The sequence below is a fragment of the Diadema setosum genome, chromosome 16 (genome assembly GCF_964275005.1).
Source record: "Diadema setosum chromosome 16, eeDiaSeto1, whole genome shotgun sequence".
NCBI lineage: Eukaryota > Metazoa > Echinodermata > Echinoidea > Diadematoida > Diadematidae > Diadema > Diadema setosum.
In genome coordinates this window covers 27905323-27977411 of record NC_092700.1, presented here as the reverse complement: position 1 = coordinate 27977411, position 72089 = coordinate 27905323, and the positions used below count along the sequence as shown (strand labels likewise).

General features: G+C 38.2%; 5 protein-coding genes across 5 annotated transcripts in view; 2 read left to right on the top strand and 3 right to left on the bottom strand.

Annotated features, from left to right (window-relative positions):
- The window catches only part of LOC140239476 (DENN domain-containing protein 3-like), a 77391-nt gene extending 48219 nt beyond the window's left edge, over positions 1-29172 (bottom strand). Inside the window, exons 1-8 of the mRNA XM_072319311.1 lie at positions 28600-29172; positions 25041-25335; positions 15939-16063; positions 12821-12981; positions 10783-10891; positions 4036-4233; positions 3378-3518; positions 2077-2183 (exon numbers count right to left, since the gene is read on the bottom strand). Coding sequence (XP_072175412.1) covers positions 2077-2183; positions 3378-3518; positions 4036-4233; positions 10783-10891; positions 12821-12981; positions 15939-16063; positions 25041-25335; positions 28600-29172 — 1709 coding nt within the window. The remainder of the gene's footprint in view (positions 1-2076; positions 2184-3377; positions 3519-4035; positions 4234-10782; positions 10892-12820; positions 12982-15938; positions 16064-25040; positions 25336-28599) is intronic.
- A 5030-nt stretch (positions 29173-34202) lies between these two features.
- LOC140239786 (histone H4) lies at positions 34203-34514 on the bottom strand. Its single transcript, XM_072319605.1, has one exon. The coding sequence runs from the start codon at positions 34512-34514 to the stop codon at positions 34203-34205; it is 312 nt and encodes a 103-aa protein (XP_072175706.1).
- Positions 34515-35300: 786 nt separating this feature from the next.
- On the top strand, positions 35301-35711 carry LOC140239784 (histone H3, embryonic). The gene has a single exon (XM_072319604.1). The coding sequence runs from the start codon at positions 35301-35303 to the stop codon at positions 35709-35711; it is 411 nt and encodes a 136-aa protein (XP_072175705.1).
- Positions 35712-45852: 10141 nt separating this feature from the next.
- Positions 45853-55476, bottom strand: LOC140239783 (uncharacterized). Its single transcript, XM_072319603.1, has 9 exons — positions 55464-55476; positions 53299-53396; positions 52219-52344; positions 50375-50513; positions 49965-50131; positions 48914-49043; positions 47613-48252; positions 46610-47089; positions 45853-46108 (listed from the first exon to the last, which is right to left on the bottom strand). The coding sequence occupies exons 1-9, from the start codon at positions 55474-55476 to the stop codon at positions 45853-45855; spliced, it is 2049 nt and encodes a 682-aa protein (XP_072175704.1).
- A 3679-nt stretch (positions 55477-59155) lies between these two features.
- On the top strand, positions 59156-70297 carry LOC140239483 (mRNA turnover protein 4 homolog). The gene is made up of 7 exons (XM_072319316.1): positions 59156-59295; positions 61054-61112; positions 61910-62013; positions 62648-62797; positions 63713-63864; positions 64610-64686; positions 67124-70297. Exons 1-7 carry the CDS (start codon positions 59268-59270, stop codon positions 67286-67288), a joined length of 735 nt encoding a protein of 244 aa, XP_072175417.1. The 5' UTR covers positions 59156-59267; the 3' UTR covers positions 67289-70297.
- The last annotated feature ends 1792 nt before the right edge of the window (positions 70298-72089 follow it).

The following is a 72089-nucleotide window of genomic DNA, read 5'->3' as shown; positions in this document are numbered from 1 at the left end:
GCGATCAGCACTCGAATCATCGATTAAAAAAAAATCGGATCACCTAATTTGTCAGTGTTGACAAATTCCAAGTCTAGTCTTTTGTTTAATTTTCTTATAAAATTTCTTGAAGCAAAAATGGCCACATAAGTGCACGCGTTTGTACACAATGTATGTGTGTTTGGGGGAGATGGTCCACTGCCTATGTACAGATTTACATGACTGTACTAAATTGTTGCAGAGATTTATGTTCCAGCATGGCCAAGAGAAGGAATGACTACATGATTAATAGCAATGATCGTTCTTCTAAACTTTTTCCAAAAATACAGTATATCATACGATAGAAACCTTTGAATAGAGCACAATTTGACACATGATTAAATAGGGCGCTAAGAATAAAGACTAGGCTCAACTTGGATCTGGCTCACAATAGAAAGCTCAACAAGGCCAGCACATGAGTATCATATATAATTCTTGGCTGTGATCTAAACGTACTTGTACAAAATTAGGTCAACACATGCAAATGATATATTTCAGCCCAGTTATTTTTGGTCAACAGGAAAAAACATGGAGGTTAATTTTGTAAAAATGAATGACAGGAAATGAATAATAACATTGATACAGCACCAATAAAACAAGAAAGATACCAGCAGCACCTATATAAAGTAGGTCACTCAGCCACCCTGCAAGTACTGATATTTTGAGACACTGAGCAACCGGAACATGACTGCCACAATGGACTTGCCTGATAAAGCTTTAAAGGTGAAGTCTATATAGTAACCACCTACTGCACAAATTTTCTGCAGGTTGTTACCTGCTCGCTATTAATTGAGCAATCATATGAGTCAACTGTGACTGCAATTGCGAGCAAAATGATTGACATAGTCAATCAGAAATGTATTACTTCCTCTTGAGATCAGGAGTTTGCTTCAGAAAATGTCACTTTTAGGTTGTATGTGTGGGGCCACACTACCACTAATAAAATGCATTACTTCTAGGACCAAAGTAGCAGTCAACTAGGCACATGGTACATTGTTGTTTGTGGGTTGTTGCTGTTGTTGTTGTTGTTGTGTTGTTGTTTTTTTATATATTTCCATCATTTTACTTAAAGAAGTAAGCTCTGCCAGGCACTGAAGACTGCCAACCTTTGCATATTAAAAAGTATACTGATGCACATAAAAAAAAAAAACACTCTGCAGGCAAAAACTTGATTAAAACAAAACAAAACAAAACTGGAATACTGAATATATCAATTCAAATGCAAATGAAAAAAAAAAATGTTAATACAAATTGCATGTATTATCAATTTACCTGTAGTGAAAGAAAGAAAAAAATATTAAAAAACAAATAAATAAACAAATAATTACTGCAACTTGCACCGGTATGGAGCCCTTTATACACCCTGACCTGGGTTTACAAGGGACAAAGACAGTCAAACATCTTGTCCAAGGAAGTATGCGCATTAGACAGGAATTGAACCCATAACCTCCTCTAACAAGGCCACAGCCCCATCCACACAATACCACATTGCTGCTACTTACATTACCATGACTTTTCCAAGTCTGTTTCATTTTTTTTTTTTTTTTTTTTTTGGGGGGGGTTAAGGTCATATATATCCCTTTTACAAATATCACAAAATTTTTACATGGTTGAATAATAATATCTCCCAGCATAATGTATGAAATTTTACAGTCATAGACCTCAGAGCTTTTACAAAAGTATGAATACTAACCCAATGTACCTCAAGCATTAGACCTCAGAGTTTTTTCAGAAGACATGAAAACTAACCCCATGTTACTCAAGAATACACTCCCTTTTGTACCAAGAACAACGGTTGGAAGTTTGTTTGTTTGGTTTTTTTTTGTGTGTGTTTTTTTTTTTTTTTTGTTTTTTTTTTTTGGGGGGGGGGGGTCCAAATGAATTCACCTGAACTGTAGTACAGTTTTGTTTCCTCTTCCATCATAAAGAATTTTCCACTTTTATTATTCTAAAGAAAGGTCTGAATCACCTACCTCTACAATAGACAAGCTTATGACAGGAAAATCTAATTTAAAATCTAATTTTCAAAAGGGACAAACAAACTTCAAGCGTACTTACTGCTTTTTAAACCCCTCGGCCGGTCCTTCCGGGAGTCTCGGCACCGATAAAGTGGAGCACTCGTGAACAATGCCCTTCTCAATGTCTGCAATCATCAGACCCTCGATCTGTGAACAAAGGAAAAACAGAAATACATGTACGTAACACTGCACATGGCAGTAAAGTTAGACATTTTTATGAATGTTTTAAATCTATCTCTATTAAGAAAAGTAATAACCCCCCCCCCCCAAAAAAAAAAAAAAAAAAAAGATAAAAAGCAATGAACAAGAAGAAATCTGCACAATCATGAACAATGCAATTCTCAATATCTGCACTCATCAGACCCTTGACCTAGAAATGACGGGAAAAAAAGCAGAAATATGTAACAATACACACGACAGTGAAGTTAGACATTGTATGAATGCTTATATCTATCTCTAACAAGCAAAGTGCTACATGTACCCCTAAAACAATATCAAAATGAGCAATAAATGAGAAGAAATCTACACAATCTTTAGCTAACCCATCAGCCAATTGGTTTATAAGGTGTATGTTCAATATCAATATATCACTACGTATTATGTAGACACAAGCTCAAAATGTACACAATTTATCAACGGCAGAAAAAAAAAGTACAGAAAAAATATAAGAGGGAAATATTGTTTGATTCCTCTATTTGACAAAGTATATTTTTGATGTTGAGACTTATCAACCACTACAATAGTATTGAAGTCTGCTCAAGAATATCTTGCAAAAAGCCAACAATACCATATTGCTCAATTTCCTTCATCATTAGATGCATTAATATCTAAATTTGGAAAGCATCTCAAAGTAAATGAATTCACTTTAAGTCATGGACATTGAATCTGTGTCAAGATTATGCCAAGAAGCAACCTCTACAAAGGGCCCTTAAAGATCTGAACACTATTCTTGCAACTATTGTTGGATAAAACTTATATTCATAATATCTTGTGTCTATCCAAGAACACAAACAATACCGCATTGTCAAGGTTGCTAAACTTGTCTCCTGCACATGTTTTCTCCTTATAGGTGAAACAAATTCTCAAAATCAGGGGCCCCAGGGCTTTTGTATTTTCTCTTCTTGGGACATGAAAAGATTTGTTCAAGTTTCAGAGAGCCTCCTGCAGGATCAGCGAGACTTAGCAGCTCCGCACTGTATAGGCAGTGTTTTTTTTTTCCCACAAATATAGATGCTTTACAATTATCAAAAAGGGCTTTTGCCCACAAGCCATGGGATCATTATCTGATACGGATCTCGCACCTCATGTGCCCTGACCCCAAGAGGTCTAAAGACAAGTCACCTGGTGGATTCTGTTCCTGTGCTGGGCATTGCAGCCCATGATAAAACAGCCCGGGGCCTCCAGGAGGTCAAGCAGACGAGCGCTGACCACCGGCACGTAGACAAACGGCCACTTGAAGGGCAGGATGAAGTTGAAGAAGCACTGAAAAGGGATTGAAATGAAACAAAAAAAAGATGACACCGACAATTACAACCAAATTTGATTAAAATTTGGTTATGTCCATGAAATTTGACTATTAATCTCTGCAGTCCTCCTTTTTTTTCAAGCAGTCCATACATCCTTGTTACCACTCAACATTGCAAAATTTCTCTACGTTTTCAATTCAGTCATCCCGCTTAAGGGGGTACGTCATTGAATGGCGATTGTGTGCAAACGTAGCAAATCTTATATCTTGTCAGGATTTGCAAACAGTTGCAATCAAGTTCATAAGCAGTTGCAATCATATATGAAAACAGTTTTCATTGTTGGGAACAGTTTTTCTTGTTGCAGAGAAATTTTGAACATGTTCAAAATTTCTCTGCAAACTTTTGCAACATTAAAGAAATATTGTTTGGAAATTTGATTACAGTTGTTAGTGAACCTTGACAAAAAGTTCAAATTTGCTTAAATTCGATTCATTCGCAAGCATTCGTCCACTGAGTGAGATATCCCCGCGTACCTCCATGATGGGAACGAGAAGCGCGTAGTCATGTGACAGGAAGACGATCCTCTGCTGGGTGAGGATGCCGGCGATGATTTTGAGGATGTCATCCAGGGAGAAGATGAGGAACGGGAGGTGGAGTGGGACGTCGATGACGGGCTTCTCTGCATCGTCCGCCGGCGGGATGCTGATGGTGAACTCGTTCAGCATGAAGGACTTGCGGGATAAGGAGATAGGAAGAGTCACAGTGAAGGCTTAGAAACAAACGTACGATGTGAGCTTCACTCCACTGCCTCATGGTAAGAAATGGAACCTTGTTCAAATGAGAACCCCCAAACCATGACAATTACCAGTACCTATAACTGTTTTATCAGGCTTCCTCACTATATTGGGGTACAAAAACAATAAAACGTTCATAAGTTGGGACCTTCAAAATAACCTTGCAGGGGGGGGGGGGGGCAAAATTCGTCTACATACTGTAGCACAACAAAAAAATGAGATATGTTTTTTGAAATAAAACTGAAATCCATGTCCCAGGAATGGCATGACAGACAGGATGTTGTTGCTGGACGGAGGCAAAGCTATCTAACCGCAACTTTCTCTTTGGGATCAACTCTCCTTTAGCTCTTTATGTGCCATGGTGGAAACCCCCTGCATGCCACATTATTTTGAGACACCATCGTAGTTATGCATTAAGAAAACATTCTGTTTTTCAAATCTATATAACTTTTATAGATTTATGTTAAATTGTAGGCAAAGTGAGCAAAGTTGTAGAGAAAATGCCAAGCTTTGCATTGATGTACATTCTATGACAAATCTTTAATTGCTTTTCTTTTAAAGGCCTAGTAGCTACATTACTGTAAATGTATGACTTTTGCACGCAAAGCAGTGACAGAAACTTAGAATTTGCACGCAAATTCAGTATGAAGCACTGCTTGTTAGTCAATCACCACACATTAAGAGTTAATTAACCCATTGAGGACAGACTGATTTTGCTACAACACACATTTCCCACAGACACTTGCGTGAGTATACTTGGGACTCGTTCTCATTGGGTTAAGGGCAGAAGAGGTCTTTAAAGAGTGCTTCATTCTTCTCACTGCCCTACTATTAAAGCATGGTTCCATGACAATTTGCTCCTGCAACAATTGCTCCCATGAAATATCTGCATGCTAAGCCAAACACAAAACTTACAAACAAACATGACCCTAACCCTAATTCTAATCCTCCTATCAAATTATTAAAACCTAAAAGGCTATCACAACCCTAACCCTATTACTACGTCCTTTGAGAAAATAAGACTGGAGCAATTGTCGCAGGAGCAAATGTCATGTCATTGATAGGCATAACATCTTTTCACTTTTTGTTTGATGTGTTATCAAGGCTACATGATCCATACAGTTAATAATACCCTTGGGCTGCCATAATGGATAATTCAAATGCAGTTTGCATTTCCTGATCACTTGTCTGATGGTCATGCAAAGTTTTGGTTTGTTTTTTTTTTTTTTACAACTTTGAGTGCCAATCCTTTCCTTTGTGGCAAACTTACTTTCTGTTTGAGAAAGACAGAAGACTTTCTCTTCAAGATATTCTTTCCTTCGTTGAAGGTCTTTAGAAACCTATGAACCTCGGTGTCTTTATCTATCACCTAATCTCTTCCATTCACACACACACACACACACAAAAGGGGGGGGGAAGCAGATGTGAACAGCCAGGTTTCCATGTGAAAGTAACGAGTTCATTCAGCATTTGGCACAATGTGGCGCACAATGTCACCATTTGCTGACTACTGCTAGTCACCTGGGGTGAACCAGAGGGGTACGCATCTTTCGCCTGTCTTCTTGTGTGGGTATGTACACCGTATGTGGACCACTTTACCTGGTTAGCACCCTGCTCTTTGCGATGAATGAATGAATGAAGTGGGATCTTTCATGTGCTTGAGTCATGGTTAACTCACACACAGGACCTCCATTTCATGTCCTTTCCAAGGGTCAGAGTGTTTTGCCTCTTACTAGAGGGGACGGAATGCTTACACACAACACTGTTCAGTGAGACTCGGGGAATCGAACCCGGGTGCTTTGGATCTGGAGGCAGACGCGCTACCGACTGAGCCAAATCATGGCCCATCAACAATAAGAACTATTACTGTGATGTCAAAGGTCACAAGAACAACAGCCCTTTTATACAATTTGTACACCCCATTACATAACTTCCTACCATGATGAGTTTCTTTCCTTTAAAAGCAGTTGTCAAGTCTCACAGAGTTCTACAGATCTATTGTTTTAAGGTGTTTTGTCTTATTGCTTTTACTCAACACAACTCTCCCCTCCCCTTTCTCTCCCCCCCCCCCCCACCCCTCTCTCTTTATCTCGACAATCCTTTTAAGGTGCTGTAGGTCTTAAGACCTTTGTTCTGTTAAACCTTGCTGTCATAAATATCATACAATCTCTCCTGTCCATAAAAATTCAAAGCCAAACTGGAGCATACTAGTATCTGTTGCAGAATTTGCTTGTTTGCATGTTGATTTCTCTAAAATATGAAAGAGAGAAAAGGATTGTAGTGGCTTGAAAAAACAACAACAATTATTCAACCTTAAGGAAGTAAAATATGCAACATTTAACTTCTGACTCATTGTTTGCAGGGGGCGGGGCGGGAGGGGGGGGGGGGTAAACCTTGCGAGCATGTGCTGTTATAAAACATATATCATGTCTTGTCAACACTCTGCCAACTGCCGAACAGTCTCACATCCAATGGTAAAAGCTCAAATTACATTCTTAACGGGGACTGCACGCTCACTGATCCCTATCGTATTAACAGAATGTGCAAAGGCAGACACAGTTTGTGCACAATGTGCATTTCCAGGCCAGACATGCATTTCAATCTCTACATGTTATCCCTGAAAGCAATGTCATGAAATGAATGTTAAACAACCTCCGTCGACTTTTTTATGCGTCACGATTAAAGATAAATCACGTGGCATGCATTACTGAAATTAAAACACCCACACACCCACCATATATTTAATAATGCATGTGCCTCATTTGCAAAACAGCAGATGGAGGGGTAGTCACAGAAATGTGCATAATTTACTGAGCACTTCTTATATTAAAACTCATGACTATAAAATATACTGCAAAATTCAATTCACATTCAGTTGAAGTTGAGACATATTAGATCAAGCGCAAGAAGTTCCATTCACAGGCGGTTACCGGCACTATACAAGAAGAAGCTATCACAGTGTTATATCACAGTATTACACTGCACCTCATTCATCATACTGGCATGTTTCATTCATGACTAACTTAATATTCTATACACAAAGCTCCAATAGTCCTTCGACTTTGGCAATTATGTTTGTTGACTTAAGGACAACATCATTAACCGCATTTTAAAGAAGGGGCCTTGAGGGTAAATGTGTTGATATGGGGAACTGTATTCAAAGAGATATGTATACAAAACTACTAATCAGGAAATCTTTGCAGTAATCACCATAAAACCTAACTGGAATTTAAGCCACTGTGTAGTTCCTATTCAAACATATTCCAGATGAGATTCCATAGAATCCTACACAGAAGAAAGACACTCCTTATTAAATCTTTTAAAGGGACTGTACAGTACTGGTTGAGGTGGGGAATTATGTTTTGAACATTCCCAAGTGAGATAATGAGAAACCTCTTATGAAATATGAAAGAGCATGTAATTTTAAGAAGGATTCAACATTTATTTGATGATAATTGGTTTTCAAATGGCTGAGATATCCAAAAACGTGATAATAATATGAAAAAGGCGACAGGCCACGCCTTTTATTAGGATCTCTTTGTTTCACCTTGTTTTTGGATATCTCAGCCATTTCAAAACCGATTTTCATCAAATAAACTTTTGATACCCCTTTATAATAGAATTGCATGCTCTTTGACATCTCATAGAGTGGTTTCTGAATATCTCGCAAAACGTTAAAAGCTAAATCCTCACCTCGACCAGAACTGTACACACCCTTTAAACTGAGCTTTGTTTGCCTAATAATGCCTTCAGTTGTTGTTGTTCATGATCTGCCCAAATATCTTTAAAGTTACAACTCTCCATGAATGTGGATTACATAGTTAATCCTCCAATCCCTGTTGTTGTACAGTGGCCGTTGCATCAGTCCTTTCTGATTTTTCACCTTTATAGAAGATTGAATGTGTCCCTGAAATTTCAGTTGTGGAAATCAAGCGAAGTAAAACACTTGCACAGGTGTATGAACACATACTGTAAAGGGTTATAGCCACCCAAGATACACCACTACACAGACACAAGCACTTTGAATTTCTAAATTTGCTGTTTTGTGTGTTGCATCATTGAACAGCTGCTTGTGTTTGGTTTAGCACTCTTATCAAATCTAATTGCTTGTAATCATCTGGGATAGTACAATTACTTAATTAACCTACCTGGCACACAAAATGGGACATGGATAATGCTATGAGATGCAAACTACAGAACTATGAACATGGGGCATATATGACACTTTTTGAGTCGCATTTTTTTTTTTTTGGCGGGGGAGGGGGTAGGGAGGGTGGATCTTTCTTATCTGTTTTGAGGGGATCCAGGAAAATTGGAGGGGGGAATTTGGTGTGCTGTAGGACTACTGTATCATACCATTCTAGTTTACTCTCAAATAAAATGAAATAAACACAAAATGCTCAAAGGCATATTACATCTACATGTACATCATAAAATGGGATTGGATATAGACAAAATAAACAGAATATGAGTCATGAACTAAGTGGTAGACAGTGTCCTAGTTAACATTGCAAACTGTGTGATTAACTATCTACCAGCAGGTACACTACATGTAGTTTGCATAACATGTCTATGGGAGTGAAACATGGTATCACTGAATCCAAATGCTTTGACCGATGCACCATGAAACCTCTTTTAAGAGATTAGTAGAGTTGCAAAGATGAACTGAAATAAAGGAAAAGTTATCCTTCAACACAGCCCATAGAGCTGAATTTAACACACTCCCTTTAAAAGCACCAAGAAGTTTAGCTCCTTGCTTGCACACAATGCTAAATACTGCTTTTGAATTCTATTTTATTTTCTCTCTGTAGAAGGTTTTAGTCTAGGGGCTTAAAAGGCTCTGCATGATAAAATAGCTGACAGACACGTGGACAGCTTGTCTGCAAATCCAGTCTTCCTGAGCCATTTTGCGCTTGGCCGTGTGTATTGTGGCAATGAGAGAAAGGGGCGGAGAGACTGGGGGCAGGAGACTATCATCCCTTAATCACCCAACCTTGGCACAGACATCTGTTCGCACGCTAATTAAGGGGACTGTCATAACAGGAACATGACAGGCTTACAAGGGTATTAGTGGTTGTAAGGTTTTCATAGTAATATGTCACATTCAAAGAAAACTTGAACTGCAAATCGCACAAACAGTTGTCTCATTTTAGCCAGTCCTAGATTGATCCTTTTAAATGATAATGAAGTACTAACATTCAACTGCCTATCTTTTAGTTCCAGCCTTTTCCTTCTATCTCAGAGTAAACAATTACAGAAATCTATTTTCCCTTTTTGTACTCTTCTTCTTGCAACCATATTGCCTCCATGGAAGTCAAACTTTTACGCATAATATTATAGGCTGAAAGCTACCAGTAATCAAAACAATTTATCATGCCCCATGGCGACAAGCCATGAAGTAACATACAAACTATGCCCTTACTTGCCAAACTACATACATGTATATGCCCTGACTTGCCCCCTGTTCATTTCAAATCCCCAAACAAAGACTACAATAAAAAGCCATAAAAAAAAAAAGCTTATTTTGCAGTATGCTTCAAAGTAAAGCAAATCTGTGGTCCCTAATGGTGTGTCTTTAAATAGAAATGATAGAATAAATGGACTTGGGCAAATAACGAATATGAATAAATCCCATGTGATGCCAGTTATTTCTTACCATAAAAAAATGCGCAGAGGAAAATTTGAAAACTTCGGCTTGCATTTATTGAAAGTCATATTTATATGGAGGTCTTGAATGATTATAGAGAAGTAATCAAAAATAAAAGAGAATATATGATTTATTGCTATTATTCCCATAACTCCTGAAGTAGGAGTGATTAAGGTACTAATATTGTGCAACAATTTCATCATATCAAGTAGTTCATTAATCAGGTTTATCAATCAATTTGCTCCCCTTCCCATCCCATCCACCACCCACCCCCCCCCCACCCCGAGGTGGGGGCGTGGTGCCATTTCCAGTAAACTGAAATCCTTTATACCAAGGGTTGCTACCTGCCAAGTTTGGTGAAAATCCCTTATGGGGTCTTCAAGAAGATTGATATGTATAAAGTTTACACACGAAGCACGACTAACAACTTACATGTACAAGAACGCCGACTGACAGACGCAAGACAGACGCAAGACGATGAATGATCGCAATAGCTCACTTGAGCAGTTGGCTCAGATGAGCTAAAAATATGAGAGATGGATTAAGAATTTACTTTTCTAACTGCCTTAGACATGTTTTTATTGAATGAAAGAAAGAGATTATTAAGTCAGAGGGGTGAATATGTGCAGTGACAGATTTTTCTATCAATAATCAATCGTCACACTCTGTACGAATGTATTTGTAAGATCGCAAATATTGATCTACAATAAATTTTAACAAACATGTCAGAAAAGTAGTAGATGACAGGTTTGAATCATACTGGTTTCTTTTTCCAATAGACCATCATTCAGCATCATCGCTTACGGTTGGCGTGGCAACCCGCATCCGCTGGTACTCACCACGTAGACGTTACCAGCCGGGGGAGTTGGGACGATCAGCAGCTGCAGTGTGAATTCCTTCAGCAGTTCCTTCATGTGATTTGGTTTTGCAATCAGATCCGGCACAAGACTATGCAGGAAGAAAAACAAGACAGAGTAGGAGGAGAAATGAAACTGGCGGGCATTTGGTTTTGATTACAACTGTATCATCATCATTATTTAACTTGCATTTTCTAAGGAAATGGTTTTAAAGCCATTATACGGTTTAATACAGAAAGAAAGCACTCCCACAAAACTTTAACTTCAAGATTCAGTACAGGATTTCGGCGTATCTTGTCTCAAGGCTCCTTACTTCTTCTGTTGGTTGATTACTTTTGCAAAATCGTCATTCAAGCTGGTGTACAATTTTCACTTGGTTGGGGGGTGAAGGGGGTGTCAGGGCTTGACAAACAGTAAGATGTTCACATTCTTGTCCCCTCCTCCCACCCACCCCCCCCCCCCCCACACACACACACTCACTGGTTACTTTCCCCAGCTATTGCTGTGTATCTGTCACACAACTGGGTGATCAACATTGGTGAACATTACAAATTGCACCCTCTAAATCCCGACTATGTTACAATGTATGTCTGAATCCCCTGAAAACCGTGATTTTCAAACAACAAGTAAACACCTGGGTCCCCCTTCTCAAAAGTGTCTTTCTTTTTTCCCCCATTAAAAAAAGAAGACATATTATGATCCTCAGACAATGATGAGGTCTAACAAAAACTTCAAAACTTAATCACATATTTGGCAGTTTGTCGTAAATACCATTCAGAGCTTTGCTATTCATGTCAACACGTGAACAAAGCATCACATAGTATGCCTGAAGCTAAATACATTGTACTGTTGGAATCGTGATGTGCATCTGAGAGCTTTGATAGCAAAGTACAACGAAGACGACATCTTGTTCCTAAATGCTGATAACCACAGAAGCATGCATAGCACACGTTCTCTATGGATTGTCTTTTTTGTGTTTCTTCATTCACGGCTGATTCACTATGATCGGTGGGCTTGATAAAGTAACTGTGATTGCCCTACCTCACAGACTTTCAAAATTTTTGACAGGTACAGTGTACTTTGTGGTCACTGCAGGTTGAGGTACGAGTACCTAATCAATATGTGACAGGTTTCTAGGCCCAATAGACTGAGACACATTCCCACCCACTCTCCCCCCCCCCCAACCAGAACCCACCAACCCCTTATAGTTTCTAGATCTAGGTTCATATGCACAATCACTACAAAATGACTCAAAGAATGGCTCTTTGAGTATAAAGTCAGGATGATTAGCATTTATATGCACAAGGCCCAGATGTGTTCAGCATGATACGTTTTTTCTGTTTGGTTTGGTATTGTTTTTCTATATACTGTAAAAGTGGATATAAACAGAACTACAACTCTTTGTCCAACTTCTCCACTCATAAAGCAGGTAATTTCATCAATTAAACAAAAAGAGAAAATGTGTTTTTAAAAAAAATTGTATTCATTTGCAACCCCCCCCCCCAAAAAAAAAACCAAAAACAAACAAACATTTTTAATCAAAAGAAGGGCTATTCAATTTACTGAAACAATCCCGAGAATACTTTAAAATCAAATCTGAGATTATACTTTTGGCAGCTGAACTATGAGCTACCAAACAGGACTTGTAACACCAATGAATATTAGACAATATGATATTTGATGATGTGAAATGTGCCAGGCAAGGCAAGACATACTGAGAAAAGAATTATGATTTTTCTTTCAATCACAATGAATAGGAAAATTGAAAAGATTGTTAAGAAAAATATTAACCCATTGAGGACGAGTCCCGAGTATACTCGGGCAGGGGTCTATGGGAAATGCGTGTTGTAGCAAAATCAAACCGTCCTCAACGGGTTAAGTGTAAAAAAACAAGCAAGAGAGATAAGAGAAGAAAACGTGAAGACACAAATAAGAGAACTGCTTTGTTGTTGTTGTTTGTGTTGTTGTTGTTTGTGTTGTTGTTGTGTTGTTGCTGCGGTTTCTTTTTTTTTTTACTAACCTTGATAGGCATTCCTTCATGACTGTGAAGTAAGGCTGGGGAGAGATAAGGACTACACAGGCTGGCACGTAGGCCAGGCACTGGGCCTGACTATCCTTGTAACAGTTCAGCATGTTGGTGGGGGTCTTGGGCTCCAGGCTATAGAAATCCTCATCAGGATACTGTCACACAGAGACACATAGACAGAAATACAGAAAGATACAGATATACAGAAATACAGACAGACACAGGTACACCCATGAATGGACATACAGACACAAATACAGACAGATGTACAGACATACACACAGAAACACAATCGGACACAGAAACACAGTCACCCAGGCAAACAGACACATAATAAGACATAAACACGCAGAAACACATGCAGAGACATACAAATATACACAGATGCACACACAAGCACAGCCACACATACACACAGAAATATGGAGACACAAAAATAAGGAAAGTACAGGTGATAAGCATTTTAAAAAGATTTGGCTTGAATTCTTGAATCCCAATCCCACAGGTTTAATGTCAGCTCCCAAATAAAAGAATATAAATAGCTCATAATCAGAAAGTTTTATAATCTGTCAAAACTTGTACTTGCGGGGTTGAGGTTTACTTGGTTGCTTAATTCTACTTTGTATTTGTTCAACTACTTGCTAGCTCTTCAAAGTTTATTTGAGACCTATCTGCAACAGTGATCAAACATCAGGCTTACTATGTTCAACAGGTATAGGTATGGTATGCCTGACGTAGCAACGACTCCTTAATTCACATAAAAATGACCCACAGAATTAAATTACATCTAAAGATCACTTACTTAACATGCTTAGACTATGTGCACATATCCTTGATGAAACAATAACTTGAAATATAATGAGACTGCTTGTCAAAAGCTTGCAAAAGGATAATAATTCTTGCATGCACACTGTACTCCAAGTACATACTATGGACAATCAAATACTCCAAAGTATTGCAGCTAGGGTATTGAGTGAGAATGAATGTACGTGTATACATGACCACCTCCTTGGGTGAGTGCAACAAAATGGATAAAAGAATAATGATAATAATAATAATTCACAACATTTATATAGCGCACTATCACATGAAATGTCTGTAAGCGCTACAGGGAAAAGAAATAAAATAAAAAATAATAAAATAATAACAAGCCAGATTAAAATCTGACTTCAGCAATCTGATCATTAATGCAGATACCATAGACAGCAAAGTACTAATACATCCGATCTACAATCAACACTTGATACTGCACCTTTTCCATTGAGTTTACAAGTGCTCACGTGATGCATAACACAATAAATGACTACATTTCAGATGACTAACAAAAAACAACAGTACATACTGTTAAGCCATGCACCAATTTATGCGTAACCCAACTGTTGATTTTTCTTAGGTCTCTTTTGTTTCCTGGAAACGTGTGCACTTGAACCACTAGTATGGCAAACAAGACAATCACAAAGTCCACCATCTTTTCTTCATTATGGTTCATAGATTACAATATTTTAATTCAAGAGTCAGAGGTAAAGGGGGGGGGGGGGCAGTTAGAATCATGTGGGTCCCTGTTATCACTCTATATGGATCATCCTTGTTATGTTCTGATTTCTTACTGTTTGCTTTTTTCCCCCACTTTATACTACTGGAGTTATTGCAAGCTTTGAAACAGAAACCAACAGAGTTACTTTCATTCTGCACTGCAGAGGACAGAGGTACCATGTAGCTCTCAATTCGGTAGGGCAATGCCAAAATCTAGACTGTGACAGTTGAATTTCCATGCATCTCTAATATAAAAGAAATACCCTGACCAGGAACACTGTGGTATTGTCACAAATGTACACACTAGTAGTTATGTACATGTATCAAGGCTGTATGCATGGTTGTTTAATGTGTATGTACACAGGGTGACCAGATTAATGGAGAACATTCTATATGATATAGATATAGTACATACAGGCTGACCAGATCAGTGGAGAATTTTCTATGTGGTATATAATGTAGCTACAGTACATGTATGCATGTGACAGGAAATACATTATAGCTCACTCAATCTAGAATGATTTTGCCCATTCCAGAATATTCTAGGAAGTGCTGGCTGAGTGAGGCACTGCCCTTGTAACACAATGTGATTGGTAGTTAATTTTGGCAATGATGTTATGCACATAGTTAGGCAGTGAGTCATCCAGGATTCCTGGAATTTGGACTTGCTAGTATGTTCAGGTATGTGGCCCCAGGTTGGAGAAAATTACAGAATGTACTAGAAAGGGGTGAATGGATAGTATATAAGCTGGAGAAATTCTGAGGTAGGCAGAGTACCCAACACCTCTGCTCTGAGAGTTACGTCACTTCTGGCTCTGAAGCGACTTGTTATAGTCAGTCCTGTGTTACCTGCTGACCTGCTCTACAAACTGTGTTTGTGGAGATAAGGCCTGGGAGACATTTTGCCTGCAGAGAATTAATTTGCCTACATTGGAGATAGACTCCATATTTTAATGTCAACGGACATTGTTATGGCAAAGCTGTGACGGGCTGGATTCCTTGCTGGACATTATAAAGTGAATCATCATTCAACGCATCAACTGGACGTGATCGTCATAACATTTGGATTCTGCACGTTTCGCCGGGAACATATATCGTGGATTTTACCCCAGATTTATACTGTGGATTAATGCAACCTGTGCCTCTGGAGTTACGTCGGAGGAATCATTCATCGGCACGTCAAGGATTATTCATTTGTGCATCGAACATTGCATTTGGACCTTTTCAATTAAAGGATTACCTGATATCAGCTACGTGTAAGTGATTCCACTACTGATTTATACTTGTTTTATTGATCATTATTGTACTGATGTGAAAACCGATTACGAGTCTGTACCCACGATATCACTGTTAATAAACCGCCTGAACATTAGTTGATTGTTTCTTTTGTGCGATCATTCTCAGAGTGATTTTGGTCGTAACAGTATACTAATTGTCGAAATGTACTCGTGCTAAATCAAGTTGAGGTCCGTTCAGCATGACCAGCCAAGTCTCAAACATTCATATCAGTGCATTGCTAGTGTTCAAGCAATATGACCTTTAACTGGTAAAAGAAAAAAATATATGTTGATGCACTTACCTTGTGCACTATAAACTGTCTGTAGAATGTGAGGCATGTTGCGTAGGACCTGGTCCCACTTATGCTGGTCAGAACAAGGGAGTGGAATTTTTCCTCCCTCACCGCTTTGCTTACCATGGCATCACCTGCAGAAATATTGTTATAAATATGATCAAAATCAGGATGGCGAAACTTTCAATCTGGGTATCCTGTAAAACTGAAAAAAAAAGGTTCAAATAGCATACTGTAAAGAAAGAAATATTTGCAGCATGGAATTTGTGTGAATTGGAGCCAACAGCCTTTTTCGCGGCATGAAATTTTCACAAATTGCCATGGGCATTCAATGCATAAAGTGTAGACAAGAACTTTCGCAAAATTTGTGCATGCATTTTAATTTGGTAAATTTTGTGACAGCAAAGATTCTTAACATTAAAATGCACATTAGAGTTTGTGTCTGCACTATATGCATTGAATGCCCGTGGCAATTTGCAAAAATTTCATGCAACAATAAAGGCCGTCGGCTGGAATTTGCAAAAATTTCATGCCACAATTATTTCTGGTTTAACAGGATGAATCCCTTCTGTTCAAACAATGCACATTTTCTGGGCTTGTCATGTAAACATATATGTCCACACAGGGAAATCAACTAATGTGTGACAACAATGAACAATTGATACACAGATAAATAACATTCTATGTGTGTGATTGCAAGCATGGAAAATTGCAAATTAGGAGTTGTGGGGTAATTTTGCAATATGGTTCAAATCAGTGATCAAGAATTACCAAACCAACTGAGAAATCATCCAAAATGAGAAATATGTGCAGTCTACGTCTCTTTTCAAGAAGCAGATAGTGATTTACCACACTGAAGACCTGTGTATATTAAAAGACCTGTAACAATTCTGTGACATTTATAGGACCTACACAAATTCAATCCTACCCCAATAAAAGGGGCACTCCATTAATAAAAGTGTTAAAGGGATGGTATTGGTGGAGATGAGAAGTGGACTTTTAACTTTTTGCGAGATACCAAGAAAACAATTTATAGTACAGAGCATACCATTTTAAGAGGAATTCAAAGTTTATTTGATGAAAATCGAGTTTGGAATGATGACACATCCAAAAACAGAGTAAAACAAAGCGATCGTAATAAAGTGTGGGTCCCACACTTCATTAGAATCGTTCTTTTTTGGATATCTCAGCCATTTCAAAACCAATTTTCATCAAATAAATGTTGAATTCCTTATACAATTATTTGCTCTTTCATATTTCATAAGAGGTTTCTCATTATCTCACCAATAATGTTAGAAACCTGAAATTAGGTCTCAACCAAAACTATACGACCCCTTTAATGTCCACTGTGCAGAGACTAAGTTGAAGAGACGTTTATTAGACAAAACATTGGTTCCGCCTGTTCGAAGGAAGCATTCTTCTTGAACTTTGACATGACGGGCAAAGAATCCAATCTTTTCTGACAAAAGGCTCTTGTTGAATTGAGAATTTGATGCTGTTTTGAGGTATTCCCCGAGGCACTGTGCTATTAAAGTAAAAAAATTATCAAAATCATGATGGAAATAAACCTGATTGATACAAATACGTGTAAAATGAGGAGAGCTGTGAGGGAATGATTTCTCTATTTGTATTACCTGTGACCTACACATATATGTCACTCTTTCATGTGTAAACCTGTAAAACTTTGAAGTGCCATATTCTGTTTAATCTTCCTATCATGGAATGAACTTTCACTGTTTGTTGGAGTTCCACTATGCATGATCTCTCAAAGTTAACTGAAATATGAAGTGGAGTTCATCTCGAACATATATCTAGGGAGTTTTGCAAGAAAAAATAAAATCTACTTCACACCATCCCTAGAGACACCAGTACAAGTTAAACGCTATTCCCAGGCCACAATTGGGAATCTGTTCAGATTGCATTGGATACCATGGCTATCTAATCCCGGCACATACGAAGCCGCGCAAATTGCAACGACAACCAACGCCAGGCTCGTCTCATCTAGGTCGTTCAGGAAGTCCCACTTAGGGCTGGCCACAAACAATGAGGGCAAAGCTAGAGAGAAAGAGGAAGCTACCTATATTGGGTTGTACCTGCACGATATCAGGACAGGGTGGGAGGAATTATGATCGGCCATTTATGAGTGCACCTTACATGACATGTAGTACCCCCAACTTGTCCGCGTAGCACCGCAGGGGGTCTCATAGAAGGAAGTCTAGTGCATTTTATAAGACTATACTTCATACAATCACCCCCATAATTTGGCGATGTCTTTCAGCTTATAGACTGAGCATATACAAGTCTCAATGAGATAAAATTTAGAGAATTTTGAAGGGAGTTTTGGAGAACTCTTTGGTCACAATCTTAACTTTCACTGTTCAGATTCTGGAGTATGATATATATATATATATATATATATATATATATATATAGACACATATATAAGACTATACTTCATACAATCATCCCCATAATTTGGCAATGTCTTTCAGCTTATAGACTGAGCATATACAAGTCTCAATGAGATAAAATTGAGAGAACTTTGAAGGGAGTTTTGGAGAACTCTTTGGTCACAATCTTAACTTTCACTGTTCAGATTCTGGAGTATGATATATATATATATATATATATATGAAGAAATTGAAAAAAAAAATCAACCAGTGTCAACAGCATTACTGTGGGAACAAACTGGATAATCAGAACATATTCTGGTCTCGTGATCTTTACTTTCTAACGCAATTTCATAATTCAAAACTTTTTCAAGAAAAAAATAATGAAGAGAACAAAAGATAAGAACATTACATGAACACTTTCAAATCAGGAAATACAGAGTTCAGATTTTCATCAAAATCCCAAAGATTCACCATCCCCAAGTTTGCACAAAATGAGAGATAAAATATGCAAATTTTTTCTTGCTGAACACAGCCAAATATCCTGGGCTATTCAAGCATGGATTTTAAAAAAAAATGAATTTTCAGGATAAAAATATGTTGTCAGCACTGTATACAAACCTTGTTATAGAGACTGAAGCAATAGTTCAAACAGTACTTAATTCTAAGACAGTAAGGTTTGAGAGTATGCATTTATATACAATATTGCATTTTTTCGTACATTTTGGTTGTTAATCCATTGAAGACAAGTCCCGAGTGTCTATGGGAAATGAGTGTTGTAGGAAAATCAGCCCATCCTCAATGTGTCCCTACTTCAAATAAGGTGGCAATAAATGAAAGTGAAAGTAACAGTGTCAAAGTGAAATTCGTTGGAGGCCAATGAATGCTCACAATCTAGAGGTGCGGTCACTTCTCAGAAAAGATATCCTCAAGTTTGCATAATTTCACAAGTTGCCATTATTACACTGTACACATTCCCATTTTTATACACCATTTGGAGCTCTGCTGCATAGTATGTAAAATTATATCACGGGGATGTTATTAAATGGCACTTAGTAAATCAGACTGGCATGATCATGTGACAGTCAAAATCACTTGTGATGTTCTTCTATGAGCATAATATGCAGGGGCGGATCCAGGAATTCCATAAAGAGGGGGCGCCTTTACAAAATTGAAGGGGGGCGACCGCCTACCCTCCCCATTTTTTTCTTGTTATTTCATTTGTTTCAGCAAAAAATAATGGGGGCATTCCAAATGCACCCCCCCCCCCGCCTGGATCCCCCACTGATATGATTATAAACAGGCATTACAAGTTGTTTAAAATGTTATGAGAGGGCTGGTTTAAGTTTCGAGACTTAAGTCTCACATTCATGACTTCACTCAATGATAAATATTTCAATGGCTGTAGATGAATCGTCCTAATTCCCTCCCGAGGCATTCAATATCTAATAATTTTGCACACTTTAATGCTTCCTCACCATTAGTCCTTCCTTCTTTTTTTTACCTGTCCCTTCCCAATGTTTCTTGCTGTTTATCCTGTCTACATCTTTGTTTTCTCGATCATTTGTATGCATGTGTGTGAGTGAGTGTGTGTGTTTGCGCTTGTGTACTTGTGTGCTCCCATAACTTACATTTTTTTTTTTAAATTGTACCTCAAATTAATTGAGTGGCCAACATCTTTCAATAAAAGCTTGCTTTCACAAGGGCCTCTTTTCCACTAACAGGGATTTTATATCAAATAGTTTATTACACTAGGTTACGCATTTGGGTTTTTTTTCTTTCCACTTTCAAATGTATGTTATAGCGATATACACTGTATTTAGTATTACATTTTTTGTGTGTTTTTTTTTTTGTAATTACTGTATCTGAAAGAATTGGAGTGATATTGGAAATAAAATCTGAATTTGAATTGAATTAATTATTTGCGTATGATGTTTCATCATTCAAATAATGTGGATAATTGGCAAGCCCTAGGTACATTGTACTGTAGATATTTACCAATATTACTAGCCGCTTCGATATTCGAAGATATTAAATTTTGCTCAAATGACGATTTGGGGTAGTGTGAGATAAAGTACATCTATATGTTTATATTCCATAATCCCCTGAACTACAAAAGTAGCAGCAGGAAGTGCAAAAGGAATGTTGGGAGAAGAATGTGTTGTGTTTTTACTACAGGCACTCTTTTAAAGTTTACATACAATATTACATTTTTTTTCTTCTTTTAACAAATTGCAAACAAGAATTCATACACTTTTTCTTAAGTTTGGAGTGTCACTTAAAATGTGGAAAGAGTTCTCCCTTTTTGTACAATGTCTATTTATTTTCTCAAATATACTTACTTAGAAAATATAATTTTTTCATAACTGACAACTGACTCACTATTCACCTTCCTATTAGTGTCTGATTTTACTACACTACTTGTCAATGGGCAAAGTCACACCTCTCAATTTGTAATGCACTCACAGCAATACTTTGAGCAGCTTGTACAAGTCCGACTGTATCTTTTAATCTCATGAGCAGCACCTCATCAACACATGAAATATGTTATATCATTTTAGAATATATGACGACTTGCAAAACAAAGCACAAATAGAGCTGGACTTTGATTTTTCTTTAAAGATCACAAGTGCAACAAAATACAATTCCAAAGTCAACTTCAACCTCTTAAACTGGAACTGCATTTAAACATCAGACCCACTGATGTAAAATGCCTACAGTTTGGATTTTAAAGGGTTAAGTTGTGAAATTAATCTGATATGAAGTAGTCACAAATGTGTGGGTATTTCCCAGAAAATACTACTTACATTGAAAAAGTGGATTACAGTTCTGTGAAACGGTAGATTGATCACTGTAAATTTATTTGAATGTAAAATATATTGATAATTGCTAAAATTCATAACATCCTTCCAACATGGTTTGCAGAAACACTAAGACTTTAAAGAAATATGTATCATTTCCCTGAATATAAAGATGTTTTTGTACAAAAACTTTCAAGACAATGTTTCTCTCTCCCTTTGTGTGTGTGTGTGTGTCATCAAGCTGTGACATATGCAGACACATGATGTAAATTCTTAGCTGTTTCTCCCTTCTTTTTTTTTTCTTTTTCATGTAATCCGTCATTAAATCACTGAAGCAGGACAAAGCTATGCTTGGACAGGCCTGCTTTCCATTTAAATACGTGTACATATCTCAAACTTCAGATTGCTTGAAATGTATCATTTCTGGAACGATGCACTTAATAATCATGGTACCGTGGAGAAAGGTGGGACTTTGCATGGCAGGCTCCGATGAAGCCATCGCAAGAATTAATCATGGCAGGTGATCACTTCTGAAAATTTCAGATATAAATTGCTTCAATGCGGCTCCGGCCAAGCATCCAGATGCCTTATAACTTGCTGTACTTTTCTTCTTCTGAATAGTTGATGGTTTGACAAGATATTTCAAGATGTTATCTATCTGTCCTCTCATGAAATGAAAGAGTATGCTCTATTTCCCCATATTAATAGGAGTATCAACCAAAAAAAAAAAAAAAGAACAGCTTCTATCGATAATTCATATTCTCATTGTGAATTGAGCATGGTTCCTCGCAGAACTTGTACAGATATGAGAGGCTAAATATCCAGGGGAGATCCAGGAATAGGGGAGGAACCTTTGCAAAATTAAAGGGGGAGCATGCACCGCCTCCCCCCCCCCCCTTTTTTTTCTTTTTAATGCTTTTGCTTTAAAAAAAATAATGAGGGGTGTGTGCCTGGTGCGCCCTCTCTGGATCCGCCACCAGGCTATTCAGAAAATGCATGTAATTTATTACCCCTTAGCTTTCATAATCCATGTATTGATATCTATACATTCATATACCACTTTATTTCAACTATGAGTCTGTACATCATTTTAGTCTCACTCTAATGGTATTAATCATGGTAAAACCACATCCACTACCATCATTACTTCCATAATTACTTTTTAATACCCATCATTCCACTTTCGACTGGTCATAAAATGTGAACCATTAGCTTACTTTAAAAAAAAAAATAAAAAAAATGCTCCCAGTAATAGAGTCACAGCGCCAATCCACAACACACTCAAGCTGGTCTTGACAGATCACAAGGAAAAAGCAAATGAGACTTGTGAGCAGAAATTTCATGAAATATTGACATCAAAACCAATAACGGTTCAGTGAAAAACATGTTTAACATGAGAACTCTGTGGCTTCATCATTCCATGGTCAAATTTGATGAAACTTTTCTCATTCTGCTCATTCTTATTTTACCTCTATTAACCCTTTATATGCCCGGGCACTTAACTTGACCTGCCAAGCTTTTCCAAAAGCAATCAGTACTGGTAATCTATAGGCCCGTTCACATACAAGGGAAAAAGTGAGATTTAAAAATCTATTTTCTTATTGCAATCAAAATTTCGAAATTTTTTCCTGTGTGGATAGAAAAATCTCACTAATTTTCGCGATCCTAATCGCGATCCAACTCGCGCTATTAGTGCAATTTTTCAAAAAAATTGTGATTATTTTGCCAAGCGTCGTGTGTGTGAGCGCGATCGAGATTCGGAAATCGGTATTTTTAATCCCATTGTTCGTAGCGCGTGCCAAACTCTATTGGGACCGCGGGGTCAGTCTTCGGTCATGCAAGTTTCGCGCATGCGCATGCGCAGTTTGGCCACTGATCGTTCTTTCCTTGCTGCGAAGTGCGATTTTTCCCTGTGTATGAACGGTCGAAAAAAAAATTGAAATTTGGATCGCGATTGTAATTTCGATTTTCGTTGTGTGTGAACGGGCCTTATACAGTATGTTTGACCAAGTGGTAGATTTGCAAGCCTGCCACAAGAGGTGTAGCAATGTGCCTCAGCCCAAAAGCAAAGGCCATGGTGGCACATTAGGGATTATAGGGACTGGGTAATTCTATTCATTAATCCGTTGAGGACGGACTGATTTTGCTACAACACTCATTTCCCATAGATACTTGCCCGAGTATACACGGGACTCATCCTCAACGGGTTAACAAGTAGTTTCCAGACAGAGCTACAAATCGTAGTTCAGAAAGCACTCCAGCTTGCGTGCCAATTGGCAACCACAGCACAGTAAGGGTTAATGAATGTCAACTTGAAAGTGGAACGGAATTGCCTTCAAAACTTTGGTAACAACCCCACAGTGACAAGGTTGTTCATTTTCATTCACTTAGTACCAGTGTCTACTTGGCTGACTGGCTCAGTTTTGTGAGCCACTTTTTAACGCAAAATATGATCATAATGTCAAACGTTGATTGATTTCTTCCCCCTCTTGAAAATCCGGTGCCACGGCTGACGTCCAATTCATGCATCGCATCATCCTAAATGAGTATCCAAGATGTGCGATCACAGATGCATGCAAGTTTTGTTTTGTTTTGTTTCATTTCCTTTTTTTCCATGAAGTAGAATTTCCTCTCTGCAATAAAAACTTGAAAGTTAGATACAATAAACAGATTCACCGCCCACAAGCATATTTATGGCATGGCAATTCCAGTGACCAGAGGCATGATGGGTCTATGGGCTCAAGGAGTTAGTAGGCCATACATGTAACAATGATTCATGTCTCTAATTCAATATTCGCATCAGCTAGAAGCTGATATCACATGTATAGGATGCAAACAACTACGAGTGAACATACAGAACTTTTATCATAAGATGAGTGCTGAATTCAAATGCAAAACATAATAAAAGCTTTCTTTTCATTAAAATGCTGGAATGGATAAAATTTAGAGGAGGTTTCCTCTTTAATGCTGTTTTACAAGGCTGGATGTTCACATGGTGACTAGATCAAAAAAGGTGCATTGTATTTATACAGCAATGTGGGAGGCAAGCTCATGGAATCCAATCAACTTCCCATTCATTGTAAAATAGCAGGTCAGATGAAGTTTAAATACATGTACTGCCAATGTCCCGTCAGCCGGCAGACTGCACATGGCTTAGTGCTAGTCATATCATATTCGCCACTGTTGATACCCACCACCCCAAAGCTCACCTGAACTTTGATGTTGTTTGACCAATATTTGTCACTCATATCAAGAAATAGACAGGTATTAATGGTCATGACCCCTGCAAAATATGTAACTGTGCAGCTTTATTGACACAGGAGAAGGAAAGGGGCAATGGGGTGGGGCTAACTTTGTATGATTACTCCCAATTTTTGATCATCTCTATCGTATGGGATATGCCTTAAAGGAAAGAATTTTCAGGCAGCAAATCTTACTGGAGCAGCTGAGGTATGAAAATATAATGTCTCTTAGATGATTATGCTGTATTTTAATTTAATATTTTTCTTCTTTATCAATGCACGTGTATAGAAACATCAGTATTACGCGCTTTACAATGTGTTATTTATTATTTGTCAATATTATTATTATCATTATTATTATCATTATTATTATTATTATCATTATTATTATTATTATCATTATCATTATCATTATTATCATTATTATTAGTATTATTAGTATTATTATTATCATTATTATTATCATTATTATTATTATTATTATTATCATCATTATCATTATCATTATCATTATCATTATTATTATTATTATTATTATTATTATTATTATTATCATCATTATCATTATCATTATCATTATCATTATCATTATTATTATTATTATTATTATTGTTATTATTACTATTATTATTATTATCATCATCATTATTAATTTTATCATGATATGCCATGGTTTACCTGGAAAGCATAGGGGAGGAAGTGAATTGATCATTTCCTGGTTGTATGACAATGGAAGCGCCCTCGGCTTGATCGACAACCGCCTGGCCATGCGCCGCGAGCGGAACTGGAACCCGCCGGGGCCGATGTCCTTGGACATCGGCGTGGTCGACGTGGAGGGTGTGCGGGGGAAGTCGTAGTCGTTGAGGAGGGACTTGTTCTGCGGGAACACTGCCATCTGCCGCGTCAGCACGGCCAGGACCTGGGGCTCAAAGGCCTGCGCGAAGATCGGCAAGTCATCCCCCCTCATGCTGAACTGGAAGATAACGTTCAGAGAAGAACATCACATAGTACATCAAGTCATCTTTGTCTTTTATGCACAACAAAGGAGGGATGGTGAGATTTTGCATGCATTATTAATATCAGCACAAAATGGTTTTTGGTAGTGTGTGCAGCTATTGAAAACTTTGTACATCGAGACTCAAGGTAATGTTTTGCAGCATTATTTGAACTCTCTCATTTTTAAAGATTCCTCATTCATCACAAGATAGAACAGAACAACTGGGAACAGCTGACCTGTGGCCGTGACCAGTGTTCAAAAATATTGCCCTGGATTTACATTCTGATCAAGGATCTCTCTATTATGTTTTTGGAACACTAAAAGAAGTCATAACAGGGATTTCAGAATGGCTTCCTCCAAAATATACAGATATCTTAAAGATAATGAAGGGTCTTTAATACTTGTCCATGGGAGGTTTTAAACAGAGAAAAGCTTTTTATGGTACATAAAATTTGTCTGGTATCATCTCTTCACATCAGTGGTATGATTTGTAGGATAAACAGGGGAAATCCCATGCACTTCCAGGAAGAGAAACTCAACCCAAATAGGAATGGTGGATGTGCATGCTGGGTTGAGGTGATATTGTGCTGCAATTTTTTTTCCCTCATTTTTATTTCTTTCATCAGTATTGCATGATCTTTACAGCCAGGTAAGTTTGGGGAATGACAGACTAATTTGTCATTTTAGGGACCAAGAATGAAAGAAAGCAAAGCACTGGATGACACGTGCACATAGCTTTGTATGCATTACAAATACTGGAAAAGATAAGACAGATCGTTGAGGATTGGCTGATATTGCTACAACACGCACTTCCCATAGACACCTGCCCGAGTATACTCGGGACTCGTCTTCAACAGGTTCTGTATAACCAGTGCATTTCTAGTGCTTTGAGCTGGCTCAGTCAGTAGCACAACTGCCTTGTAACCAAACTGCTTGGGCTTATTGCAATGCAGTGAGTATTGCTGAGCAATGTCGTGTGTGAATGTGCTGAGACTTTTCCCTCTAGAAAAAAGGGGGGGGGGGATAAATACTCTGTCTCTTGAAGAAAGAAAAAAAAGAGGAAAGGACAAGAAATGTACAAAGTTCCTCATACAGTGTATAAGAGATGTGAGAGAGGTTATTCTAAAACAAGTCAACCCATGCACTTTAAAGATTCAACTTCAGCTCTCTCAAACACAGGGTGCAAAATGCCAATGAAAAAATGGCCTAAATCATAAAAAATGGCTGAATGATGCAAAACCCTTATGGTTTGCCCCATGTGACTCATAATAGTTGGCAAATGGTTTCAAACAGACATACTGTACATGCATGTGCACTGTCTCATGAGGGTAAGAAGATAGTATTACTAGAATTTTCCTAATATAAACAAATGAACCCACACATGCATTTGTTTGCCATAATAAATTCAGAGAAAATTCCTAAATCCCTAGCTCTGAAGCGTGATGTTTATTGGTATTAAAACAAAAACAAAGCTTTGGTTTCAGAGTAGACAATTACCTAAAATAAACTCTAAATGGTGCTAAGTAATGCAGGGGTTTGTACAAAAACTTGTAGTGAGCCATTTAACAGGTCTAATTCTGAGCTGGGAAAGTTTGATACATGATGAACCCACGGGGTGGTCAGTTTACGCAGTCTGGATTTAGTGTATTATGCTCTTTTTTTCAAGTGTTCATCGAGCTTAGACTTGAAGGTATTAATTGATGATGCCTCTTTGACAGCATCAGCAGAAAGGCTGTTTCAGGTGTTCATCGATCTCTAGCTGAAAGAAGTGCAAACTCTTACAAGTATATTTCCCTTTTTTTTTAAACTGAACTTTAAATGACCGCATGTAACTTGACCATTGACAACAAAGAGAATAGCTGAATCAAAATTGTCCATATCATGCCATACATGTATCTTAATCAAAGACTTGGATCATGGCAGCACGTTCACATCTACACTCAAAGAGCAAAATTCTGAAGGCCTCAAGTCTCTCAGAATACAACAGTGATTTAACTTCAGATACCAAGTCAGTCACTCTCATCTGAACGGATCTGCATCACTCTTTGTGAGTTTATTCCTTACCCAATTACAATATTCTTAGGGCTGTCTGACTACGGCTTTATACAGTAAGACAAACACTTGTGAGTTAAACCTCTTTTTGATCAGACTATACAAGTATTTGCTTTGGAAGCAACTTTGTCTACACGGAGAGTTAAATTGAGGTTGAGAGAATACACTGTTCTCCTCTTGGACTGTCTCAATATCCTCAAAATTATATAATTCTCATCATCTGAATGCATCTGGTATTGCAAGATGCTGAATTTTTTTCGCAACCATGGTGCTTAAGATGACATTTTCCATGATTGGATTTGAGCTGTCACACACCCCAAGCCAAGCCTCAAACTTGTGGATGCAGTTACTGTGCATCACTAGAATCACAATCATGTTGACTGCATCATCTGCATTGGCATTCAATTCAAACAATGAGAAGTAAAAATCCCTGGTCGCCACAAGAGCAGTGCCCTCATCAGACAGAAAGATCTGTCTGTCCGGAGGAGACTTTTATTATTTTGACGTATCGCTCTCCTCCGGAGATCCATGAAGCCAGGAAGCCAGACGCAGTCTCCGCGGAACATATCCCCGACGACCAGACACAGACCGATCTTTTGGTCAACGCCCTCATCTGCATCATCTGCAAATTGCCCCATATTATATGTGATATCATCAGATAGACCTACTGTATACGCAAAATATTTCGCGAGATCTTTATTTTCGCAAATTTCTTGAGTCAAGCGCTATTCGCGAATTAAAGACACGCGAAAATATTGACTCTGAACCTCACATGAATGTGACATGTATGCATACATTTCTCCATTCTGTACTGTACTCCACAATCGTGAATTTAACCACTTGCAAAATCGTCGGGAAGCTTCCCGATTTGCAAAAATTTAGACTCACTAAATATATGGCATAGACAGTATATACATCATTCACAACAGCCAGAAGAACATCAGGCCACTTGTGCTTGCCCTCTGCAAGAAGAAATCTCAGCTCAGACAATGACCCTTCAGTTTGAATCCTCTCAGAGAGAAAAACCTCAACACAGCTCAACAAATTCCCACCTATATTTCTGAACGAACATTGCATTAAAAAAATGGTATTGGATTCTATTCTACTAGATGCCTCTCCTGGTGCGCCTGCATGCTTTCAAGTATACAAAAATTGGGAGACTGGGAATCCAGGCAGAAGGTTGATTACCTGGGAGGCTGATGCCATGGATTTCTTCGCGACTTTGAGACCAGTGTCCTCGTCCATTCCAACGACCACGCACATCTCGATGAGGGCATTTGGTAGTTTCGGAGTAGCCACTGGTGCGCTTCCCATCATCCCGGGCAGCAAGCCGGAGCTCATCGGCCCCGATGACATCCCGGGCACGTTCAGGCTCATGCTGTTGAGTAATTTCGGCCGCGCGCTACCACCACCACCGCCAGTGCTGGACACACTCGTCGAACTCGACGTATTGGTCGCAAATTCTTTCGCGCTTTGTCTCCACTTGTTCAATAACCGCAGCGTTGGAACGATGGAGCCAAATCTTTCCCCTGCTGCCTCGCGATGATCTGGAACGTCGTCTGCACTGTGGCACTTCTCGTGGCTCTGCTGCGCGAGACTGATGTTGAGGTGCAATTTCGGTCTCTGTGATGATGAGTTCGTAGCAGGCGGCCTCCTGCCATGCTGCTGCTGTTTACCGCCAGCTGCGCGGTCGGTCCTCTCACGCTCGCTGCCCCCGCCGCCGCCCCCGTTAACCGGACTGCTTTCATCATAACCTGACATCTCGCAGTCATAAAAAGGAGACGTGCCAAAAACTTACGCGGCGTAATGCACTCAAGGACATTTACGGATTTGTAAATATCATAAGTCAATGACAAACATCACATGTAATGCCAACGACAAGTGAGATACCTAAACGTCATGACAAATATAACGTGAGTGACGAAGCGTTTCGATAGAAGTTCGGTTCCATTTCTGTAGCCGATCGCTCACGAACACACAGACAGGCCTGCTTACTTGGATTGACTTGTCGGTAGGGTTTTTGTTTACATTGACCAGCGGGGCGAGCATGCACAAAATAACGATAGACGAAGACCAGTGCCTATTACGTACGTGCACACTAACAAGACCCGGTGGAATTGCACGTGTGCTAACTAAATTGTGTGACTTCTGTCGTTGATTTGTTTTGCACGGGTCGATGCAGTTGACCATAAGGCACAATATATATGATTTTGGATATAAAAGGCACAAAAAGCCGATGTGGATTGAAATTGGGTGAATGCTGAAAAATTCATAAAATACATCAGTTTTGTTTAAGGAAAATTCGGATAATCAAATTTGAAAAACAATGACCTTTATAAACCTTCGGTGCAATCAATCCATCGCAGGATAAAAAGACTACATCTGTATAACTACAAAAATTACTCTTCCGTGACGTTACAGAATCTGATGGACAACGATGATGATAAAGAAAATAATCATAGAGAGAATGCACGGATTATTCGATTTTCTTCAAATTTCATTAACGTATTGTGTTTGCATACTAATATTTCTGTATTCATTCAATCCATATAATTATGTTTGAGTTTCATAATGTTTTGAACAAGGGGGACATTCCAAATATATCACCCACCTAAATTCGCAGTATATAAATTCCCATCCCCAACTCCTTTTCCAAACATGAATTTGACACGCCACTGATTTGAAATTTATTTCGGGTGTTTAACACGCAGATGGGAATGTGTGGTTTTTGTGAAGTGAAATTCTGCGAAGCAGCTTAATACTAAATAATCAGTATATATGTCAAAGTCCATTGTCATGATCCGAAACAAACAATACATTGTAGAGTAGCCGGTAACCTTTTTTGATTAAAATCAATAGCTCTGATTATGCTTACCACCAGTTATATTTTATTATCGTGCGATATAATAATCACTGATTACGGCTCTTATGCATAGAGTGAAATGGTCTTGTGAAAATAAAATAGAATACATCTAAATGAAAGGGAAAAAAGGACAGTTAGTGGGAAAAAAATAGTTATTCTATGTGTGCATTACTTGTATTATGTACCTTATATTATATTATATATATATCATTTGATAAACTGTCCATTGCACTCAATTGAGTTGTAATGACCACCTTACCCCGCCAACGATCTGGAATCTTTGAACTTCGAACTTTTTATTGAAACACAAACGCAATCTTTGGACCCGTGTTGGGGCAAAACTTATACGTAAAGTCCAATGAAGTTTTTCGCTACTTTATCATACAACACAATAAAAAGGTCACTCATCTTTATGTCAACCATCCAATGCAGATCATCTCATACATGCTGGTAGAAGGAAAATTACTGGCTGTCGAATGGCTGTTGAAATATGCGGAAGTGTCTAGAATATTGAAATATAAATCATATCAATTATTAATTATTAATTATTATTGAAGTGAGCACTGAATTATACTACAAAGCAAAGCAGAATTGGTATAATATCCTAATCAAATAATGTATAAAATAAAGTTATTACTTTCACATATTTAAAACCTAAGAATGAAACTAAGATTTGTTAAAATATTAATGTAAACTTGGCAAGCCTCATATGGTTTTGTATATTTATAGTGTCATTCATAAATTCTTCAATTCTATTTTTCATTCAAATAAATGATTCTTGCGTCGAGTTTTTTTTTTTTTTTTATTGCAACTTATTGACACTTGGCCTGCAATTGTTATCGTTGCTTTACTAAAACGTTGAATAATACGGTGTTAATTTACGCCGAAGAAGGGCAATTTGTCCATCAGTTGCAAATCACATTGTATCATATGTGATTTGTTATAATAGTGATTTTGCAACAAATCAGATATAATATAGTCTCAAACAAACTGAATTCACTATAAGGACATTAGATCTATCGTCAAGTCTCTCAGTTTTACATGACATCTTTCTAGATAGTGTACTCTACATATACAATGTATAAAATTTAGTAATGAGCAGTGCGCACACTACAGCGTACTCGCGTGCATTTTAATTTCGCGAATTTCGCGAGCGCCAAGATTCGCGAAATTAAAATGCTCGCGAACGGTCTTGTCTACACTATATCATACATTGAATGTCAGTGGCAGTTCGCGAAATTTTCATGCCACAATAAAAAAGCCGTCGACTCCCATTCGCGAAAAATTCATGCCGCGAATTTATCATGTTTTACAGTATTATATTTTGGATCACCTGATCCTCCAGTGATTGGTCGAAAGAGCTTCATACCGTGACTCTGTTGTAGCAACGTCTCACAACGCAATTGTGACATCGGGCACTGCTTTCGTATACCGTCATCGCCAATTTCTGGCAAAACAACTGTGGCATCTCAAAACAATTCTGACATCGTGTGTTGCTTCATACGGTCAGTGTAGGATCAATTCACAACATCGCATCCACCACACGACTTCTCGTCCCACATTTCACCCCTCTTTTGTTTACATTTTTGATCCAAAAATATGAAAAAAAAAATCTGTCTAATTTCGAGTTTCTGGTTAAAACTATAGGCCCCGTTGCCTCCAAAAGTACTATTCACTTCGGGGCTGTGCCCCTCGGTGAATAATGTACTACAGCTGTATTTTGTCGTCAGTCAATAGTTTTATCCGGAAACTATCAAGGCAAAGTATACATTTTAAACGACGTGTACTACAATGGAGTTGTGAAATGATGTCACAAAACAATTGTGACATCATAAAGAAAGTCTGACATCGCGCATTGCTTCGTACCTGCTTCGTACCGTCACTCTGTGAAATATACCAACTGGCAATTGTGACATCATAAAGCAATTCTGACATCTTGCACTGCTCTACTGTCACTCTGTGAAATGTAACAATTTCTAGCAAAACATAATTATGACATCACAAAGTAACTGTGACATCGCGCACTGCAGCTTCGACCGTCACTCTGTGATAACTAACAGAACAATTGTGACATCACAAAGCAATTCTGTCATCGCGCATTGCTTCGTTCCGTCACTCTGCGAAATTCCGTATTGTGACATCACAAAGAATTGCGCAATTATAAAATCGTGCGCTGCTTTATACGGGTAGGATCCTTCACAACATTGCATTCACAGCAAGACATTACGCCTCACATTCCCCCCTCTTTTGTTTAGATTTATACATGTACTTGGTAATGTAAAATCTGCTACATGCAGGTAAAACTAATGCATTGTACATGTACATTATGTACTACTAGTATCATGTACTGTCTATGTCTCTGGCGCAGAGGGCGTAATTTTCATTGCCATCGGCTGTCTCAAATTTGGCAGAAGTTAGTCATAGTGTTGCTTCAGGTTCAAAAGTAGGCCTAACCAGTTAGACGTCTAACGTAATAGTAAAGATCCTATGTGTAGTTCTGTAGAAGTCTAAGTGTAATAACAATATTGTCTTCTCAAACTATCGTATTTTATGTATGCATGTGTGCAATGATCTGCACATCTAACAAATTTTCTATACACAACTGTACTTTATCAGTATGATTTTCGAATCCAGGACATAGGGCTAGTGTGAAATAAAATGAAAAATGTAAAAATATGATCAAACGCAATCACATTCTGATGTTGAACCCCTGTTTTATACGGTTCTAAACGTTATTATCAAAGTGATTACCCCAGGCCCTAGAACTAACCGTTAGTCCTGAACCTGTGATCCTAACCCAAACTGTGTCGTTCTGTGACCCTATCTAAATAAACCAAAGGTTAACAATTGTTAGAGTTAGTAAAATTAGGGACACTAGCAGGGGCGGATCCAGGAATTCCGTAAAGAGGGGGCGTGTTTACAAAAATAAAGGGGGGCGCACGCACCCCTCCCCCCATTTTTTTCTTTTTATTTCTTTTGTTTCAACAAAAAATAAAGGGGGGGCGTACGCCGGTTGCTGTCCTCCCTGGATCCGCCCCTGACTAGGGTAGTAGTGAGTATCCTAGCCACTACCAGACCCTAATCACCTAGGCCTAAAGTATTACCGCTAGGCCTACATGTAGGCCCTAATAGCCTTATCACTAACGTAACCAGTGCTTTTTTTTTTTGGGGGGGGGGGAGGGGGGGGGGGGTCATCGCCTTGAAGGAGCTTACTAACCAGTTAGGCTACTAGTATTTTTTTAGTAGTAACGTTAGATTCTAGTATGTTTATGGTTTTTGACTCAGAAATCTTTGGCGGGGGGGGGGGGGCGGGTAATCGCCCTGAAGGAGGTTTTAATACGGTTTCGTTATTAATTTTTTTTTTTTTTTTTTTTTTTTACCGAGATAGGGGTCTATCTAACTAACGTTAGGCCCTAGATTACTAGACCTAACATGTTAGACCTACTTGTTGTAATGTTAGGGGTGGGGGAAAGGGTGTGTGTGTGTGTGTTTTCTTTTTCAGCCACTGTCGGCCTAGGCCTACTGTATTTGGAATTTTTGGTTGGAGCGTAGGCCTAGATCTATTTTCTAGTGTCTACAAAACTACAAAAAGGAGTTTCCAGTTTTCGAGCGGGCGCTAACGTTACTTGCTTCAGAAAAGTAACCGATCGGGGGAAAAAAAAAACCAAACATTTAAACAAACAAAGACAAATTGCGTAAAATTTAAAATTAAAAATAGAAGGGTCTAGACTCTACATTTAATTATTAACATAGACACTAACGTTAGATAGGCCTAACCCGTTAGAAGGCTACCACACTTCATACATAACACCACACTTCAGACGTGTCGTTTAGGTTTGCTAGATTGAGATTTCTTTGGATTCTTTCTTGGATATTTGGTGGCTCTAAAAAGAGCCGTTTGTATTCGCCAGAAGCAGGAAGAAGCTTCTTAACCGCCGAATCCGTACAGAGTACGTCCTTGACGCTTCAGAGCGTAGACGACGTCCATGGCGGTGACGGTCTTGCGCTTGGCATGCTCGCAGTAGGTGACGGCATCACGGATGACATTCTCGAGGAAGACCTTGAGGACACCACGGGTCTCTTCGTAGATGAGACCGCTGATGCGCTTGACACCACCACGGCGAGCCAGACGGCGGATAGCGGGCTTGGTGATTCCCTGGATGTTGTCACGCAAGACCTTGCGATGACGCTTGGCGCCTCCCTTTCCGAGTCCCTTGCCTCCTTTGCCACGTCCAGACATGATTGCAGTTGTAGTATGGTTTCACGAACAGCTCAACCTGTGATTACCGCCGGGAAGTTTGGCAGATATATAGCTAAATTGCGGACGTAGCTGTAGACTATTTACATATTGAAGAGAGCCGCCTATCGGCGATACAGTGCCATTGGATAATTTGCATAACACTCGCGAGTGAAAATGCATAGTGTACAGTTGGATAAATATTGCAGAGATTATTTTGCAACTTTGCTCAGTTAAATGCTTATGAACAGGTGTACTGTATGTGCAAATTACAATGTTCTATTGCAATGGAGTATTATTTCTAGTAAAATCTCTTGAAAATATGAGAATTTACAAGTATAAACATAGTCCCAGTGCTGGAAACCTAGGGGATCTGATGCATAATTCATGAGCAAGGCGATCGTACGAAAGCACGAGATTGTATGTTGGAGCCGAACTTGTGTCATTATCTACACCTCAAAAATGTTGAATATCTAGTTATTCTGTGTATAATTATTTCATAAATACTTGTATTGAGTGAAATTTTGGGTTTAGATATCATATACACGAACGAATAGCTTGTATTGACTGTTTTTTCTGACACTGGGTCTGTACGACGGTCGTGCTTTCCGTTGTCCTCGCCCGAACGACCAATGGCAGAACGCGGTACCGTACAGCAATAGGCCAATCAGCTGTTGGGAAGAATTTGACCAATCAGTAGATAGGTAGACTTGGGTATAAATAGAGCGCGGAAATTTTGAACAACTTATTGTGACCTTCTGTCCAAAGCAGCAAGTCAGTTCTATCAACATGGCACGTACCAAGCAGACCGCACGCAAATCTACCGGAGGAAAGGCTCCCCGCAAGCAGCTCGCCACCAAGGCAGCTCGCAAGTCCGCCCCAGCCACCGGCGGTGTCAAGAAGCCCCATCGTTACAGGCCAGGAACCGTCGCTCTTCGTGAGATCCGTCGCTACCAGAAGAGCACCGAGCTGCTCATCCGCAAGCTCCCCTTCCAGCGTCTGGTCCGTGAGATCGCTCAGGACTTCAAGACCGAGCTCCGCTTCCAGAGCTCCGCTGTCATGGCTCTTCAGGAGGCTAGCGAGGCCTACCTGGTCGGTCTCTTCGAAGACACCAACCTGTGCGCCATCCACGCCAAGCGTGTGACCATCATGCCCAAGGACATCCAGCTTGCCCGCCGCATCCGTGGCGAGCGTGCTTAAATTGTCAATTGGTCGACAAACAAACGGCTCTTTTTAGAGCCACCACTCATTCAAGAAAGAAATCATTGCTGACTCTCAAACAAATCATGTTGTCTTGTTTTTTTTTTTCAGTTCTAATAACATTGTAACAATGTAGACGTTTCTAGTGATGGCAAGGTGTGACTCTAACATACAATTACAAACGATTTTTTTTAAAAAACTTTTAATAACTTAAAGTAGGCCTAGGTGCCTAAAAATTCAGATTCTACGTTAGAGTCTGTGAAGTCAACACGAGTGAAGAGTGCATCAAACTTATTCAAAAGATTGTCAGTCGTCTACGATCTTCGGTAAGGACTAGGCTCTAGAGTCTAGGGGTAGAATAACGTTAGTTGTAGGCCTAACGTTATCTGACAATACTGTTAACAATAGGCCTCACAGTCACACCCAGTGGTATTCTAGAATTTAAGAGTGGTCTGCCGAAATGGCATCCCTAACTTTTAGAGATAAACATTTAGAACTGTACAATAAAAGGGTTCTACACCTAGCTAACAATCACATAGGTGGCCTATAACTGTTACATAGAGACCCTTCAGTATATAAAAACAAACAAAAATCTAACACCGTAGCCTACGCCTGGCGTAGCGGGCGTAGGCGCCCTCGTATTCGAGTCGTAAGTGAGGGCCAGGGCAGGGGCTTATACATATAAGATCTAACGTTAGTGCATGTCCCCTCTTCACTTTTGGTTAAAACAAAAGAAATAAAAAAGAAAATGGGAGATAACTTACAGTTAGATTCATGCGTCCCTCCCCCCCCCCCCCTATTTTTGCAAAGGTAGGCCTACCTCTCCTTTACGGAATTCCTGGATCCGCCCCTGCTAATGTGTTCTGACCAGAAAAAAAAAAAATGGAATTGTGCTTGAAGCAGCCCATCCCTAGATCTAGTTCAGTTGTCCTAAATTACCATGAAATTATGTCAACCAAATGTGCGTTAGAAATCAACTGACAAGTGAAAAAAAAAAAAAGATCCTCACATTTTTTTCCCCTACAAATTATGGACATATTGTGCCCAATCAGCTGACAAAAAAAAAACCACCAACAACAATAAAAAAATAAAATTGAATTGTGGTGCCCATCAGTTGCATTAACATTTTGTTTACTAGTAGTAATCTGCAAGTTATGGTCCCAATCACCTGACAAGCACAAAGAAAAAGAAAAAAATGTGGCGCTCAATCAGCATTGACAGCAAATCAAAACAAAAACCCACAAAAAAACGGGTCTTCGCAACTTTTTATTGTCAATTTCATCAACAAAACAGCTCACAAACCAACAAACCAACCAAAAACAACCACAGTACCGTACACAAAATGCCTGGAGATTTCCTTCATGTAGAAATTATGCTAGAATTACATGTATGTTAAAACAGGCAAATTATGCCTAGCATAATGCTAGATGCTAAAGCGTCTAGAATTATGCCACAAAGTATAATTAGATCTATGCCAACTCTGGCAACATAATTGCATTATCTCAATCCACATAAAGCCACTAAAGGTGAACTTGTCCGAAAATTGTTAAAATGACTAGAATCTAGACCTGGTGTAGAATTAGTCTATCGTAGTCTGGCTAGATGTCTGTTAGACCTACACAGAAAATCCATTCCATATGAATATCATTTAGATGATTTTGACATTCAAGGGTAAAAAAAAAAAAAAAAGATATTTACACAATTTACAGATAAATATCTAATAGCATTTCATGTGGAAAGTGTCAATAATATGGTTCTCATATCCAAACGAGCTTGAATGAAATCAGGGAAGTGAGACGAATCTTACATTTTTGTCTCACCTCTCTGATGAAATGCACTAGTAGGCCCTACCGTACTGTACATTCCAATTCAATGTATTCACCTTCATTAACATAAGGATTGAGAGAATTTAGCAATATTAGTAGAACACATCAGCTAAAGTTTGAGGAAAATCGGACAATCTGTTCAAAAGTTATGAATTTTTGAAGTTTTTGTGCTGTCACCGCTGGATGACAAGACTACTGCAGTGTATGATGTCACATGCATACAACAATATAAGGAAAATATAAAGAGAATTTCACAAAATTTCATCTTTTGAAAAAAGTACACATTCCCTTGACTTGTTACTGACATCATGTTATGGGTAATATTATTCCCATTGCCTTTAGAAAGAAGCAAGTCAAGTGCTTTTTTATTATGCAAAAAAAGTGAAAATATGTTGCATTTTCTTTTCATTTTCTTTATACTGTTGTACTCATATGACATCACGAGCCTTAGTAGTCTCCTCATCTAGCGGTTCCAACACAAAGATTTTAAAAATTCATAACTTTTGCATCTATTGTCCAATTTTCCTCAAACTTTCACTGATGTGTTCTACTAATATTGCTGCATTCTCTCGATCCTTATGTTAATGAAGGTGAACTTGTCCTTTAAAGATGAATTCCTGCCCCAAAACCAATAAACTTTAAAAGAAAGAGAAAAATATTCCCTACAGAATTGTACAATCGAAAAACATTTCTTGACCAGTCCTTACGAATATTCAAATGAGAGAGTTGATGATGTCATACCCTACAATTTTTCATGCATATGCTATACTAGTATATGAAATTCGGACAAATTGTTATTTTCAGCTAATACAATTTAGTAAAATCCTGTTTTCATACCAACATATATCAGAGTTGACATTTGTTCTTTTCAATTTTGGGTGGTTTCAGGGAAAGTTTAATATTCATACAGCTGAAATATGAGATTTTTGTCATTTCTGTAGATCTAGATATGAAATTATGAAAGCACGACATTATCAACTTGCTCATTTGAATATTCATAAGGACTAGTCAAGAAATGTTTCCCCCAAAATGTGAAATTTCAAATTGTCATATCTTCCTTAATCCTTATCCAATTTTTGTAATTTTTGTATCGTTCTGTAGGGAATATCTTTCTCTCTTTTTTTTTTTTTTTTTTCCATTAGCGGAGTTTCATTAACTGAGTCTACTGATTGCTGAAACCAGAATCTCCTGGAACAAGACACATGTACATGTGCAGGGACTACGTGCAATACTTAAATTATTAGAATACGCGTATTTGATGTACTTTGTTTAGTGTTACGTTACTTACCTTTCAGTTATGTATACATATACACTGTATATTTATTTTCCTTTACATGTGGAATTTTGAAATGGAGACTGTTGAGAAGATTTTTATGCCTTAGTGCATGGATAATAAATGATCTTGAATCTTGAATCTTTTGAAGTTTTTACTTTGGGTGCACTCTTGAAATAAAGAGAAAAACTATAGACGGCACAGTCTGGACAAGTTTTTCAAAATCTTTATTAAAAAAAAGAAACAAAGTTCAGACTGGGGGTAAGGTCCCTCGTTTGTGAACTAGATCCAGGGTTAAGTTCTATCATCGTCTTACAACTAATTTACTTAAACCAGTCATTACAAACAGATGAACTTCAGCTGCTACAATGTTCAATTTCTGCCAAACAATTTACATGTACAGTGCACTCCCGTTATAACGAACACGGTTATAACAAAATTTCGGTTACAACAAAGTAAAAGTTCGGGTCACAACGTTATCCACTCTATGTATTTCTATCGTTTATTTGTTCACGTAAAATAAAATTTCACCATATAACAAAAGAAAACTGCCGGTCCTGAGGACTTCGTTATAATGAGAGTCCACTGTAATAGTGGCAGAATAAGAGCTTACAGGTCAACCACATAAAATACAAATCAGCCAACTGTATCATTAACAATTAAACAAACATCAACTAATCAAGTCCCAGTAATGCATATGTCACACTAAATTTAAATCTACCGGTATGTAAGAATGTTCAATTAAATGACTGGAATGTATAATAGCACTGTCAAAAAACAATAACAACTAAAGTCCCTGAATTAACTTGATTTGGAAACAATTAAGGGAGTGGGTGGGTCATCCGACAAGACCAACATCCATGAGACATATGGCCCATGAGTTCAACATTGAAAAAAGGTCAATGAGTCATACAGCCAATAAGTTTGGCACTGGGCAAATAAGGCCCATCCCCGAGTCTGACACTAGGCAAACAAGAACCAGTAGGCCTACGACTTCGACATTAGGCAAACAAGACCCACGACTTCAACACTAAGCAAAAAAGGCCCACGAGTTTGACACTAAGTACAAACAACCCACAAATTCAATATTAATGTGTCGGTCTCATGGGCTTTGTTTGTTTAGCGTCAAACTCACGGGTCTTATTTGCTTTGTGTCAAACTCATGGGCTGTATGACTTGTGGGCTGGATGATTTGTGGGTGTCGAAGTCTTGACATGCACCTGGGAGGGGTGGTTGGTAACAAAAACCTGCAAGACAGGTTCAACAAATTATACCACGCATGAACAGAATTGATTGTCTTGCAAATGGAATTGATTCACTTTCTCATATCATATTCACGCACAAGTGGATAGTGATAATTTTACAGTGACCAAAAATAAATGTAAAAATTACAGCTGAGTATCATAACCTTAAATGATTTCTATAAAAGAGATAACCCATAGTTTTGCATTAGATTCTGGATAATTTCATACATTTCTGAATTCACCATGCTTAAAAAAAAAAAAAAAAAAAAAATGGACTCAAATGGACAAGCAAACTTACAGTCAACCTTGCCAAAGTCAAATCTAGTTGGACTGAAGAAATAGATTTGACTAATGAGGGATTAAAATCAATATAAACAGAAGAGGACTTGAAAAGACCTTCGACTTGGGCAATTATTCAATTTATGTGAGGTCGACTTATGTAAGGTTGACTGTAAATCATTTTTCTGGTGGACCACTATTCAGTTACAATAGTTTAAAACACAACTACACTACTGCACATGTCATAACAAACTATGTATCGGTATGACTAAGTTTAGCACTACAATCATTTGGCAAGAATCACTGTACATTTGGAGAAAAAAAAAAAGAACGCACACATAAAAGCACAACTCAAGGACTTTGTCTTCATTCTGTGCAGATTTCTACATTCCTACAAAACCAAACTCTTCCACGTACAATGTACATATTAAATCAGCTGAGAGGTGAAAACATAACAGCAGTGATAAAATTCTATCCTTCGTTCATGCTATGACAACTATCATGGCACTCTGACTTCATAAATACAGAATCTATCATGCTCTAAAAACTATCATTAGGCCTACATTTTAAATGTGCAGTCTATACAAATAGAATGCAGTGGTCCCAAATACTACACAAAGGTACCAGCACAGTAGTTGTCATGTCTTTCTTTCTGTATCAATATTATAGTATGAAGCTATTTTATAGTGAAGTCAATAATTCTCAAATAAAGAGGTTACAGAATCACAATCTAAAGAGGGCAGACTATGACCACAAGAAGACATAGGCATGCCCCTCATAGTAATGGCTGTTCTTGCTCTGTATATTCACAAAACAATTGTAGGCCTACAGGGCATGTATTGCAAGTTAGCTCTCTGGTACTTCAAAAGTGGAAATTTTCATGGTGTTGAAATTTTTGCGCAATTCGTACAACCAGAAACTGATGCAAAAATAAAGCAGGCAAATATCTTTGCTGGCTGTATGTTCCAGTAGTTCACGTCTTGATTCCGCAGAATTAAAAACATGCAAAACTCTTCTTACCCAGCAGAGCATGAAAATTACTCAAGCGAAAATATCCACTTTTACAGTACCGTACACTACCTAGTGCCATACAACCTCTTCGTTCTCTAGATAGGGATTCACACCGCATGATGCCGTAACACTTACCAAAAGGTATTCCATTATACAATAATACAAAAATCTGCATAGGGCTTTCAGCTTCATGAACATAACATCCGCACATTATCTCAGTGAACATACATTGTATAATGTATGTTATATGCAAATTTGATCTGCAAATATCTGCATAGGGCTTTCAGCTTCATGTGCACAACATTTGTATATTATCTCAGTAAACATACATTGTATAATTCTATATTTGATTTGCATATACACAGTATATCAACATAAATACATTCTTCTCTATTTACTTATACATTCATATTCTCTCTAAACTTGTCTTCAGCATTTGAGAAATTTATGTACACCATAATCTTGCATAGTTGACACACAAAATCCATATTATTGAAAGTGCAAATTCAATTTCAGTTCACACATATTTCAAGGTGCTATTTCTTGTGACTTATAAAGGAAGCTTTCAGAAGTATAAATGCAGTTAAAGTACAGAACTAATGTGGAATTTTATACAAGTAATAGTAAAGAATAAAAACAAAAGCTACTTGCAGATGTTCAGCCCCCTAATAAACAGATGATGAATTGATACATAGATTATCAAACCTCTACCATAAGTGTTCTCCAAATATCAAGTAATTTGTGGCCCTTGTTTCACAATACCTTTACAAAGTCAGTTCAATTGTGAGGAACAACTTGCTTATGAAATTACCTATACCGAGGCCTATATATGTGCAAGAATACAGCGTGAAGACTCATAAAAGTAAAAAAAAAAATGTTATATATCATCATCAATGTTTGATGGTCATCAGCTATTTTCTTGCTTGGATGTGAGTGACTTAACTTTGAGCCCAAAGGCTACATAATCATTTTGCCAGCTTGGGCTACGAAAATGAAGAACTGAAAAGTTGTACAGGGTCTGCATGCAAAAACAAAAGTGCACATTTTAAAACACATCAAACACAGAAACAAAGACACATAGAGTACCTGACAGATTGATTTCAAATGTCAGAGTACATTGGTCATGTACCACTGATTTCTATAGCAGGCATCTGGATATTGGCCCATTCACATACAATCAAGTGAAGCTGCCATGCCGCCATCTTACCCAGCACACTTTAAGGGGACTTGCATGCATTTTTTTTTTTCAGCAGAGACAGTCACCAAGATCACGTAATGTGGTGAGCTCCATACACAAATGTATGGGAGATGTATATGGTAAGATGGCTACCAGTGGCGTCAAAGTGGTTGGCCTATGAGATATCCAGATACTTGAACTTCCTATCAGTGGCATGTACCTATCTCAGATGTAGCATGTAGCAAAATGGCAGTCATCTCAAGTGCAAGTCTGTGTATAAAACAAGGCGATGAACAGTCTAAGATACAACAGCTGCTCTGGTATTGCTCACTGCTCTAATGGCAAACAAGCTATGATTGTTCAGATTTCAAGGCGACAATGAAGGCACAGACAGTAACACTGGGACGTTCCTGATTTCAAGACGGAACAGCAAGTAAAGAGGATGGCATATAATAATGATAATGATAATAATAATAAAAAATAATAATAATAATAATAAAATAATAATAATAATAATAATGACATCAATAATGATAATATGCTTTTATGTTGTGCAAAATAATTCTCTATGTGCTTCACAGAACTTCTTTAAACATCAGAAAAAAAAAAATTGCTGAGTGTCTGTCTTAGCCCTAAGTCTGTCTGGCAACCTATAAATGAGGTTCCTTGACATCACAAAACGCACTGCCTGCAGGACAAAAACAAAAGATAGTTGTAAAGCACCTAGCTTCCAGCTAATAGGGAGCTTTAGATTTGCAGCGAGGACACTTGAGACGACGGTTGAGCTGGACGTTCTCCTCTCCCCTGCGTCGTGCTGAAAAATAGCCTTAGATTACGCTGGGACGCAGCATATAAAAAATAAAATGGTGCCCCCATGTGATCGTTGCATCAACTAGCTCCCTACGTCGCAAATTGTGCGGACGTAAAAAATATTTCTTATTTGCTTTGATATGCCTGGAGATCAAGAGTGATGAGAGGTATAGGATTAATAAGCAAAGATAAAGATTTGTTCGCTTTCATGTCCACATAAATGTTACTTTCTCAGTGGTACTCAGCTGAGTTATAACACAATGGTTTACATTTTTGCTTTACTTAAAAAAAATAAAATAAAATTCCACTCAAGCTGCAAAAATGTGATTGTCTGAGCAAACCTGAGCAGGAAATGATAATTGACAGAGGTCAAAGGTCATGACTTTTGCCATGCTAGTAGATTACTACAATTACCATCACATAGACCCCTCTAACATGTTACCCACATTCAGGTGTCCTTTAAGGATATATAATCATATTTCAAAGGAGCTGATCTCTCCATCTCCCCCCCCCCCCCAAAAAAAAAAAATAAATAAATAAAAATAAAAATAAAAAAAATAAAAATAATAATAATGATAAAAAATAAAAAATGAATAAATAAATAACATAAAATAAAATAAAATAATGAAAAGTATAAACATAAAATCCAAAGATAATGAATAAGAATGATGACTTCATCAAGCCTAAATTAGATGCAGTTCATATATTTCACCTATGCATCACATAATATGCAACTCATGCGAAGAGAGAATGGAATTTTTTGCATTACTCATTGTGCTGAAACTGCTCATACAGCCATAGCTCATAACTTACAATCATTATTTTCATAGTATGTACATCATACAATGAAAAAGGTCTATATAATATATTTCAAGTTTCACTAGAAATATTTGAACTCTTTGACCTCTCAAACTGTCTGCCTCTTCTCCTTCGTTTTGTTCTGTATATGGCGTATATTTCAAAAGTAGGATATTTTAGCGAAGAGGGTACTCTAAGACAAATTTGCAAGTGCTTAAATTAGCGATCAAGAAACACAGTGCCAGAATGAGAGAGAGAGAGAAAAGAAATCATTCCTTTTTGGAAGAAAACTTATAGTGATTGCCAGCATTTGGCAAATGTGGCAATAAAACTGGGCACATGTCTTCAGTGCAGAAATAGCATAAATTCTACTCCTTCCATATCAAATATTATTCTTCGAATTTCTGTCAAGAAAAACGTAGAGAAGATTTGGGCTATCAGTAAAGATATTAGTGTAGAATTCATATGATTAAGTGTCCTGTGTCCCAATAAGACAATGCACAAGAATTCAAAATATGATAAAACCCCTTGAACTGTATCAGCAGCATTACAGCCTTTATGCCTGAAGAATGAGTAAATTGATAAATGAATGAATAATGGTATACAAAATGGTATAAAATTTCAGCAAATTGGCCTATAGATCAGTTTCCTGGCATATAACAATTTTAACTCTTCCTAACAACCAGTACTTTGCCTAAGGCTTAACAACATAGCCACTTAGCAGCATAGCCAAAAGTTGCATATCCAAACTCTATTCTTAAGTATTGATATGCATTGGTAGGCACAGATGAATGGAACACATGTGCACTTTGTTATTGTGGTCCTCCAAGGAAAAAATACAACGAAATTATGTCATACATTATGAAACAACAGTAAACTGGCCTTCAGGTTTGCTATTGATTGCTAAAATCCAACTTTGGTGGCCAGATCCACCACACATACAAGTCCAGATGACTGACAACCTATTCTTGTCCTGCCCCCTCACACTCTCAATTATATGCCAAGTTGTGACAGGGTAGCACGCACAGCTACAAAATTTTCCCTGCAACAAGCCAGTGTTCAATTTGAAGTGAAGTTAGCTTACAAGCTCATAGTTACTTTTGTAGCAAAGTTTGTCAGTGCTACAGGGTGTTGGCTTAGGGCTGATTTGCACAACATTTCTGACTTAGAAATTTGTGATTTCACATTGAAGTAACATCTTGACATGATGTCTCTTTTCACATCTTGAGAGCTGACCAGAACTTTTGCAAAAGATTTTTATCAGTCAAGGATTCTTCTGCTATGCAGGAACAATTGTGTTACGTGAGAATTGTTTGTGCATGTGCCTTTCCTCCATTCTGCTTCACGTACTTTGAAAAAAAAAAAATAATGGCAGAATATATGGGTGACTTATATTCCTTGTCAGTTACACAAATCTCTAACATTTTCCTCATGCAAACTCTTCTTACACCAATACACCAAAACAATCATGTTAAACACTTTGCTTAATTGGGCATTTGCTGTTCCATTCATAAACAAGAGAAAAAGTTGGCACAGTCTATAACCATAATTGTCATCGCAATTTTCCACCAAACTGGTAACCCTGACATGATCCGAACATGCACCTGTCTGATAAAGGGAAATCAGACCTAGATGTAAATGCGTGCATCTAAATGTGACTCATACCACCTGCATACTTGCATTGCATTATAACCATCACACATATCAGATCAACTCGATGCGTTCACATCGGATACCCGCTCGATCGTGGAATGTTGTGAAGCCCGCCACTCCTCTGCGTGCTGCCGGAGATGGACAGCTTGCCAAAGTCGCTGGGAGACGGCTTGGTTGCCAGGGGACTGCGAAGGGTGGAGCCAATCGGGCGGGGCCGCCTCCCGAGAGAGCCCACCATTCCTGACCCTGTTGGAGGCCCAACCTGGGACGGTTGGTTGTAGTTGGAATGTAGTGCAGCGGAGTTCCCAAAGTCCAGTGGAGTTGTGCTGAAAAGTTATAGCCAAAACAGATAGAAGATGATCTTGTCAGAGCTTTGGTGCAGTAATATGCAGTCACCAAAGGTATACCCTGAGATGAACTCTCAGAGGTATTTTCTCAATAATTGTACAAATAACTGTGACCATAAAATTAAAGATGAAAGAAAAGATGATGTAGTCTGAATAGTACTAACATGAATATGGGTATGTCGGGCAACACATGGTCAAAGATATTTTTTTTTTCGCCATGGATGTAGATCACTCCCTTCACTCAAGATAGGACTTTCACAGCAAGAGTGAAATCGATTTTATAAAACCATTTTATAGAACCATTTTAGATAACCAATAGTTTTGGAAGATATTGAAGCAATGACTCAATAGGTACTAGTTTTGTTTGATATACAAGAACAGCTCTTGGATTACCTTCTATCCATTCATATGGTCCAAGGAAAGAGACCTGTCATTTTGTAGTTGTTGTTGTTGTTGCTAAATTAGTAGGTTCATATTTACCTTTCAAAAGACTGGTAATCATTTCTGTTAAATGAATCGTGATAGGAGGTCCTGGGAGAAGTTGATGGTAGAACAGAGCTGCCACCAGTCTTGTCCAGTGAGTGCATGGCACCCCTCTGGAGACCCATGCTCTGAGGAACCAGGTCCGTTGCGTGACCTCCCTGGTTGCCACCATAGCTACCCATCCCTCCCGGGCTCTTGTGGTGCGGAGAGAGGTGGCTGAGGTGGCGGGAGAGCATCATCTCTTCCATGTGGTTTCCGGGTGTGGCCAGCATCACCTCGTCGCCATAGTTACCCTTGAGCACGGACATCAAGTCTTGGTGTTGACTGATCCTGTCTTCGTTGAATGTATGAGGTAGTGCATTGTCATGGGCAAAGTCTGACTGATAGGGGGCGCCGGCATCATCCGGAAATCCCGAGGAATCAATGGGTCCAGGGAATGTATCTCCAAATGTCTGTACCTCCACATTTTCAGAGAACCTGAAAACCAGATAACCAGGATAGAAAATGGGCGGCTTACAGCAATGTTGATTCTATGCAAGGTTTATAGTTTCAACATTTTTGATGATACACAGCTCTGTGTCTCCATGTTATCAGAATAACGCATTTGAAAATACTGTTTTTTCCTTTACTTTTTGCAGTGTATACCTCCACTGTATTAAGTCTCATCTGCATATCTTCAAATGTTGGAAAGACAATAGTGTGGTCATTTGCACTGAACATAGACGGATTTGCAATTACATGCACGAAATATGAGGCATATGTGGTATGTCATTGTGTATGTTGTTGTCATCAGTAAATCATTATTATCATCATTGATCATAATGGTTTTATTGAAATGCACACAAATGCAACTGAAAAAGCAGGTAGCATCCATTACAGTAATATCAAGGAAATGATGTACAGCATATAGAGCATAAAGTCATTCATATTCTCTGATTCCTAAACAAAGGTACTTAGGTACTAACTAAAGCTTCAGGCTGTCACATGATTTAGTACTCACCTGACACTGCCTTTGGGTTTTCCCGATTTTATCAGTCTTGACCTCCGTATGTGCCCATTGGGCAGTCTAGTCGTCCGCGGGGAGGCACCGTTTGCTGATGCAAGACCCTGTTGCCACGGCGGCAGTGAGTTGAAGGTCGACTGAAGGGGCGGAGGGGATTTGTGGGAACTGGTTGCATCGATCTGAGGGGGGAACGACGGCCTCGCACTCGACAAGGGTGACGACTGCTGCCAGTGTTGGGACTGGAGCTGCTTGGAGGAGTCTTGTTGTGATGTACCCTGGCTGAACGGAGGCTGTTGCCATGGCAACTGGTGATGCGGTCCAGTCGCTGGAGGAAGGTGTGCCACGTTGGGGGACTTCTGCACGGAAGTCGCCTGGGGCAGCAACGAGGATTCTTGCTGGAGTCCGGGTTGGAAGCGAGACGATGAGGGCTGATGATTGTACGAGAACGACGTAGCATCTCTCGTCGTAGTGGGCTGGAATTTGGGAGAGATCTGCTGGCGCGGAGACGTGCGCTGAATGGGCGATGCTTGCTGCTGATGGGGCGAGGTCTGTTGCTGGCGGGGTGAAAGATACTGTCTTGGTGAGGTGATTCTTCTCCTGGGTGAGGTGTACTTCTTCCTGGCTGTCACAGTAGATGCTGTGAGAAATACACAGAGTTTGACAAAGAAAATGTTGTGCAATTACAATAATTAAAAATAAAAATATGAACTGCATCTACTAGCCTGATTGTCACAACTTTGACTCTTATATCTTGAACTTTGACAACAGAACCTGTTTGTACAAGGTGTCTATAGCATTTTTGTGGTGATGATTTTGGAGGAATGATTAAAGTACTTCTGTTGCCATTTCAAGAATATGACCAGTCATCTGGATTCCCTGCAACATAATTTGTTGTCACTTCTGTAATAAACACAAGATGCGCATTCAAAGAAGAACTTAAAAAGTGCACTACAAACAATAAATTAATTTAGAAAATGTTGTAGTGGATGCTGTGCAAGAATACCTAGGTAAAGATCTGCTCTACTCCATTTCTTGTCTTCATAATGTATAGGCCAAGCATAAATGCATTCTCATAACACAAATGCACCAATTTTGTTCTGTATTCTACATATCTATGTATCCACAACAATGTGTATGTGTATATATAAACCTGCCAGAGACAAAAAAATCAATTAAAGTCACATCAAACTCAATCTTGACACAGATACGTAATCTAATCTATCATCCAAGCCAAAAAAGATGGGGACACTGCAATCAGATTTTGTATTTGGAGAGCAACACTGGAATAGTGCACTGACCTTGCTGGTTGGGCCCCAGGCCCCCAAAAGCCGCTGAGTAGACCGTCACATTGTCCTCTTTCTCTGTGTTACCCTGGGCGTAGGCGTAGGGGTTGGTGGCCGGCTTGCGCCTCACAATGATGTTGTCATACTTTGGAAAGAAATGGGCAATCAACTTTGTTTGAATCACAGATTGAAAAATTGGAACAAATTGGACTTAAAGGGACTGTACAGTACTGGTTGAGGTGGGGATTCATGTTTTGAACATTCCTAAGTGAGATAATGAAAAGCCTCTTATGAAATATGAAAGAGCGTGTAATTTTAAGAAGGATTCAACGTTTATTTGATGAAAACTGGTTTTCAAATGGCTGAGATATCCAAAAAAGTGCTAAAAGGCGACATGCCACAACTTTATTAGGATCTCTTTGTTTCACCTTGTTTTGGGATATCTCAGGCATTTCAAAACTGATTTTCATCAAATAAACTTTTGATACCCCTTAGAACTGCATGCTCTTTGACATCTCATAGATTGGTTTCTGAATATCTCGCAAAACGTTAAAAGCTAAATCCTCACCTCGACCAGAACTGTACACACCCTTTAAAGTCAGACAGCTAATAAAACAGAGATCTTAAATAAGGAAATGCTTTACTCAATTAAGTCCAAATATGGTGACAAAGATAATGATAGACACTTTGCTGTTTGCGGTCAACACATCTCTATGCTATATTAGGGTCCAGATGCAAGACTGGTTCAAAGAAAGGATAGGAAAGGATATTTCTCTACTCAGGACTTGAAAAACAAGCTCTAAAGTTTTTGAATTTGCATTTTATTCATTCATGCATCCATCCATCCATCTATTCCTTTATTTGTTTTTTCATTCATTCATCCATCCATCTATCCATTATTTCATTCATTCATTCATTCATTTATCCATTCATTCATTCATTCATTCATTCATTCATGCATCCATCCATCCATCCATCCATCCATCCATCCATTCATTCATTCATTCATTCATTCATTCATTCATTCATTCATTCATTCATTCATTCATTCCATTGCTTCACTCACAGCTTTCCTGATGGCCATCCTACTCCCCTTGATGTCTGCCGCTGCCCTCTTGTTGAGGGGCTTGACCGGGCTACCATAGGTGTTGGTCCGCTCCCCGCAGAAGTTGATGTGCCTTGCAGCCGCTGTCTGGTTGAACCTCCGGCTGCAGTGCGGACACTGGATGTAATCTGTGTATATGTGTGATTTATCAGAAGTAGAAAGCACAAAAATTTAATCAATATCAACATCTTTTGTGGAATATACTGCAGATGTTATTAAAGTAATGACTGCTTCAGACTGCTTTTATCATTCATAACCAGTTTCATCTGATAGCATACATGCTCTAGGAAAACACCTCGTACACAATGAACAGTCTCCCCTAGAGAACAAGTCCCTAAGTAACTATCGTCGTCATTGTCATCATGACTGACCTGGGTTGACCGACGGAGGCGGCGGAGGAGGGAGGGGTTTCCCTGTGCGTATTGCATGTTGGGCCTTCCTGGCAGACCGGATGGCATTGACAAAGTCTTTGTGGTTCCTTCTCCAGTTTGTCTGCTTGACACCCTGGTTCTGAGGGGAGATAAATTCAGAAGATGATGGTCTGACATCATCACTGATACATCATACTGATTGATTTGATACAGACAAATTCAAAGTTAAAGATAGATACATTTATTGAAAGAAGTGATAAACAGTTATTGTATGTAATGTATAGAATTGTAAATAGGACCATACCACAAATTATATGCAATTTATTTTCATTTAAGCAGACTACTTACATTCTGAGAAAAGGAATAATGAAACTAGATGTACCTCATCCGAGAACTAATTTCAAGAAATGTAGTATAACATATTGAGGCGCTGAACTATGGAATAATTTATCAGATGATGTAAAGCAAAGTGTATCCCTTTCTATAGTTAAAAATAAGGTAGATAGATTATATACATAGTAATTGTTTGCACTGAACTGAAACATTGTGCATCAATTATTTTCTTTTAATTTTTTTTCAGTATCTTAATTACCATTTTCTTTATGTAATATGTATGATTTTGTATGTTTTGCTTATGTGTGTTTTTTGTTTGTTCTAGTTTTTTTTTTTTTTTTTTTTTTTTTTTTTTTTACGTTTCCTATACTATGTATAAAACATTGTATTTTGTCATTGTAATGGTTTTTACTTCACGGACTCACAGAAGAACAGCCATTGGCTGAAGTGAGTGACCTGTGGTGAAATAAGATAAACTCAACTAAACTCAAACTCATCACTGACATCATCACTGACACTATTTGGGTACTAACATTTTCTCAATACCTATGATCATCAGTGTGTGCTTTAAAGGGACTGTACAGTACTGGTTGAGGTGGGGATTCATGTTTTGAACATTCCTAAGTGAGATAATGAAAAGCCTCTTATGAAATATGAAAGAGCATGTAATTTTAAGAAGGATTCAACGTTTATTTGATGAAAATTGGTTTTCAAATGGCTGAGATATCCCAAAAAGTGCTAATAATAAAAGGCGACATGCCACAACTTTATTAGGATCTCTTTGTTTCACCTTGTTTTTGGATATCTCAGCCATTTCAAAACCAATTATCATCGAATAAACTTTTGATACCCCTTAGAATTGCATGCTCTTTGACATCTCATAGAGTGGTTTCTGAATATCTCGCAAAACGTTAAAAGCTATATCCTCACCTCGACCAGAACTGTACACACCCTTTAAAATGGGGAAACAGTCATAATCTTTGGCACTTGGCCATTATATACATAATGGTGTATTTTGCACATTTTTCATTTATGGATGAGAGGAATTTTGTATATTATTTGATATCTCCAACAATATTTGCTGGTTAAAAATTATTTTTGCTATAGATTAATACACAGAAAACAAATGCACACTACAATGAAAAAACACAAATAATACTGCCGTACATGCACTTATCACACAGAAAAAAACAACAAACAAACTGAAATTGAAAGAAGAAACTCTAATCTTTCTATCAAAGCCAATATAAAACAAATAAATATGAATGTAGACATTCTCGTCTACATTTTGGGAACCTTTTATACTAAGTTCCCATATAGAGTCAGTTGATACTATGGGACTCTGGTATACCATGCTCCCATAAAAGGAAAGAGTTATACAAAAGTCCAACAGCATTCATGGAGTTTTGCTCTTTGGGACTCATGTAAAGCCAAATGCCAAAAGTAGGTAAAACCTTTGATTGCCCAAGCAGTTTCTGCATAAATAGGAGATAAAAAATGTTCTTTCCTACCTTCACCTGTCCTGGTTTGACAATCTTAGTGACAGATATTCCAGTTCCTGCAATTCTCTGCCGACCAGACTCGAACACTCTCCTCTTGCGGTTGAAGGTTTTGGCACATATTCCAACATGCCTTGTCTGATGGGAATGAATAGTGGAGATGAGAAAGTTACCATAAAACCAGGAAAAAAAGAAGAAAAAACAATGGCAATACCAATCTTTTCAATTTAGTGCAATATCACACAAAGAAATGTGTCAAAAACAACAACAGACAATGCACAGACACACAATACACACATACAATCTTACACACTAACATACAGTATATATTCACTGAAGCATAATCAATAACAAATTTGCTATGAGAGACAAGTTCATGTTTATTTATGCACACATTACATTCTGTTGCTTCAAACTTAGTGGACATTACATCATAATCTGCCATGCAGAAGGGCGGGCATTTGTCTATTGATATAACAATAACAGCATCAATAACTTTTCCCCTACGTTATATACACAAAAGGGGGAAGCATTTAATACACTCTTGCACAATCTGGCTCCAAAATTTGGTTTACAAGTGCACAGGTGCTGATAGTACAGCACAGTTCTACTGGCATTTCACCGCAGTCTGAAGCTGTTCTCGGACTTTGTGATTAAGTTATGATTTCAAAGAAAAAGACATCAACCTGTTTTATGACTTTTATTTGGCACAAGAAAGGCTCTACTGTCTACCAAATGTAAAGCCAGCATATATCATGCTCACAAACTTTGAATGGTAGGCCTACTATAAAGAGTTATCATCTTGAGCTTATGCGACTGGGTCATCTTTTCCATTTTGTTCTGGGAGCAGAAACTACATATCTTTATTTCATACTCATTCCTCATTCTCAACTCTCTGTCACTCAGAAGACCTTGAAAAGTGAACAAAGCCACATTTAACATACTTACCAGTCAATACACACATCATTTCTCTCAAATTGATGCAAAACAACAACAAACAAGGCATACATGCCATATATACCTGTATGTGCATACACAGAGCCAATCCTCTTATAGTCTTAATCTAGGCACATCAGATTGCAAATTTCTTACCAACGCATCCGGTAAAAATGTCCTCCCACATGTGTGACAAGGCACAAGGTCTCCTCCCCCAGCCGAGCGTCTCCCAGCGGCTGAGAGCTTCCCTGTGCCTGAAATGTAAGGTAACGAGGGGGAGGAAAAAACAGATTGATAGACAGAAAGATGGAGTTATAGATCAGAGAGCGAGAAGGGGAGGAGGAATCAAAGAAAATGAATCAGTATTGCTGCATTTGTTGCTGAGTTTGGAATAACAGTATATTACTAACAAATAAAAATAAACAGCAGCAACAACAAAAAAACCCAAGCATCAGAAGTAAAACTAGAAATGTTAGACCAATGGCTTTGATTCCTAGCTATACTTGTATGGAGAACTGGGCAATACCGATAAAGTGTCTTGCTGAAGGGCACAACCAATGCTGCCATCAAACTTGAATCAGTGACCCTAACATTGAGTCTTTGGTCTTGTCAACTAGGCCACAGCAGCTCCTGATCATGAGTGATATCACAAACTGATCATCCCTGAAATTTCTGAGAAAATACACCATATCTGCTGCTCCCATTCTTTAAGGCCTATTTTTATTCTGCAATTACTAAACGCTTCAGAAAATGTTCATCCTCATTGATATGGAAGTCCTATCAAAATTCTGGTGTTCAAGATTCACACAACATCAAATCTTCAAAAATTCAAAAGGAAATATATATTTGATATTTTCATGAACTGTATATTCTATTTGTCTAGACTGAAAGACATTCTTCTTTGTGAGTAGCTGAAGTCATTTCTTTGACAAACATAATTTATGCTATGTGAGATACCAAATTACCCCTTTCAAGTTAAATTCTGGCAATTTTCCAACCTTTGTGATGGTATCTTATGTCTTGCATTTCTCAAATTGGAGGTACAGCTGTAAAATATATGTGTGTGTGTGTGTGTGTAACATTTTGAATTTCATAATTATCATGTACTAAGGTAACTTATGTCAGTTATGATAATAATAATAATAATAAAATTCTCTCTCCTTTCGTTCTTTAAAACAACAACATAATAATATGAAACTTGCACAACTTGACAAAAAAAAAAAAAAAAAAATCTGAAATGAATTTGGAGTACACAATATCAAAGACACAAACTGCATTTTTATGTTGTGATTATCACTACAGAGGCATTCCATATAACCTTCAATTCCAGACCATCCTTTTCCATCATTTTAATAATAGAAAGCTTGTACATGTTCAATTGACACAAACAGAGTTCCAAATATATCTGTCTTAAAAATGTCCCATTGCATTAATACTCTGTCCCTCGGCCTAAAAACACAAGCACAGGCACAATAAACACCTAGACTAATCAATCAAGCATATTTACAATAATTCACACAATATCATTTACGTTGAGCAAAATGAAGTGCGAGAGAGAAAATGGAAAACATGAAAGATTTTTTGCTCTTTATTTTTTTTTTTTGAAGTTTTTTGGAGGAATAACATTGCCACTCAAAAGTGGAAATCAGTGGCGGATCGTGCCCCCTCTTTATTTTTTGTTGAAACAAAATAAATAAATAGAACGAAATAGGGGGGCGCGTGCGCCTCCTTTTGTACCAGGTGCTTCCCCTTTACAGAATTCCTGGAGTCGCCCCTGAATATCAATACGACAATAGTTTTATGTTGAGCAAAATGAAGTGTAAGAGAAAAAGTGTAGTGTAACAGTGGTAAGTATAATTTTCACAGTTTCATAGACATTGCACTTGCAGAGCAGAGACAAGAGTGAACTAAATTTATTCTCACCGGCGGTCCCGGCTGCAGTTAAAGTTGGGACTAGAAACGTTAAAGCTCAAAGGTTAGATTTCTTACTCTTCTCTGTATCAGGATCTATTTCAAGTAGAAATTTTCAAGTGCGGCACGCATAAACCATGTGAATTTATAGTTCAAGTAGCCACACACTTAATGCGTATCATGCATTGTCGTCATGTCATTTACCGGACGCTGCTGTGTATGTAGTGAAATGCAAAATGCATGCACTGCATTTTACTGCCCAAAAATAAACAATCGCAAGGTAAGTCACAACACAATAATAAGTAGATGGGACCAAAGCGCATAACACAAATCGACAAGATACCCATATCCTCTTGCTACATGAACATCCAACACTACGCATGTAAAAGGCAAGAAATGCCTATCCTTACCTGGGCGTGACATGGCTATGCATGAAGTAGCATTTCAGCCAATTTTTGGTGACGCATTCAAATCATATTTCCTTTCAGAGGTGATGATGACAGAATTCATATATTTATGTCGCCAACTAACAGAACTGGAAACCATTGGCCATGTCCGCGTGAATAGCGAGAGGCGTTGCGTAGCTAAGCAAGCTGGCAACCACATTGTCATTGTGCGCATGCCCAGTTCAATTTGTTAATTGACCACCCTGCAAACACCGACAGTGCACATGCTTTGCCTATTACCACAACATGTCAGTTTGTTTGCCCCCAGGCTTATTTCATTCACAACAGGGTGCCTATCGAATTTTGTTTCTTCGATTATCCGTGGATGACACCTAACGATACAACTACAGGCGAAAGGGTGTGAGTGATCAATGGGAAAGATCAATGCATTCAGTGTTTCAAATTTTCCAGACACTAAAGAAAAAACGATGGTCTTTTCATCGGTATAAGCTTGTAAACGATCATCCCCTTTTAGAAGAGCATGGCCATTCATCAGCATCATAGTCTATGAACAATCCAAGGATAATCCACAATCGGTTCCTTTTGGCAGAAGCCCATGATAAAGCATGGCTCGGAGAGAGAAACAAAATAATATCTTTGTTCCGAAAAAGATTATCGGACCTGGTACAATCAGGAGCAGGTCAATCTTTCCATTGAACACTATTGATGGTATGCACCTGTTGGCTAGTGCTGTGTTTCAACGAAGAAAATAAAAGAAATTCAGTTGTTCCTCGATGGAAATGACAAGAAATGCTTTGGTTGGTTTTTGCTAATCTCTGCTTTTGTTTATGATGAGTTGTACGTTTTATTTTATCTTCCTGGTCGATTGTGTTTGTTTGATTTTTTAATCAAAATCAGTACTTAGGATCTCAGCAATAAGTTGGATATTTATGATGACGAACACGCTGCTAATAACGATGTCAATATAGCAATTAAAATTACAAACACATTCAGAAAATATTCATACAAATTTATTTGTAAAACATAATTTAAATAGATAATAGTCAGTTCTTAGAAAGCATAATAACATAAGATAGTCTCTATGCGTGTACACATACAAAATTAATGAAAACAAAATCTATCACATATTTCTCTATTCAAACACATACGTAACAATTATCAAAAAGATGAGTATTCAACACAGATTTGAATTTATCAAAATCTGTAATGCATCCAACACTGAGAGGGAGATTATTCCATAATGATGGTGCCATTTTTCCAATAGCCGTATCACCAAATGTCTTAGATTTGACACTTATTAATCAGGTGGTTACAATGATTTCCCAGACACGTGATCCTATATACAGTATGTCCAAAAAAAAAAAAAATTACAATCAAATTTTAGCATTGATAACACCCAATATGATTAAACTGTCTACATGCTACTTCAGGGTCTTAAAATATAACATCTTAGCTCTATTTTGCAGAAAACCCCATTCAATTTGGTTAAGCGGTCACAGAGAAATGTGAAATGTTGTAAAGCATATCATGAGTCTGATTCTTCCAAGTTTAGCACCTCGATGCTCTTGTGTGTGAATACAATAGACAGAACTTGGAGGGAAGAGATTCTTGACAACCTCTACAAAATTCCTCATTTCTCTTTGACCACTGAAGCAAATCGAATGTGGTTTTCTGTAAGATGTGGGCAATGAGTTATAATTTCATACCCTGAATTTGTATTTGGATTGATTTACTATTTTTAAAGATGTCATTGCGGAGGGTCCCGTTGTAATTTTTTGGGACATAAATTCAAATTCATATACGGTATAGACACTTCCAAGATTTATTTGCCAGTCCCCTTCTTTGAAAATTTGTAAGAAACATCTCAAAATCTACTTTTTATTCAGGAATTTTATCAACCATGAATATCATTTTCCGTTATTGATATAAAGCCTTATTGTGAAATAACTTATATTTTGTGAGAGCGCTATACATTGTATATTACATGTTGTATTGTACTGTACCAGGAGCTGTATTAGTAGCGAAATGCATGAGTAACAGCCGCGAAAGAAGATCATTCTCACGCTGTTAGTTGTTTGTTTTATAATTTCGTCGGGGGGGGGGGGGGGGGGAATCGGGGTTCCAGGGTTCCGGGATCCCCCCCCCCCCCCCCCTCACCCGTTTGCCAGCAGCAAAAAAAAAAAAAAAAAAAAAGATAATAATAAAATAATAATAATAATCAATAAATCAAATAAATAAATGAATAACAAAAAATGAGGATATAAAAAGAAAAAAAAAGAGTCGCGGCACCCCCCCCCCTCCCGCCAGAGGCATTGTACCAATGTACCAGACAACCGCGCTGAAACCTTTTTTCTTTCTTTTTGCTTGTCAGCTGATTAGACCCGGAAGTGGCGCCAGAAATATTTTGCGCCCCCAGTGTTGAACATAAACTTGAACTAAAAGGTCCACTTTTTCTAACTATTCTGGACCCTCCCATAAAAAGCCTAGTTACTGGCCTAAAATATATCCCGAAAAGTCCTCGGCAAAACGGTTTATCTATAGCAGTATAAGGATGGTTTAGAAATTAATAAATGTATATGCACTGCCCTTCTAATGATCTCTTATTCCACACTTTAGATCACAGAGATAGACATCCATTCATGTTCATTTAATCGACTGATCTCTATCAAAAGTATACGTAGAGAAAATTGTGGGGTGAACCACGTACGGGTCAGGTGCATAAATTCTAAGCTATACTATCAAATTTACTTCATTTCAAGTTGTAAAATGATATTTTTCTGATGGGTTGGGTACAGAATATATGGTTTTGTTAATGGTCATACGAAGAGTAGCGACAAATGCCAACTGGCATATTGATTAGCAACGGAAAGATAAATCTCTCTAGATTTGTGAAGTTTTCATGTCCGGAGCCTTTGCTAAAATATTTAAAGGGATGGTACAGTTTCGGTTGAGAGGGGACTTCAGGATTCCAACTTTTTTTATGATGATTTTTTTTTTTGAGAGAGAGAAAGAAATACCTCTTATGAAATGAAGAGCATATTTATAATTTATAGGGTAATCAAAGTTTTTTTTGATGAAAACTGGTTTTAAAATGGTTGAGAAATACTTTGTTTTTGGATACAAGAGTATCTCAACCCTTTCAAAACTTGTTTTCATCAAATAAACTTTGTTTATTTCTCTTAGAATAGATCGATGTTCTGTAACATTTCATAGAGTGGTTTCTAAATATCTCGTAAATTGTTAATGGCTGAATCATCACCTCATTAAGCAAATACTGTAAATTAAACCAAATATCACGTGGGATGATTAGTTGTGAGTCTGTGTCCATGTGCGACAATAGATGCATCCTTATGTTATTGTGCACATGATCATAAGATATCTTTATCATTATCTTTACATTTCGGGGGGTGTTTCATCAATTTAGTCAGCGCTGACAAGTTGTCAGTCTCCGACAATTTCAGCAAAATCCTTGGTTTTGATTGGCTGAGATGCTCTGGTCACTGACTGTTACTATGGTTATTGTCAGAGACTGACAACTTATCAGGGCTGACTAACTTGATGAAACACCCCCAGTTCTAAATCCAAAGCCCATCCTTCTCCGAAATGCAAAATAGACAGAATCGTACTCGTGAATGGGCAATGTCGCCCTCTTACGTCTAGTCTGTATACTGGTACCACACTGATGATTGCAACATGTGTGTGGCATGGCTCGCGTACACGTGTGTGGCCGGTTGATCAACAGTGCGACTTCAAGGTTGATTGTATTTTCTCTGTGAAAGACATTTGGATTTGAACCAATCAGACAAAATGCCCAAGTCAAAACGAGACAAGAAAAGTAAGTGAATACTATCGTTTGTTTGCTCATTATAATTTACCACAATTGGCACTGACAATCATGTGTGAAGCTGGAATGGAAAGAACAGTGTCAGTGATGATACTAGTTGTAGCCCCATACACTAGATATGGCGTAAGTTGTATGACATGACAACTAAGTAGGTGCATGTAATCATATGTGCATGTGATGTTTACTGATATGTGTCCGAGTTTGGGCTGTAAATTATTATAGCTCAGTTTATGTCAAAATCTGCAGTCTGTATGTCTTTGTTTGTCTGTGTTTTTTTTGTTTACATTAATAGAATCATTCATATACGTGTACCGGTACCATGGCCATTGGCATGGGTAAACTTGCTTGGCCACTTGTTTAACTGTGGTGCTGCAACCAGCCTCATTGTTGGATTTTGGATCTGGAAAGGCGTAGTATTTCGGTTAAATTTAACTTAACATACTAAAATATGCATCAATTTGAATACTTGCCGATGTATTTCAATTATTGACAAGAGACATAAAGACGCGGAACATAATAGTCCGTTAATAGTCCATTTCTGTCTAAATTATACTAAATTGATGACTTTAAGTGATTCGGTTAGCAGGGTTCTCCGAGATTGACAACTGCTCACGAAGATGGGATTTGAAACCTCTGCGCTTGTGCAAGTCGGTAGCACTGTAGCCATTTTGACCAGGCACTCCTACTCCTAGCTCTTGCCGCGTGACATCGTGTGGCGCCTGATCACTAGTTGCTGGTTAGATTGTGTGGGCGGGTTTCACTCGAACCCTTTCGCTCGCCACTACACAGCGCGCACTGAAAGGGCCTGGTTCAGGCTAAAATCATTGTGACTATCATGTGTTTAATTCATATGGCCAATGCTTAAAGTGCCACACAAAGGTTGCATCGAAAGCCAAAGAATAAATGGAGGTACGTGTATTGTATATGGAGATCTTCTCGCAGAAAATCATCTTTTCAAGACTACATATAAATACATGGGATAAATGTGGAAATTAACAAGTGAACGTATCATATACTATGAAGAAGGCAAGAAACAAATGTACATTATAAAAGTATAAAGCCTTTTGCTGGTAAATTACGAAACTTATAGTTGCACGAAAATTTGTGTTGCTTTTCCAACTTACAGAGATAGCACTCTTTTGACTCGGGGCGCTCCCACAGTATAACTGTGTACAAGGAGCGCCCGGGGTTACCACTTGTTATGAGGGCACTGAGGGCCGAGTTTACCCATAAATACGGTACTGAATTTATGCATTGCTAGCAGATAAGTAAATCATTAGAAAGAGGCAATGGCCTTCTTTGTTATGTGGTTAACATTTGTATGGCAAGTCTTAGAATGGATGAATAAAATTGCTCTGCCAATTTTGTCAAAAATACCAAAATACAAATTACAATGTACTGACTTTGTACTTTTGTAACAAAAGAACACTCCTATTCTTCAGGGAATGATGTGTAGTGTGTTACCATTTGACAGAAGTCATTATCACGTGTCATTGATGATTAGGTACACTGTATGTCATTTGAAATTGAGTTCTGGCTAAACCCATGTCAGTGGAAAGCTGCTGTCCAAATTTACATAGAAGGGAGAGTTTTCTGTACATATACCTTCAGTTTTGTTTATGACTGCTAAAGGAACACACTCTATGAGAGAAAATCAAAAAAACATGCAATAATAGCATCATATATCATATCCTTATTTCTGTGGTGTTTACTCATTTTTCTTTTCATGTGTAACTTGTTTTGTTTTAGTTTCATTAACAAGAACTAAGAAGAAGGGACTGGAGACCAAACAGAGCCTTATAGAAGAGGTAACTTTGATTCTGAATGTACTCTGATTGTTGTTACATCACTTTCTTGTCAGTTCTTACTGGTGGTGATGAAAAAAAAAAGAAGAAGAATAGTTTGCAGCTGTGCTGTATGGTGTTGGGAATGACTACCGGTAATTGTATGAGGAATAGTGTAGGAATCACATCAGTGGAGGAATCAAAGTGATTATTGTAAAAACATGTATACTAACCAGGATGCGGTGTTGCATTCAGTAACACATGTAGTTGTTGTGCCATAGAGCTTGTTAGATGATTGTTTAGGTGCTAAGCATACCTTTGCAACAGTCAAATCATGTCAGATATGAGAATATTCAAGATCAAGCACTTGAAGTTTGACGATTGATTTTGAAATCAATTCTGTCATTTCATTTTGGAAAAGATCTCGAGACTGAATGAAATTATATACCTGAGCCAATATACCACAAATTACCAGTAGACGATAAGTCCTTGTATGAAATACTGTATGTTTCTCCATTCTCCATTGCTTTCTCTGTCTTTATCTTACAGAACGTAAATATAATCTGTTCACAACATTGAAGGAATTCCCACTACAAAATGTTTTAACTTGTATGGTACTTGTCATCTGCATATGTTGTCATGTTTCATTTGATCTGCGCATCCTGTCTATAGATGAAGAGTAAATTGATAAACATTGTAATCAAATTGCAACAGATTTTTATTATCGTGTTTGATGTACATATGAAAATCAACCACTGCATGTGAATATTTATTTAAATAATTGAACAATTGATTAATTCATTTATTCATTTATTTTTCAGATCAGGGATTGTGTCGACAAATATGCCAGGATCTTTGTGTTTTCAGTAGAAAACATGAGGAATAGCAAAATCAAAGATGTGAGGAACAGCTGGAAGCACAGCAGGTATGTAATGAGCGAAGCAACCAACAATGCCTGTAGTATATACCCTACCCTACACTTCTTGTTATGGTATGATATCATAATTATGTGAGCACTTGGCTTGTCATACTGTGTACTTTCCTGTCACAATGCTCCTACCCTGTGGTCTGCTTATAGTACCATGCTCACTGCTTGCACGGACCTACAGATCCACACTGGCTCTGCTCGCCAATTGTTCATAGTACTAAGCAACTGTTGGGTTCAACTCTGTTCATTTAGGTAGTATGCACTCCAAACAATTCCACATTGCAGAGGAAATTAGTCTACAAGGAACATATTCCAGAAGCATTCTCAGGAACTGTACGGAAAATGGTTAACAGAAGATTGTAGCCTATGTACACCAATTCAGATTCGATTACGTGTACACCTTGCACTGCTAGCGGTGTTATATCAGTTGCTGTGGCTTGGCACTAATGGTGAACAATCTGTGGTGTCACTGTAGGATTTCATACTGGTAGATATTAATGAAAAAAATGAATTCTTTATATCAAGGAAAGAAAGAAAGTGCTTAATCAACTTCTCTGACGTTGAGATATCCGTCCTCGGTTATGTTATGTCGTATCTTTAAGATTATCATTAGATTTGTTTTTGTCTTCAGATTTTTCTTTGGCAAGAACAAAGTGATGATGGTAGCCCTGGGCAAGAGTTCGCAGGACGAATACCGGGACAATCTTCACAGAATCAGCAGGAAGCTGCTGGGCAATGTGGGATTGCTCTTCACCAACCAGACGAAAGACGAGGTCGTAAGGTGAGGACTATGCCTCTGCCCTCTTATTGAGGTCCCTCTATGTGGAATATATGTGCAGTTTGGGACAGGGGGTGTTTCATCAATGTAGTCAGCACTGACAAGCTGTCAGTCTCTGATAATTACCATAGTAACAGTCAATGACCAAAGCATCTCAGCCAATCAAAACCAAGGATTTACTGAAATTGTCAGAGACTGACAGCTTGTCAGCACTGACTACATTGATGAAACACCCCCCAGCTCCCACCCCACCCTCCCCCCCCAAAAAAAAGAGAAGAAAGATTGACAAAAGAGAGAAATAATTACAGGATGACTATGTACGTTGTATGTGTTTGGGTGCATTTAAAGCAAACTTTTCTTGGTAAAAACTTGGTTGTGAAACCATGTTCTGTGGTTTTAAGTTTGCCATAAATGGTAGTCGTGATTGTAAACATGGTTTTGAAACATGGTTTTGACATGCACTGTCAAGTTGCAATTCAAAACAGTGTAGCACTAGAGGGCAAGGTCTTAAACGCAACTGATTTTAACACGGCTTATATGATGTCATAGTTGCACGTGCCCTGTTTGAGCCAGAAATGTGCTTGGGATAAACTCTTATAAATTCTTCTCTGTCAAACCATGTATCAAAACCGTGTTCTGTGGTATGCAAAATCTTATCAATGCAGCCTTAACCTAACTTGGAATCTAGTGAGAAATCTGTCTAAAGTAGTTTAGGTCTTTACCAATCAAGTAAGTCTTGTAGCTAAGTTGTAAAGCAAGCAGATATAATGTCCACCACCATGCATACAACCTGTTCATCTGTGGGGGATATGAATATTGTTCCGCACAAGTATTTGTGCCCCTCTTGCAAACCTTCTCAGAATGCTCATGTTTTGAAAGTTTTTTATGATTGATGTATATGAAACGTTTCACTTGTAGGTACTTTGAGACATACTCAGAAGCCGACTACGCCCGGTCAGGCAATGAAGCCACAGAGACGGTAGTGTTGGCGGAGGGTGCCCTCGAGGACTTCCAGCACTCCATGGAGCCGCAGCTTCGCCAACTTGGTCTTCCCACAGCCCTCAGGAAAGGTGGGTGTTTGGCCATAGCATGCCCCTCTTCCTTCCACATGTACACTGCTTGTAGGACTACTGGTCATCATCACTTTTAGTGTGTGCATTGACATCCTTCCTGTAGTATTGGCTGAGTGGTTAGAGGCATTCTTACTCTTACTTTCACTGCGATATGCAACATATGTTTAGAGAGTCTAATTTTTAGTGAATCATGACTTCCTGCAAAGTACATGAGTGGTTAAATAGTGGAATATTGTTGTGAACACAGAAATATACGTAGCATTCTTGCATTCTTGTGGGGATCACAGTTAATGTTTTCACATGTTGTCAGATTTGCAAATAGCACCCAGCTCGTGAAATTTTAAAAAATAAAGACCCCGAGTGTTTATGGCATATACGGAATCACCCTTACTCGTCTTCCCATGCCTGATACAATCAAAGTTACTATCACAACAATATTTTATTTCTTCCACAATTGTTGCAAATATTACTGCAATCACCCCTACATTGACTACCAATCACTTTATCGATGCCACCAACAATATTTATTCTGCTGTTACCACAGCCACGACCACTACCAATGACTACTGTCGTTAATTGTGGGATAACATGAACAGTTCTTTGCTTTAATGAATAGTTGGTTAACTGCATAGAATCTGTAAATGACGGTCACAAGTATTTGGAACTGAATGTAAGTGGCAGTGATGGTGAAATTCTGTTTGATGAGGTGTAATGGTTGCATCCCACTCTTCTCATTGTACAGGTGTCATCCACCTCACGTGTGAACACACAGTATGCAAACTTGGAGACACACTGACGCCGGAACAAGCCAGGATACTGGTGAGTAAACTCAAAATACCGTGTGTTCATACTGGTGACAAGACATTTGCTTGTGCGGTCTTCTCCAAGGACTTGCGATTAGAGTTAGGGTGTGGGTAGGGTTTTAGGTTTAGTTTGAAGTTAGGATTAGGATTAGGGTTAGGGTTATGCTTGTGTGTAGAATGTATGTTTGGCTGAGCGTGCAGATATTTCATGAGAGCAATTGTCACAGGAGCAAATGTGTCATGGAACCATTCATAACAATCACTGGAATGTTGATTTGAGGACCAAAGGGGTGATGGTTCAAAGTAAAATTCATTGTTCTTATAGCTATACTAATTGATAGGAAGGTAATATGAGAACTGAAAGGGCAGTAATACGAGTGAGTGATTTGCCCCACATTGCATCACAGAATTTTGTCATTTTTCTATGTATTTTCAGAACTGATGATGGAAGTTGGACTTTTCTAATGTCTGTTTCCTAGTTTATCTGTTTTATAGTAGAGAAAATTGAACTTGTGAAGGGAAAAATAAGTGTTGAAGATTGCAACTTCACCTGAAAGGAGTAAATGGGCATACTTCTTTTTTTTTTTTTCGCTGCTTACATGGGCTAATTATCTCTGTTTAAAGGGGATGGCTAGTAACCGATCAGTGGGAATCAGTGGGAATGCTGAGGGATGATTGTTCCAATCCTTGTGGGGTTCATTTAAGAGTACATTATATATCTACTGTTGTGTGAAAATTATTTGCTTCAGAACGGTCTCGTATTCAAGTAATGTGCAGATTAATGCCCCGTCACTGACCAGGGACGCTTACCTGGAAGCATTAAACTGCACATTACTTGAATATGAGACCATTCTGAAGCAAATAATTTTCACACAAGAGTAGATATATAATGTACTTTTAAATGAATCCCACAAGGATTGGAACAATCATCCCTCAGCATTCCCACTGATTCCCACTGATCAGTTACTAGCCATCCCCTTTAACAATGCAGCTTGTCCAGCTCTATATTCTTGGCAATACAGTATATGGGAAAATACTGATATCAGTCCTTGTTTTTGTTCAGCTTTATGATTATATTCTTGATTTTTATGCCTCCGCCACGAAGTGGTGCCGGAGGCATTATGTTTTCGGGTTGTCCGTCCGTCCGTCCGTAATGAATTTTGTGGACAGGGTAACTATCGAAACCTTTTGAGGTATCCTAATGAAACTTGGCATGTATGTGTATTAGGGGGTGAAGTTGTGCCTATCAACTTTTGGGTGCACATGCTCAAGGTCAAAGGTCAAAAGGTCAAGGTCAAATACATAAAATTTCACTATTTCCATCATATCTATGCAATGCCAGAAGATATTTTCTTGAAACTTAGTGTATACATGTATTACCCGATTAAGATTCTGTGGTGAAAGTTTGGGTCATGAGGTCAAAGGTCAAAGGTCAAAAGGTCAAGTAAAACATCAAAACTTCACCTTTTTTCTTTTTACCTTGGAAATTGTTCAAGGTATCTTCATGGAACATAGTATATTTACATGTACTGACTGGCAGTGATTATCTAGAGAATTTAGGGTTCATGGGGTCAAAGGTCAGGGGTCAAAGGTCAAGGGCAACACTTCAAAATTTTACTATTGCCCTCTTGTTTATGCAATGCCAGCAGGATTATTTTTTTTTTTTTACACTTGGTGTATGCATGTATAACCTAATAGAGATTCTCTGGAAAGTTTTTTTTTTTTCTTTTGTTTTTGCCTCAAAGGTCAAAAGGTCAAAGATCAAGGGAAAGTGCTGCACTAAGTTTTTCCTCCATATCTCGGAAGTGGCTCAGGTTATCTTGAAACGTACTACATATTTATGCATGTTCTGCCTGACAGTGATTATCTAATGAATTTTAGGGTCAAAGGCCAGAATAAAATGGTAACAATTTACTATTCAATACAGAAATTCCACTTTTTCTCCATACCTTGAAAATTACTCAATGCATAAACGTTTGAATGGGTCAAAGTCAAGTTACAGTCCTTAAATCCCAAATACATGCTCTCCTATTCATCCAATTAAACCTAGGTCAAGGAAGGTGAACATTCAACACATTTGTGACAAACTTGTCATTTTAATATTTTGCCAATTTTGTGAAAATGTAATCACACATTGTCCACATGTACTATCTAGACCTATTAGGAGAATCATGCATTATGGCGGAGGCATACCAGTCGCCATAGCGACATTTCTAGTTATATTTGAAAATACTGATATCAATTCTTACTTTGTATTCTAGGTCAATGCTGTAATGAAAGATTTTTCACTTACACAGTACTTACAAATAAATTATGTAGATGTATGATCACCAATCAGTTCGTAGAGTACCTGGTAACTTTATTTTTCATGACAGACAGAGTTGGACGACAAATTATTGGCTAGTAGTCCTAACTCTGCTTATCTTTGCTTTCCCCATGCTTTCTCGCATCAGAAACTATTTGCAAGACCCATGGCGGAATTCCGCATCAAGCTGGTTGCATGTTGGTCGAACGACGGTTCGTTTGAGGACTTGAAGATGATGGAGCCCAAGGGCAGGAGTGATGGAGATGATGATGATGACGACAATGAGGATGAAAACATAGATGATGAGGACTAAGAAGCCACTAAGGGCAGGTCAGACTGCCGTACAGACTCGTGGCTTGATGCCCACTTGTGAAATTGATACAACTGGATTGATACGGAGACTGAATTCTGTCAGACATGCAGCAAGTCCACTTGCAAGATACCTGTACTTAGCAGCCACCATCTAGTGCATTACTTCTTCTCCAGGTCTTGCAAATCTTAAGATTGGTGCAGTCAAGCGTTCTCTCTTGAAGACTGTGGACATAGACTGTGAAGTGAAAGGATTTTTTTTTTTTTTTTGTCCTCTTATTGTCCTGTACAGTAGAACCTCGTTATAAGAAGTCAGAGGCAACAAGCTCATCTTATGGCCAGGTGATTTGCTAGTCCCAATTATTATATACTTTGTTTTTTGTACCTTGATGTAACAAGGTAATTGTCATGGTGTTTAGGTCCTAATTTTAACGAGGTTCCTGTGTATGTGGCAGTCCACCAGAAAGAAAATTCATGAAGCATGAATCATGAATTCCAGTTCAAATTAACCTCACCCATCGTTTGTCTTGATGATGTAATGTGCTCTCAGAGTCACATGAGTTGAAAATTATTCAAATTCATGAAATTCTACCCACTGCATGCTATAAGGATTAGAACCAACACTAGCTGTCGGACAGAAGCTCAGTGGTCGAGTTGAGATGACGCCTGTCTGGAGATCAGGAGGTCATAGGTTCAAATTCTGCTCGAGTATGTACCCCCTTGATTTCTTTTATCATGGCTACTACTATAAAACATTGATCAATTCAGTGCTTATTTACATTGATGTAGGGCAGTTTGTCAATCAGTTGCAATGAGTTGAAAATTGTTTGGAATAAAAAGGCTTTGATTTGGACAGCATTAGACCTCACATCTAAGCCCAACATTATTTCAATGCTAGCATGGTTCCTACATTCAATAGAATGGTGTCGGGATATTTTGACATGCATCCCCCTGTTTTGCCTATTTATGGGAAGTTTGAATTTGTCTTACAGTTTCTGCATACTGTTTTGGAGGGAAAAGAAATTATCCTGTTGATCGTCTAACCCAAAACATAGTCTCCCATCAATGTTTCATCTTTACTCATGGCCTGAATGTGGGACTATGACTTTGTGAGATTGAGATTATGCCGAAATGACCGTTCCTGCTGTGGAGTCCACAGTGCATTTTAAGTGGAGTGTAGAAAATGCAGGTCCCTTCCATTATGGAAAATTAGAGTGACATATTTGAGATGTAACACAATGTCCTGTGCAAATTTCAAAGCAAACTATTGAACAAAACGTACACTATGTCCCAAATTGTCCAAGATGATGTCTATAACATAATGTAATTCAGTGCGGCAACAAATGTAATATGTTTTGTTCAGATAATTTTCATCCACTCCATTCCATGTTGGCACCAGAAGCGACCCATTTCAGGGCCTGCTCTAGTCTAGCTTCCAGACCACAGAAGGTAGGTCATGTTGAGGCACAGCTCGGAATTTCCTCGGAATGAGAATGAAACAAGTGCAGAGCAGATATCACCAGCCCCCCTCCCCCCCCCCCCCCCCAAAAAAAAAAAAAAAAAAAAGGTCGGGTGAAGGAAAGGGGGACAGGCAAAGAGGTGATTGATGAGTCAGATTAAGAATTTTATGCATTGACAAAAGGAAGTAAATATTCCCTTGTAGAGGAACTTCAAGCTTAATAATATCGTTTGTATCTTTGAATTTGTATTATCCTACCACATGTAGAATCAATCTTTTAAGTAACTTTTGACTACCTGGTAGATCTTTCAGACACTGCAGAATTTGCCCCCCCCCCCCCCCAAAAAAAAAAAAGAAAAAAAAAGAAGTTATTTGTCTCTTATCATCTGCATCATGGATATGTTGCCTCATTAAAGGTATGCAATTTGTTTATATCGGTGATGATATAAAAAAAGAAAACAGGTGTATTTCATTGGCTGGGAATGAGAAGGGCGTTAAGATGCATCGAACACTGTGGGTTTAGTGGCAACTTAATGCCCTTATCATTCACAGCTGACAGTTTGATTCAAAGAAACTCAGAGCACTGAGTAAATCTTTGCTGGAAGTACAACACACATGCCTCAATGTTGGTTTACCTGGTTTCCTTTTCTTTTGTTTTCTTTTTGTATAAGCAACACTTTTTTTTCCTTTAAATGTGCATAAGTATATTGTTCGTGATGTATTGATATGAAAGACATTGAAGAAAAGAAAATAGAAACAATATTCTGTCAAAGACATTTTACATGTAGATAAAAGAACAGGATTGGAAACATTGAATTGGAGTTGAAATTGAATGGAATTGATTTATTCTTATGTGACCGCTAAGGAAGCATTGAGTGTTAATAAACAAGCAACCTCTCCGATGGACCAAGTTATGAGGATAAAGTGCCTTACCTACAGGGGCACAACTGCTGCAGCCAGGAGCATTGTAATTGATAGTCCACAGTGTTCTTTCACAGGGCCATATCAGTACCACAAACAAATCAGGGAAGGCAGCCATTTGGCAGAAGCTGTTAGTATGCCATGTAAGATCATTTCATTGACAATTTATATAGTAATGAGTCCCTTGTCTGCTCCTATGTCCACTTCCAGATCTGTTCCTCTTTATCAACCAGTACCATACTTGCAGACTTCCCAACCATTCTGGATTTGGTGGAAAGATTTTGAATTTTGACAATTCCTAGCTCTTGATTCAACGGGAGTCTCTTATTCTTGATAATTTTGCTGCACACTCTTTTGGGAAGTGTTCTTTCTTTCCTATCTTTGAACCAAATCATCCCAATTTTCTAGGTGGAAAGGTTGGGAGGTGTCTACTTGTATAAGAATGACTGTGTAATGAGCCTAAAATAAGTGATCTGCTTCATCTCTCGTTACTTACCTATCCATTTTACATTTGCCAATCTGATGCCAGTCAGAATCAACTGCGGCAGTTTAAAAAAAGTTCTTTGAACCCTGGTTGCCCCGGCAACCACTCGGGAGCGCCGTTCCTGCGCTCGCTTTTTACACTCGGACGCTCTGAAAAATATATATTTTATTTCGTATCGAGTAAGATGTCATGTCGTGAAAGAGTCGGTGAGTTTTCTTTGTGTGGGTTACGCAGAACATGCCGCAGCTCTACTGTCAGTGGAAAGAGATGCTGTGAGGCAAAAAGAGATAGAAAGACAGAGAGATAGATAGAGTGATAGATAGATATTTACTATATATATATATATATATATATATATATATATATATATATATATATATATATATATATATATATATATAATTTATATATATATATATACATATAATTTATATATATATATATATATATATATATATATATGTATATATATATATATATATATGTATATAGATACATGTATATACTAGTACTATAGATAGATAGATCCTTGCGTACGTGATGTCTCATTGTGAGCATCAGTGATAATATGTGTAAGAAATCAAGTTTGAGACAGATGTTGCTCTCTACTTTTCCCTTTAACCAAGCTTTCAGCCTAAAGTCATGGCCTTCATTAGGATTCTCTTCACAGATCCTGATGAAGGCCATGACAGGCCGAAAGAGCCTGGTTCAAGCGAAAAGTAGGGAGCGACGTCCGCCTGAAACTTGCTTTCCCCCCATATATATGTGTGTTGTGTATGTATATATATATATATACAAATATGTGTGTGTGTGTGTGTATGTGTGTTGTTTATACATATATTTGAATATATAAGTATATGTACGTGTTTGCATATTAGTAAAAGATGTAAGTACATTTTGTATAGATGGCACATACATGTTATACGAATTGTCTGTACATACTGTTTCAGACACAAGTTGAAGACTCGAATGAACTCGGGGGGGGGGGGGATGCAGAAGAGTGTAAAAAGCATGAATTATCACTCGAAAGGACCAGGTGAAAAATACAAATTGATTAAAAACAAGCAGGACAGTACAAATTTGTTGGGATGATCATGCCTCCAAGGTAACAACAACAATGCATATCCACTCTTTCTTAAAGGACACTTTCTCTGATTATTTGATGGTGGCGTTCCGACCTTTACCAGAGTGAGGGGCCGCGGCGCCATTCAAAGCACGCCTGCTGAATTGTACTGGTATCGAATTGATCAAATCTCACTGCGCCAAAACTACACGCAGTATTGTATCTTGGCGCCATGCCTATGGAGCGCGTTCATGTTTCCCAATACTCCATGCTGTAAACACACTAGTCTGATTAACACACGAAAGTCAAACGAGGGTAGAGGCAATTGTCATGGATATGAATTCGTCGACCTTGAACAATCAGTCTGTGCACGTGCGTATGCATGCAGAAGCAGAGAAGTATTTATGTAAACATATACGTGCACACACACACTCACAAACACACACACACATGTATTCACATGATGCGTCACATCTATTTATGACGAAGATTGTATTATCAAGAAAATTTTGATGTCATTAAATTAACAAGTGTTTGTGATCATAGTAATAAAAATGCCAATAAAAAACACTAACACTGGAAATTGATTACAATAGTGAATTAATACAAAAAGTGAGGTTTCATTCTTCAGTTGATGCGATTCATCCAAGTGGTTAATAAACTATTAGAACTACAATTCTTGCCAATGATGTGATTTCAACGAATTATTTAATTCAATAAGGTTTGTCATTCCCCTTCCAGGTCACTGTATGAGGATTTCGTGGAGTGACATCGAGCATAGCAGACACGTTGTGTCAATCTTAATTCTCGCGCATCCGTTCGAGTAACTTCCTACCTCGCCAGAAGAGCACGTTTCTGTCAATCCATAGAATGTGTTT

What these genes read in the sequence shown, in the direction of transcription:
- LOC140239786 (XM_072319605.1), bottom strand. Translation starts at nt 34,514, where the DNA reads ATGTCTGGACGTGGCAAAGGAGGCAAGGGACTCGGAAAGGGAGGCGCC.
- LOC140239784 (XM_072319604.1), top strand. Translation starts at nt 35,301, where the DNA reads ATGGCACGTACCAAGCAGACCGCACGCAAATCTACCGGAGGAAAGGCT.
- LOC140239783 (XM_072319603.1), bottom strand. An exon ending in TCAAACCAGGACAGGTGAAG is followed by an intron (nt 50,514 to 52,218) that starts GTAGGAAAGAAC and finishes ATCTCCCCTCAG; the next exon opens with AACCAGGGTGTCAAGCAGAC. An exon ending in GCCTCCGTCGGTCAACCCAG is followed by an intron (nt 50,132 to 50,374) that starts GTCAGTCATGAT and finishes ACATATACACAG; the next exon opens with ATTACATCCAGTGTCCGCAC.
- LOC140239483 (XM_072319316.1), top strand. Translation starts at nt 59,268, where the DNA reads ATGCCCAAGTCAAAACGAGACAAGAAAA. An exon ending in AACAGAGCCTTATAGAAGAG is followed by an intron (nt 61,113 to 61,909) that starts GTAACTTTGATT and finishes TTTATTTTTCAG; the next exon opens with ATCAGGGATTGTGTCGACAA. An exon ending in AACAGCTGGAAGCACAGCAG is followed by an intron (nt 62,014 to 62,647) that starts GTATGTAATGAG and finishes TTTTGTCTTCAG; the next exon opens with ATTTTTCTTTGGCAAGAACA.